General features: G+C 44.0%; 6 protein-coding genes across 7 annotated transcripts in view; 2 read left to right on the forward strand and 4 right to left on the reverse strand.

The window, feature by feature from the left end:
* Window positions 1–2,308: 2,308 nt before the first annotated feature.
* Window positions 2,309–6,938, reverse strand: LOC133930835 (protein SEEDLING PLASTID DEVELOPMENT 1-like). The gene is made up of 9 exons (XM_062377595.1): window positions 6,427–6,938; window positions 6,134–6,348; window positions 5,846–5,996; window positions 5,209–5,400; window positions 4,278–4,440; window positions 3,920–4,155; window positions 3,174–3,350; window positions 2,974–3,096; window positions 2,309–2,863 (listed from the first exon to the last, which is right to left on the reverse strand). Exons 1-9 carry the CDS (start codon window positions 6,853–6,855, stop codon window positions 2,567–2,569), a joined length of 1,983 nt encoding a protein of 660 aa, XP_062233579.1. The 5' UTR covers window positions 6,856–6,938; the 3' UTR covers window positions 2,309–2,566.
* Window positions 6,939–20,415: 13,477 nt separating this feature from the next.
* On the reverse strand, window positions 20,416–23,951 carry LOC133930836 (protein IQ-DOMAIN 9-like). Of its 2 annotated transcripts, none has more exons than XM_062377597.1 (6): window positions 23,764–23,951; window positions 23,017–23,142; window positions 21,935–22,075; window positions 21,608–21,835; window positions 21,360–21,473; window positions 20,416–21,130 (listed from the first exon to the last, which is right to left on the reverse strand). In XM_062377597.1, the coding sequence occupies exons 2-6, from the start codon at window positions 23,089–23,091 to the stop codon at window positions 20,702–20,704; spliced, it is 987 nt and encodes a 328-aa protein (XP_062233581.1). In that variant the 5' UTR covers window positions 23,092–23,142; window positions 23,764–23,951; the 3' UTR covers window positions 20,416–20,701. The 2 variants fall into 2 exon arrangements, with proteins under 2 accessions (XP_062233581.1, XP_062233580.1); XM_062377596.1 differs by lacking the exon at window positions 23,764–23,951 and adding an exon at window positions 23,538–23,757.
* A 12,618-nt stretch (window positions 23,952–36,569) lies between these two features.
* Window positions 36,570–40,821, reverse strand: LOC133930837 (E3 ubiquitin-protein ligase GW2-like). The gene is made up of 8 exons (XM_062377598.1): window positions 40,302–40,821; window positions 40,095–40,146; window positions 39,949–39,994; window positions 39,722–39,803; window positions 39,475–39,631; window positions 39,306–39,399; window positions 37,889–37,955; window positions 36,570–37,427 (listed from the first exon to the last, which is right to left on the reverse strand). Exons 1-8 carry the CDS (start codon window positions 40,497–40,499, stop codon window positions 36,876–36,878), a joined length of 1,248 nt encoding a protein of 415 aa, XP_062233582.1. The 5' UTR covers window positions 40,500–40,821; the 3' UTR covers window positions 36,570–36,875.
* Window positions 40,822–48,224: 7,403 nt separating this feature from the next.
* Window positions 48,225–52,330, forward strand: LOC133930272 (mediator of RNA polymerase II transcription subunit 13-like). The gene is made up of 7 exons (XM_062376915.1): window positions 48,225–48,652; window positions 49,164–49,252; window positions 49,335–49,703; window positions 49,787–50,164; window positions 50,469–50,855; window positions 51,229–51,464; window positions 52,211–52,330. Exons 1-7 carry the CDS (start codon window positions 48,225–48,227, stop codon window positions 52,328–52,330), a joined length of 2,007 nt encoding a protein of 668 aa, XP_062232899.1.
* Window positions 52,331–57,320: 4,990 nt separating this feature from the next.
* Window positions 57,321–62,682, forward strand: LOC133930838 (mitogen-activated protein kinase 1). The gene is made up of 6 exons (XM_062377599.1): window positions 57,321–57,660; window positions 57,748–57,877; window positions 59,324–59,461; window positions 60,404–60,736; window positions 61,548–61,728; window positions 62,142–62,682. The coding sequence occupies exons 1-6, from the start codon at window positions 57,425–57,427 to the stop codon at window positions 62,309–62,311; spliced, it is 1,188 nt and encodes a 395-aa protein (XP_062233583.1). The 5' UTR covers window positions 57,321–57,424; the 3' UTR covers window positions 62,312–62,682.
* Window positions 62,683–63,110: 428 nt separating this feature from the next.
* LOC133930839 (uncharacterized) overlaps window positions 63,111–69,662 on the reverse strand; it is an 8,598-nt gene continuing 2,046 nt past the window's right edge. The window contains exons 2-11 of the mRNA XM_062377600.1: window positions 65,679–65,814; window positions 65,455–65,522; window positions 65,155–65,225; window positions 64,765–65,034; window positions 64,191–64,354; window positions 64,059–64,114; window positions 63,886–63,938; window positions 63,631–63,799; window positions 63,433–63,530; window positions 63,111–63,343 (exon numbers count right to left, since the gene is read on the reverse strand). Coding sequence (XP_062233584.1) covers window positions 63,239–63,343; window positions 63,433–63,530; window positions 63,631–63,799; window positions 63,886–63,938; window positions 64,059–64,114; window positions 64,191–64,354; window positions 64,765–65,034; window positions 65,155–65,225; window positions 65,455–65,522; window positions 65,679–65,814 — 1,190 coding nt within the window. The 3' untranslated portion in view covers window positions 63,111–63,238. The remainder of the gene's footprint in view (window positions 63,344–63,432; window positions 63,531–63,630; window positions 63,800–63,885; window positions 63,939–64,058; window positions 64,115–64,190; window positions 64,355–64,764; window positions 65,035–65,154; window positions 65,226–65,454; window positions 65,523–65,678; window positions 65,815–69,662) is intronic.

Below are 69,662 nucleotides of genomic sequence, written 5' to 3' on the forward strand. Positions count from 1 at the left end.
TGCTACTCGACCGACATCAGGCGCAACTCAGGCGACAACAGGCAGAGAAAGGAATGGGCCAAAAGTCATGAGGAGGGGGGGGGGCGTGTCCAAAGACCCACTAATTGATACCTAGTGTCCGAATGGGCCCAGTGAGGAAAGGACGTCGAGTATTTGAGAGCGCTAAAGTGCTGTGAGAGGAGGCGAGAAGAAATTAGACGAAACTCTCCCTAAACCTGAAAGTGATGTCTTCTTCATTTATCCCTCTGGTTCTTCTCTCTATCCCTTCCGAATCTCTATGTTCTAGACTATATACTCTGTGATTTCGAGTGAAATGAGAAGGAAGATGGTAACAGTGCCATTCCAAGGGTGGAAAACCGTTAGTCGCTACCTACGGACGACATCATTTGTCAATGATCGTCACATCAGATCTGATCGTCAAAAGCTAGGGTCTTGAGTTGAGCCAGGTCACCTCACACAAATTACCCGGGGCCGTAATCTTGATACGGATCTTGCTTCTTGTTGCCACACATGAACTTTTGCCTATTCTATACTCATTTGTCAGTGTCGACGTACACGGATATATTAGACGAGTTCTCCACGTACAAGCCCACTATGAATAATATACCAAGTTGGGATTTCTCTTTTGAAGTCCCTTTGCAAAAAGAGGTACTTTCTACAGGCCTACACCAAAGGCAACACAGCAGATTTGTAACCAACTAGGCACTATAGCTAGAGATCGAGCTAGACATGTATATATATACGGCTGGCCTCCTCTTCCTTTCGAGCTTTTCCTACCTCATTCGTCCATGCATGCATGCATGATCGCTTAGGGCGCGCTCCGTGTCAGTTGCCACTGGTAGATTCTATACGTCGGACGGAGCAATGGACGCGAGGCTGAGGGACCTCTTCGTGCGCGGCCATGGCCCCTTGTTGCCGTCGTCCTTGCTCAACTACCAGCTACATGCTCCAATGGTGGCCACGGGCCACCGCAAGCCACTGCGGCCACCAACGTCGTCGGCCATTGGAAGCTTTTGCCGTAGGCCACGCCTTGCGTATCGTACGGGCTTCGCCTCCCCAGGGAGGCGAGCGGTGGGACGCGGCAGGCAGGGAGATCGAAGTTGTTGAGGTACACCGTTGATCTGGTGATGAGATATGGGCATCGTACACCTTGTTTTTCTTGGACTCTTGGAGCTCACTAGACACTGGTGGTGTCTGGATGTAACCAGGAGTCAAGTGCATCTATTTTATATTCCAAACTATGATCGCAGGGCCAACGAAGTCTCTATTTCTATATGTGTCAGTGTAAAGAATAGTAGGGTACCCTCGCAGATAGATTCGCACCGGTACGATATCAGCATGTGTTATATGCCACGTTTGTCTGAAACTGTGACCACCTCACGTGACCAGTCAGCGACCACGCAACCAGGCTCTCCGATCAAGCTCTGCGACCAGTCACCAGATCCCAGGTATGTGTCTGAACAGTCTAATCACAATAAATGCTTTTTAACTCGACTATTTCCCTTCCCTAGGTCCTCTTTCTAGTCGACCAAGGTATGGTCGGCGCAGAACTATCGTGTCACATCCTGTAGCATTAAATGCTACGGGACGACCTGACAGGCATGTCAGGAGGTTTTTTCATGTGCGCAGGCGGCGCGTGGGGACAGGACAGGGCAGTCTAGGCGATTAGGATGACGCAGGCGATGGAGCGATGAGACAGGCTCTGTAGCGCCGTAGAGCAAGTGGGATACATCCGCTTTTAGTAATGATGGACCTAGGTGGGAAGCTCTAGCTAGGTCTGGGTCTATACCTTAACTCACATGTAAATCCTCTCTCCTTCTGATATATAAAAGGAGGAGTACCAGGCTTGTAAAAGGACTCTAAGCAAGAAGAAGGCCAAGAAGGAGACCGAGAAGAAGGCTGGACAAGAATATCATCTGTAACCAACTTAAATCACAAGAAAAGAATACACCTGATATAGAGCTATTACGTTAAAGAGGGTCTGAACCTGGATAATCCTCTGTGTTCTTGAGTTGCACATACACGAACAATCTCAATAGGCACTTCCCGAACGAAGTTCACGCACCCGTCGTTCGATACACTCTAGAATTATTGTCAGGAATTTTTACCCTGACAATATAACTATTGGAACTAGAAGAAAATGGGCTGATAGCCTAATATAGATGGAGCTTGGATCACTAATGACACAAAAATGTGTTGGCCAGATTCAGTCCAGCTTGTTCAGTAAAATGTGGGAACTTCTGGCAAAATATGTACAATATACAGGTGAAACAAAAAAGAGATGTTTTGACCGCTTGTGATCCCAAGGTGTAGTAGGAAATAATACGCATGGCTATGAGCCTATGATACCACCAACACCAGCTCAGAATGCTGTAAAATGGTCTGAACGTTGGCAGGTTCTGAGTTGTTACAGATCTGTATGCGACTGTGCGTAGAGCAGCACTATCGCCGTATGTAAACAAAGTAGCTTTCTGATGAAAGTTACCAGGGTATCAATGATAGAGAAGTGCTGCAAAGAGGAATATACAGCTAGGTACAACGACGCAGCCAAAGAACTAAAAAGATGCTACTCGGGGAGGAAAGGTAGCCTGGTGACAACATTCTTGGTATTATCCGTCTCATCAGAGGTGTCTGAATCTGTAAGCTCGGTTGCGGGTTCTTGCTCAACAGCGGTAACTTCTTTCACCGTTAAGTGTGGAAGAATCCTCGCGTGTGCGTTAGGCTCCTGGCCTACAACTTCCCACTTGAGACTGAAACTTTCGATGAGATCCACTTGGGAGGAAATAATACTTGATGGCCTGGGCAGCAGCTGCACACTCTCCCCTTTTGGGATCACTACTTGCTCAATTGCCAATCTTGCTTCCTGACATCAGGAAACAATTGTTGAAGAGTTATTTAGGAAAATTACAATGTTACAGTGAAGACAGATGAAAACACAAAAAGGTGGTAAATGTGCAGGGATAATAATGATACCTCCAGAGCATCAGTTTCCTCTGACGATCGTACTTCTTCCTTATCTTCAAAATCTATCAACTCATCCATGTGATCATCAACAAGGGCACGAAGTGCCCTAGTGATTTGCACCAAGGAGTTTATCTGTGATTAAAAGTGAGCAAACATAAAACAGTTCACAAATTAAAAGTGCCTTGAAAATGATAAGTGTGCAGACAAACCTTAATGAAGAAAACTGGTATATCTTGAGATTCAATTGCAGCCTGAATCTGAGAGTTCTTCTTGAGTTTTGATTGTAATGCAATCACTGCATCAGCTTCACTGATATTATAAGTTAAAGTAACAATGTCCTCCAACTCCAGTTGTTTAATGGCTTGCAAGGCAGTCGACTCGGAGATCTAGAACAGCCTATCCAATAAGTTACAAACTAAATAACAAAAACTTAAGGAGAAAATGTAAACAAGGAATTGACAACTAACAAAATTCAGTGGCCACAAATTACAATTTATAACCACTATTGTTGCAGTGACAGGTGGTATCCAAACAAAAAGGGCAGGTAAGTTACTGAATTAGCATTGTGCAATGTGTACCAAACAGGAAAAAAACGACTTGGGAAGGCAAGCATGCTAAATAAGTCACAAAAAAACTGGGCTCCCCACACCCTCCCACAATAGTAGCCTTCAGATAGACTTTTCAAACAAGGAGCGGCAGGGATGATTAATATCATAGAGGCTTGGGAACAAATAACAAGCTCGGCATACTTTTCAATGGTACATACGTGTCATACCTAATAATTCGATCATATATAATCAGCAGCAATCAATGTCCATACCAAATAATGCAACTATGTGAAAAGCTGCACACTGGAACCCCCTGCAGACGAAACCCTCAAGAGAAACTACCAACTAATGTACACTGCTTATAAAATTAGAACATAAAAAGAAATGAACTATTGAAGAAACCATACCCCATAAGCGTATATATTCAAGCTAGCGTCAGCTTCATTTGACCTCTCTATATGTCCTTCTGCAGAATCAAGCTTAAATGCAGAGTCCAAGCTTGTTCTGGCCTTCCTTAGAGAATAACCATCAAATTGAACTGTCTTTTCATAAAGAGCAGGATGCAACTGTTCCTTTTGCACATAAACTTCCTGCACCAATCCCTTTGAACCCAACTTACGAATTTCAACATTAGGCAGCTTTCCTGCACCAACAAAAAAGGAAAAGTAATCACATTGGACTGGAGTTGCATGTTTAATACTAGAAACCATAGCACCAAAGATAATCACGATAACGCAGCTAAATAATAGAACAATCAGTGAGAACCTGCAAGTAGCGCATCTACTGTGGCTTCCAAGCTACGATGGACACATAATTCAGTTTTGGAGACAATCTCTGCGGCACACGTAAATGTTGACGGGCCCTTGCGCTCTAGGACAGTTTTCTGAACCCCTCTCCGGTTAGCTTCTTCATCACCAAGTGTGACACTCTTCCAGACAAAATATGGAACAAATTGTAAGAGAAGTTCTTGACAAAAGTAGCCACAGAAAGACGAAAACACAACAATGCATGTGTGATTCTATGCTTTCCAAAAGAAAGCTGGCCACATGCTATAGCAATCAGTTGCTAGATTGCACTTGACCACCAATAACGTTGGCAATTTTCAAATCTGTGAAGTCTTCCTTTGGAAAGCATAGAAGCACCCTTCAGTAATCAATTGTAAGAACTGAAAATTTACATGCAGTCAGACAGTGTGGAGAAATTAGTGATTGTCCTCAGAATACATTCAAATTATTGATTAATAATGAAAGGAACAGGGTTGCAACATGATTCATGAATACTGTCACTTCTCTTTTAGATTTTGTTACATTTCCCGTTTTTAGAGGTTCATAACTGTTTTTTATTGTCAACATGCAAGCAGTGATATATTGATCAATAACAATCCTGCCATGTATTCGTCGCTTATAATGGACCATGAAAATGGTTACAAAGATGAGTTTGAGTCTGTAACCTACTGTGTTGCATTTCAAGTAAGAAGAACCGAACATGAAAACAAAAAAAGAGGGATAGCAGAACACTTCATTTCTGAATCAATTCAGTTTTTGCAAAGATTCTCAAGACAAATAATCAAGCCTGTTCATAGGTAATGAACCTGCTTACGAAGCATGTTCATAAGACTGTTAATTCTTGCTGGCTTGCTGCAGTATGAAAAGACAATATTTTGGCTAAAGAAAATGGAATGAAGAGCAGAATGTACCTGTATTCCTCCTACAAGCATCTCTAGTGATGGATTCATGATCAGGTTCTCTATTGTTACGCCATGGGCAGTCGCAACAAGCTGTATGCCCCTCTGTGCAATGGTGCTAGCAGCCATAGCATCTAGTTTAGTTCCAATTTCATCAATAACGATTGCCTGGGGCATATGGTTTTCCACAGCTTCTATCAATACCTGATTGACATCAAATAAACGAAATTAGCATACATTGTGAGTGGTGCATTAAAAAATTTCAATATTCAATATACATATAAATTGGCCTGATGAACTTCTTATAGTGTACATGAGATTTCAATATGCATGCAAAGGGGAATTGTCTGTTGTTCCTCCCAAAAATAAGAAAGCTGATTATGATCAGCAATCCATATAGGAATTTGGATAAAATTTATAAATATAACCTACCACTATATGATTCCCAATGCAAGAGGGGTAAGAGAACTATGAGTTACACTATAGCATATACAATTATGAACACCAGATTGGATGCAGGAAGACAACAATGAGACCCAATGTACAGTTAAGAAGAAAACTAATTTATAATTCTAAATGCATGAAAGGTAATAGGTCTAAAGTTTTATTCGTTCTTCAGAAGGAAAATGGCCTATTTAAGATAACAGACCTTATGCTGCATGTCTTGGTTTGGCACTTGCAACCTACGAGCATTGCCTATTCCTGGGTGAGGAATATCACCATCCCCTCCAATCTCATTAGATGTGTCAACAATCATCACTCGTTTCTTATAATCATCAGCTAGAATGCGGGCAATTTCTCTGCAAGACAAGATAACAACATGATGCTAAAATTGGTACATACTAGCACTGTCACATTAAACATTTGTGATTCTAGTTGCTACAAATATTTCCAGTCACATGACTACTCAGAATCAAGTTCATTGGTCCAACCACACCTTATGACAGTAGTCTTCCCTACCCCCGGTGGGCCGATGAGCAGCAATGACCCACCATCCTCAACCAAATCCTGAAGCAAATTAGCACTTCCAGGCACTGCCCGCCCAACACGGCAAGTGAGGCCTATGATGACACCTTTCCTGTTCCGAATCGCGCTGATCCGGTGCAGTGTCCGGCTGATTCCGGCACGGTTGTCCGCTCCGAAGTCCCCAACCTACCAAAAGGCACCAATCTAAGCAAATAAGCTAACTTGGCATGTGTAAGAAACTAAGTGCAGTGGTTTGCGCTGGACCTGGGAGGTGGCGTGGCGGAGGTCGTCGAAGGATATGGGGCGGTGGGAGAGGAGGAAGTCGCCGGAGGGGAAGCGCGCGAGCGGGGGCCGGCCGAGGTCCATGACCACCTCCACTAGCGCCGGGAGCTCCGGGTGGGTTTCCACACGCCGGCGAAGCTCAACCGGGAGCAGCTCCAGCAGACGCCGCAGCTCCTCCTTGGACCCATCCGCCCCCTTCCCCGCGGCCTCGGCCTCGCCATGCGCGGCGCAAAGGGGGAGGAGGCCACTGCGGCGGAGGGGGAGCGAGAGGGGGCGAGCGGCGTAGGGGCGGGACGTAGTGGCGGAGGGGAAGCGGGAGGGGCAGTTGTGGGAGGAGATATGGTGGGGTGGGTGGAGGGAGAGGCGGAGGTGGAGGTGGAACGCCGGCGCCTGCGGCGGCGGCGGAGGCATGGAGCGCGGCCGGTGGCACGACCGCACGAGTGGAGGGAAAGAGTTGCGGGTGGGTGAGCGGTTGATCGGTTTGCGAAATCCTCGCTCGTCGGTCACGAGCCGTTCGATCGGTTCGGCTCCGATCACCCAGCGACAAACATTTGGATGACAGTTTCTTCAGCTAAGTCCATTTCTAATAAATACTTAAAAATCTATCTCTTATAAAATTATTATAGTACCCATAATATTATTATAATATCTTTTTTTTTCTTAGACCTACAATCATTATAACTACTCTATTTTCTACTTTTTATTATTTATTTTCTTTCTTTAAACCTACAATTATTATCTATAAACAGTATTAAAAGGAAAGAAAGATTTCATCAAAATTGAGATACTTGTCCATCCGTAACACTGTAGCCATAGTGTTATGGATTCAGCTGGAGATGGAGACCAGGAAGCAAAGATGGACATGGCCTAAGCGTCTTGCTGGCACCGTATCGTATATATTGCATTACGATAACGTAGGAATTATACCATTTCTTGTCAAAATTTCACGATAACGTAGGAATTATACCATTTCTTGTCAAATCTTCACGGGATTCTTGTGAAAACCCTCAGGTAAGGAATAGTTTAGTGGATTTTCAGATTCCTATTTTACTTGATTTAAGTTGGAAACGTGTATTTTCTTCAATGAAAATAGACTAATTTTCCTGCAAAATAAGTTATCTGGTACCGCTTATACGAAGCAATCAACAAGAGGTCCACTAGGGGTGAAAATGGTGACGGAAATTCAATTCCCGACCAACCGATGTTCATCCCCGTAGGAAACCAGAAACGGAAAGTTGGACATAACGGTAGAGCATCTTCAAAACAATAGCGGAAATTAGAGAGCAGATTTTCAACCGTATTATTCGTATACCACATTTTCTCGGAGAGTTTCTGTTTCCTGGTGAAATTTTGAATTGCCGTATATGGCTATGTGCTGGGTAGCCGGCCCACTAAGCCTCCGAGGAACTTTGAGTTTTTTCTATATTTTTTCTTTTTTTAATTTGCAGGACTAGATGGCTATTTCAAAAATTTACAGGACTAGCCTCCTATCGCCCAATAGCAGAATCAATTGCCTAAATCAATGGCGAAATATTTACATCGCATGTTGGTTAGGCGAAATTTAATTTTGCCCACTACCGGGCGATAGGTTATGATGTGATGTGCCACCATGGCGGTGCTTGGACCAGCGGGATGCAAGCGAGGCCTGTCGCCCAACCACTTGGTGAGATTTTGAAAAAATTCCAGTTCGTTGGGTAACAGTGGTGTATCACGTGCATGTGGACCCTGTTGCCCGAACGGAGGACGAGATTTATAAAAAATTCCCACTCACTAGGTGATAACTTACTGTCATGCTGTTGTGGGCCCTGTCGTCCTAACATCGGGTGATTTTTATAAAAATCTCCCGCAAGTAGAGCGACAAGGGTGGCGGGGTAGCCTATTGCCAAACAATCGGGGCGACTAGGCCTTTCTTTATAAGGCACAAAATTGGCCGAAAGCTCATTGTAATCCAAAAAGAAAGAAAGGGAGGAGAGGAAAGAAGACGAGGAGGGGACTGACACACGGTGTTTACTGTACATTTTTTAACTTACGTTAGTTAAACCTAGTAGGTTAGCCATGTGACCTAAGATTAGATGTGTAGCATAGCGATTAGTTTAGATGTAGGTTAAAATAAGTTATAGATTAGAGTAGTTCGGCAGTCATAGTAGTTAGATGTGAATTGATACCTTGGAAGGTGAGCCACGTGACCTAGGATTTGATGAGTAGCATAGTATTTAGTAAAGTTTTAAAATAGAATCAGTGGTAGGTTAGAGTAGATTTGTAGTCGCAGTTTTGATCAATAATTAGATGTAGATTCATAAATTCATAGTTTAGCCATTATTATCTTTTTAGTATAGAAATAATGGTAGATGCGATGTCATTTTTTGGTAGGTATGTCCGACAAGTTAGTTTTCTAAATTTTTTATGGCTATAAGGGGAGATTGTTGAGGGTTCTAGAGGAGTATATCTGTTTAGGTTTTAGTCGATCTTCAGAGGGATAACTAGAGAAGATGAAAAGATATACAGGGGTGTACAACTGGATATACAGGGGGTGTACAACTGGTTGATAACATTACAACTTGATGCCCAACATCTTGAGTTGAAGCTAAGGGGTATTGTTAGTCATGCAAGGAAAGGTTTTTTTCTAGGAGCTGATACCGCTTAATGCAACATCGATTTGGAGGTGGTATATGGATTTAACTACTCAATGAGGGTGGCCCCTTATGTTGCTTGCTCAGGCATATAATAGGGAGGTGGTTGATGAGGATATTGGGGAAGATGAAGTTGCCCCTAGGAGAGCCGATGTAACTGAAGAAAGGGTAATACCTGGGGGAGATGAAGAGGTGGATGGGTGGAACACGGTATAGATGGAACCGATGGGTGTGACAGACGAAGGGGAGTAGTTTGAAGGCATAGTAGAACTGATGGAGAGAGAGGAGCGTGAGCACTATGAAGTTTATGACAATGACTCCTCTGATGAAGAGAATGATGTTTTTGTCCCTACGGAGTGGAACAATACAATTTTCTCTATTTTGGTTGTCAATGAAGATTATAGTGTGACGTGGGAGTACCACCAAAATGAGGTCACACGAAGAGCCTTGTACCCAAAAAAGGATGCACTGGAGATGAGATTCGAGACATTTTAGGCATCGTATAAAAATCCCCCATGCTTGCTCTGAACCATTGCCACGAGAAATATTGGAACTTATCATGACATAAAGGAATACCTGAATGTGAAGAAGTCAAGGATGTTTATACTTCAGCGTGCATTCTTTTCACTGGGACCCTACATAAATACTGGAATGCATCACTGTCCTATCCTTTGCATGGACGGCATGCTCCTTGTAAGGAAATATAGAGGTCGGATACTAATTGCAAGTGGAGTAGATGGAAACAATCAAGTCTTACCGGTGGCATTTGCCTTTGTTGAGGGTGAGAACACTAGCAGCTGGTACTGGTTCCTAAGCATGTTAAGCTTGTTGTAGTGCAAGGGGGATCCAATGTTTCTGTGATACATGATCACCATGCAAGGTTGTCACAAGCAATCTTGGATATTAAGTATGGTTCTGTTCAGTGTTAGGTTGCAGCGCAATGGGCCAGTGGCCTGACATTTAGAGCAGGTGGTGCATGAGGCACTTGGATGCTAACTTTTATAGTCAATTTAAGAACAAGCACATTATGAATCTTTTCAAGAAACTTTACAGTCAAAACCAGCAGAGAGAGTTCAACGCTATGTGGGACAGACTAGATAAACTAATAAAGAAAGAAGCTAATGAGCTATCTAGGAGGGTAGTAACTTCCCTTGAGAATCTTCCTTTGAGTCTCGGTGATATCCCAATAACTCTAGGAGTTATGAGGAGGCTAGGGACATCTATAAAGTATTTCTTTGAGTGGATTGAGCATGAGCGAAAGAAGAAGTGGGCATTGTTGTATGATACAGATGGAGCTAGATATGGTATCACGATGACGAATTTAGCATAGGCCTATAACTATGTCATGCGTGTTGTTAGGGGACTTCCACCTTTTGCAATTGTTGAAGGTATTTTGCATGGCACGTGCAACTACTTCATGAGCCGCTACAAAATGACATCTGTGGCTATGGCTACAACTATGTCACCGGTCTTTGCTTCATGGCAAACGATAACGACAGTGACCATGAGCTTGATCCTTCTGAAGTATCACCTTCCTATGATCAGCTTTCTGTTCAGGCTAATACCTTAAATGATGCTCTTATTAGCCATGATAGATTACTTAAGAAAGTGGTTTGAGAGGTTAAGGAACTCAAGTATAGGCTAGAATGTTCATTGTCTGAGCTTGAGTTGCTTAGGTCTAGGGTTAAGGATAAGGATTATGAAAGTTGTGTGGTTGTCATGACTGAGCTTGCTGAGCTTCAGACTTTGTATGTTCAAGTGGCCAGTCGACTTGAGACTGCTAAGAATAAGGCGCTTGCAAAAATTGTCATTTGCTCACAAGGGATGTTGAAATGAAAGACAAATGCGTTAAGGAGTTAGAATCTAGATTGGAGAGTATTGTGTGTTCTAAGAATATGCAGCCAAACTGTTCCACCTGCATTGTCTTTAAGGATAAACTCAGTTGGATTAGAGGACAAATTCAGAAGCTCATGGTTGAGAATGAGTACATCATTTCTCTTATGGAATAGTGCTCAGAAGGTAAGGGCAAAATGGATTTGATCATAGCTAAGACCAAGATATATGCGGATAAGGTAGGATGAGCTCTATGGTTAGGTTTTGAGAGAGTGGTCTACAATGGGCCAAGTAAGATTGTGTTCACACCACATCCACTACCCTATAGTCTGAAAAATTCAAAATCAATTCCACACAGCCTATGCAAGAAAAGATCAATCACACACAACAAATCAAGAAGAGAGAGCTTCCAAAGACACAACCTAAGAGAGCTCCTCAGCCTAAGATGAAAGCTCCTATGATAGAACCTAGAGTGACCAACATGCCAGTTCTTGAGAGACACTATGTGTGCACCTACTGCTAGAAAGAGGGTCACCTAGTTGAGTTTTGTTTTCAATATAGGAGAGATGAGCGATGTGAGTGGGAGTAGAGCACTCAGGACATGTACTACCCCTCTTTTGGTGTACATAAGCATTTTCCTCGCTCTCGCTCATGAGTTTCCGACATTCTTTAGTTTTCTTCTAAAGATTGTGCTCGACGTAGATTATACCATAGTTCATATGGTTTTGGTCCGTATGGCAAAGTCTTTTAGTCACAACGCTTTGGCGGATCACGTTTTCCTCATTATGGTACTCACCCCCAGCGTGCTAGGGCTATTTTACATACACCTATTTTTACTCCTTCTCCTCGAGTGTCTTGGTGCTAGATTCATAAGAAATTTCTTACTTACCCCAGCACTGATGACTCAAGCTCTTCCTATTTTGTGTAGGTAGCAGTTGGAGACATAGAGAACAAGTGCCTCATTGACTCTAGTTGTTCGCGCCATATGACTGGAGATGCATCATGGTTCTCCAGCCTCACTATAACGAAGCAACATGAGTACATCACATTCGGGGATGATAGAAAATGTAGAGTAAAGGCCAAAGGTACTATAAAGGTGAGTGAGAGTTTTACTTTCGAAGATATGGCTTTAGTGGAGCATCTAGGGTATAATTTGATTTCTGTATCTCAGTTGTTAGATGAGGACTTGGAAGTGTGTTTCAAATGTGATGCTTCTTGAGTTATTGATTCCTTGGGCGTTTTGGTGTGTCAGATTTCTCGAGTTAGGAGAGTTTTTGGAGTTGACTTTTCTGAGTTTCTTGGTTCTTCTTGATGCTTGATTGTACAACCTTCTACTAAGCTTTGGATATAGCATAGAAGGTTAGGGCACATGAATTTAAATTTGCTGTCGTGTTTGAGTGCCCTTGGCTTGATTCGAGGATTGTCCAAGCTCAAGTTTGAGAAGAACCATGTTTGCACTTCTTGTCGACATGGCAAGATGGTTGTCACCTCTCACCCACCAGTTAATCTGGTGATGATTGAATGATCGGGAGAACTTCTCCATATGGACATTGTTGATCCTTTTCGAGTTTGTTCGGTGGGTGAAAAGTGGTATGTACTTGTCATTGTTGATGACTACTCTTGCTATTCTTGGGTGTACTTTCTTGTGAGCAAGGATGAGGTGTTTTCACACTTCCGGAGCTTAGCTTTGAGATTGTTCAAGGAACACCCGACTCTTAGGAAGTTTTAGCACAGCTTATTATATCTCAAATCGAATTTTCTTGTGCTCGATTTTGAATTTGACTTCTTATGAGTTGCGCTTTGGGTGGAAGCCGGATATTTCACATCTGAGAGTCTTTGCCTGTCGTTGCTTCATCCTAAAGTGTGACAATCTTGATAAGTTCGAATCGCGTTCTTCCGATGAGATTTTCTTAGAGTATTCCCTTCATGGTCATGCTTATAAGGTTTATAATCTTGACACTAACACCATCATGGAGTCTTATGATGTAACATTTGATGAATCAACCCCTTGTGATAGCCTTATTCTTGAGTGTGCAGGTGATGAAAAGATGAGTGAAAATATCTTTGTAGATAGTGACCTTTCAGCTCTCGGTGATGATGAGGATGATCCACTATTTCCTGCTATCACACTTGCACCTGAGCTGGCTCCTGCTTCTTTGACACCGGCAGAGGGTCCTGCAGCCTCTACTTCCATTTCAGCAACTTTCGAGTCTGCACCAGCAATGTTTGAAGGGGAGCTATACTCACAGCGTGGGGCCCCTCAACACATTCAACAGAGACACCCTCCATAGATGATGATCGATGATCTCAATGAAAGGGTAACGAGATAGCTCAACATGCTTATTTCACTTATTCTGCATTTGTTACTTTTTTTTGAGCCCACGATGTTGGACACGATCTTTCTGATTCAAATTGGGTTAATGACATGCATGAATAACTTGAGAACTCTGAGAGAAACCAAATTTGGGTTCTTGTAGATCCATCTCCAAATATTCATACCATAGGTACAAAATGTGTTTTCAAAAAACAAGCATAGGGAGGATGGGTCTATATTAAGAAACAAAGCACGTCTTGTGGCTCAAGATTTCACTTAGATAGAGGGGATATATTTTAGAGAGACTTTTGTGCCAGTAGCTAGATTATAAGCTATTAGGATTCTCGTTGCATTTTCGGCATCCAAGAGTTTCAAGTTGTATCAAATAGATGTCAAAAGTACCTTCCTAAATGGGTTTATACACGAAGAGGTCTGTGTCAAATAACCCTTGATTTTGAGCACCATAAATACCCACATAAAGTATACAAGCTTCAGAAGGCTTTTGTATGGGCATAAGCAGGTGTCTACGGCTTGATATGATAGGCTTAAGTCTTTCTTGCTAGAGCAACGGTATGTGATGGTGTCCACGGATAGAACTTTGTTCACCTGCAAGCATGTCAACGATTTCCTATGTCACGTCTCAAATTCTTAATCACGCATTTAAGTAAAATCATGCTTCTTAAGCATTATGCTTAATTTTCTGAAATGGTAATTCGGAGCGCTAATGCACTTTGTTAAAAATCATTTGGGTAAGAGAAACAAAATTAGGGGAGAAAAGAATGGAAATTGCTTTGGAATTTTCCATTTTCTCTAACATGTGGGCCCCATAAGTGGTCCCACCATCTCACCCACTCTCTCTCTCAAGTGGGTAGCACCCCACCTGCCCTCTCTCTGCTCTCCTCACTCCCCACATCCACAAAGCTGCAGCACCAGCAGCTCCTCCCCTCTCACTCTCCCACTCAAGCTCTCTCTCCCTTTCTTCCCAAAATCTAAGCTCAAGTGGAGGATTCAAGGTATGCATGTGGTACCATTGCATTATCTAGCTCATGAACTAATCATCTATCCAACCTATTTTCGTTTTCGTGGAGGAATCGAGTAGTTCTTAAAGTTCTTGACGTTCTTGAGTTTTTTTAGAGCAAAAATGGAGTTTTGGTCGAAAATGAGCTCTAGAGTTGTGTGGCTAGTTGATGAGTAAGTTTCAGGACCCTTAGACTATCCCTAACATGTTTCCTTTAGGTTTGAAAAAGATCACAACTCGAATCAACCAAAAATCCACTCGAGAACAACTTTTCTAGGCTGACTCGGAAACTCACCCGGATACTCCGGGTTCAGCAGAATTTGTTCGTTGAATTGTGTTCAAAATTGGTTAGGGTTTAGGGTGTGAGATTGGTTTAAAACCTTTTAGATAGGGCATATGCATATTTAGGTAGCACAGATTTGTAAAGTGAGTCAAATCACCCGAGTGGAAAAATCATGAAGAACCCCAAGTCTGTATCACTCGGATTATTTGGTCAAACCCGGAGACTCCGGGTAGTCATGTGATCGTGTAGCCGAGAGTTTCGTTCAGAACCTCACTTGGAATGTCCGGTATATCCCGGATAGTCCGGACCAACCCGGAGGTTCCGGGTTAAGTTAGAATAGTGATAACCGAGAGCCTTCACCGGAGGTTGGTTCGAATACTCTGGAACTCGGATATTCCGGATTCACCCAGATACTCCGGACCAGTCAAATAAAAAGCAGTAACTGAGCACCTTTTCCGGAGGGTCACCCGAAGGGTCCGAACCTGGATACTCCGAACCATTTCAGATACTCCGGATGGCTGTTATTTCCGATTTTCGTTTAGATCGTTTAGTATTACGTTGATTCGCATATATTATACTTCTAGCATATTGTTAAGCATTGTGGCATGCCTTTTTGCACTTCAGTCATATTCATTACATTGCACGCGTTGATCCTTTTTAGAGATCGCCGATCCGTCGATCCCGGAGGCCAAGGACAATCCCGAGGCGTCCCACCTGTTTGAGCCAGTGCATCCAGGCAAGAAACTAAGCATATTGATCCCTCTTGTGTAATTAGATAAGTTTAAAATTGATGAAATATGCTTAAGTATGTATGCATGTTTAGTGAGTCAGTGTCAGGTACCAATAGGTAGAACCTATACCGATTGCATTCTTCTACTTTGAATACTTGTGTATTTACATTCCTTGTAGCCTCGAGATGTTATCAATGTCTAGGTATGAGTTCGACTTATATGCTTAGCCATGCTTAGATCTTTTGGTAGAAGTCGAACGACGGCACATCCTGTTGTTCGCGAGCATACAACTTTCTTATGATTTCATACAATTGTTGGGGTTGTGACGGTTGTATGAGTGGTGAGTATGAGACGAGGTGCGGGCGGTGCTAGGATGGTGTTTTATCTTGCCCGGATGTGGAGTTCCCCTGGGTAGGTCGGTAGAGAAAAATTGGACACCGTAGACCCCTTTACGCCGGTTAAGCACCAATTGTCGATGTTGTTGGCTTTAGCACTTACCTTACTCACCGCATGTCGATCTAATGGTAAGGCGAGTCGAATAACTTCGCAACTGTGGCTTTTTGGGTTTGGACATCGACAGTGTGAGCGGGCGAGCTTGTAGCGGTACTAGTTTGCTCCAGGAGTAGTTCTAGTATCGTCACGCTGAGCGATGCATGATCCAACGGTTGGGAAAGGTTGTCATGAGTACCCCTTGTGTGCACTTTGGCCGGTGGCAAAAGCCATATGGTCCTCATGTCGTGTGGGTCCAGGAGTATCCCCTGCAAGGTGTATAAACAATTCAAACTGCCGCGCTCTCGGTCATGAGCATGCTTCTGTTCATCTGCATCGGTCGTAGATTTTTTAGTATGGTTTGTGGTTCAGTATGTGGGAGATGGTGATGTTGGTTCTTGTTACTTATTGATACACATATTGGTTACAATTACACTGGTTCAGTTGTTAGTTGAGGGGTAGTTTCCATATGTTTTGGTAAAGTTTTAGTCGCTCACACATATGTCTAGGATGTTTAGTGCATATGTTTTTCCTAACCTGTCGTTCATCCTTGCTAATGATCAATGCATAATCCTTGGAGTCGAGCTATGTATATGTGCTCTATATGGTTTAAGTCTTGAGAGTACTTTCGTACTCATGCCTACATTTTCAGGAGCTCCTGTTGCTGGGGAAGAGGCTGTTTTTGGTTACTTCATGCCTGCCGATCTGGGTGGCGGGTAAGAGTAGTGCATCCTACTCTGAAGGTGGCGTGTTGAGACGGTGCCTAAGGGCATGCGGCACTGTTCTCTTTTGTTGTTTCTTAAGTTTAATTTTATGCTGTGTAGTTCTTTTGTGGTTAGGAGTTGAGGGGTTTTGTCTCCTCCTAGCTCGTTTTTGTTGTAAATTGTTGAAATCAATTGCATGCTTAATACTTGTAATATAAATGTTTATTACTCGCTCTTTATTAAGCTATGTTGTGATATACATGTTGGAAGGCACGTGTTCCGATCCTTGAATACAAAACACGTGTCGGGACTACCGGGATGATATTCTGGCTAATCATCGAGGTTGTGATTATGAATAATGATCCTCCTGTTGATTAATTAGAATATTATTTGGACAGTTCCCCACATACTATTTGTTCAGATTTACATGAATGATATTATTTTTTTGGCTCATCTCATGCTCTTATGGTCAAACAGAAATAATGAGCATGGAATTTGAGATGTCGATGATAGGTGAGCTCAACTTCTTCCTTGTACTCCAAATCAAGCAATGCAAACAAGGTACTTTTGTCCACCAGAGGAAGTACACAAAGGAGCTGAAGAAGTTTAACATGAGCGATGCGAAGTATTTAGCGATATCGATGGCTACCTCGACTTACCTTGAACCGGATGAAGACGGTGAGATGGTTGACCAGCGAGAGTACAGGAGCATGATTGGCTTGCTCTTGTACCCAATGGTAATAAGACTCAACATCCACTTCGTTATCTGCATGTGTGCTCATTTTCAAGCATTACCAAGGACAACTCATTGCCAAGTGGTGAAGCGCATCTTCAGATATCTCAAGTACACCCTTGAATATGGTCTTTGGTTTTCTGTAACTTTTTTCTTTCTCTTCGAGGTTTTTCGAATGCAAACTTTGTTGGTTGTAGAATTGATAGGAAGAGTCCCTCATGTACTTATTATTTCTTGGGTACCTCTCTTTTTTGTTGATCTCCTCGTAAATAGTCTAGTGTTATCCAGTCAACTGTCGAAACTGAATATGTTACTGCCGCTAACTGTTGTTCTCAGATCTTGTAGATGGTTGTCACTTTAAGAGATTTTGTGTTAGATTTCAAGAGTGTGCCACTTTTGTGTGATAACATTAGTGTCATAAGCTTAGCCAATAACATAATTCAGCACTCCATAACTAAACACATAGATGTGAGATTTCATTCCTTACGAGACCACAATGAAAAGAGAGATATTGATTTACGATACATAGATACCTAACACCAGCTTACAGATATCTTTACCAAACCACTAGATGCAAATCTTGATTTGCTTTTCTAAGAGGAGAGCTTGGAGTGTGTCATCCCTATGGCATTTTATGAGGGCCCCTAAAGCCAGCTCTCTCTAGACCTATCATCTGCTAGATTGACCTTGCCAACTAAAAGATTGCTTTCTAATAAAATAAATTTATAAAAATATAATGAGCATTGTACTTTATACATGTATATCATTTTCAAGCCATATTTATGCTACAAGATTGTTTCACTTTCATATTTATACATATAGTTGTGTAATTTGAGTCATAACTCCTTAATTGGAATGAAAACTTGAATTAAATCTTGTCATCGTCAAACTTAGTTGATTGCTTTGATCTTTTCTAAAATGAGCTGAAAGTGATTTATCAAAGTCATGTGCTAAATGCTGAAAAATAGTTGATAGGCAAAAGATGAATGAAATATGTATTGTCGCACTTCTTCTTTACAATACTACTTATCATTGCACTTTGATATGAAATTGAAGAACCATTGACTTGAAGCTTCAGATTGTTGTGTGACGTAGGCTTTGCATGGTTGAAAAGTAAGGCTGATGGTGCATATGATTTCTTGCAAATGAACTATTTCTTGAATGCTTTCAAGCAACAAATCAATTTCTTCAAAGCACAATGAAATGTTAAAGTCTTCATATTTTCTAAGATTGAAGTAGTTGAGTTTGGAAGACCATGCCTTATAAATAAACTATTAAATACACTTGATGAGTCATGCTCACACTACATTCCTACATTTGTAGATGGGATGGTGCAATTACTTTTGATAGCATAGCTTGGTCGAGTTGTTGCTTCATATGTTGATGATTTATGGTGCTCGTTATCAAAAAATGAAAATATATATAAAAAATGTGTCTTTTGAATGGTTGATGACTCCATTGCCACCAAGGGGGAGAGAAGAGTGATCCTTTTCTTTATTTGGCTTTGGTTAGTTTGGCTTTGGCTTTAGACTTTTGCAAATCTTTCTCATGCTAAGTGATCTTGTTCTTGCTTGTCTTTGGTTTTTGATCACTTAGATATATCAATTGGTCTTTGTGCTTCAACTCTTTATTCGGTTTTCATGTATGCTGCCAATGAACTCATCAAGGGGAGATTGAGAAACCAAGTGGAAATGTGCCTTCTTTGTGCTTCAACTCTTTATTTGGTTTTCATGTATGTTGTCAATGGACTTATCAAGAGGGGATTGAGAAACCAATTGAAAATGTCCCTTGGTTTACTTTTGATGAGTAATTAATAATGTTTATGTTGAGTTGAGTTTAGTTTTCATGAGCATGTCTATGTATTATAATGCATAATTATGATTATGACTAATGAGATGGAATTGGAGAAACGTGTGTACTTATCTTGTCATGTGTAGGTGATGGATGCAACTTGATGGTCAACGACAGGATGATCGGGGCTAAACGGGGTGCTTAGTGCCGGACGATCAAAGAGGCCGAGCGAAGTCAAGGGTGATCCTAGTTGTACACGTGGAGGGCAAGCAAGACATGAGATGGTGGATGAAGACGGCGTGTTGACAAAATCAAGGGAAAGGGATGTTGACGCAAGTGACAAGGCGACCCGAGAGATTGAAAGCGTGAGAGACTTGCTGACGATCGATATCGCAAGATGGAGTACACGCGTAGACATCAGGTGGCTTGCTTAAGGTGTAAGCAAGTGGCGGTGAGTCACGCTTTGAGAAGCATGCGAGATGGTTTCGCAGTTTGGTCTCAAAACCGTGGGAAAGTGTGAAGTGCACGTGACATCATTACGAAGCTTGCATCAAGACAAAGTTAAATCATGAAGGCGCCACAACCGTTCGATGGACGAGAAAAAAAAAAGATGAACGAAAATGTTCTCGATGATAGGTAGAAGTGTATTAGAAGATAGTGACATTTTGAGAATAAATTAGAAAACTTAGAGGTTAAAATACCTAGGCTATAAATAGAGGGGGTTGGTTAAGCTCTATTGAGCCACCATTTGAGATTGTGTGTTTGGGTTTTAGAGGAGAGGAAAAAGAGAGCTTAAACTTTGTGTTTGGTGAGAGTTTTTTTAAGCAAAAATATTTTGTAATTCATCAAAAATAGGACGTTCCTTTGTAAGAAATAAAGCTTATGTTTTCTCTTGTGATTATATCCATCTCTTTCTAGTTTCTCTTTATTAGCTTTCCTTACAAGTTTGCAAATCTTTCGATTTTCGATTTTGATTTTCGTTTTTGTTTGAAGAGTTGAATTTTTCCATCATGTTAGAGTTGTTCTTCTTTCTGTTAGAGGAATAAGAATCATCTATGAGTTAGTTTTAAATTATCCCTTACCTCTAAATTATCAAGTTGGAGACTCTCTTCACTCGATGTCTATTTCTTCGAATCTAAGTGAATCAAGTTGTAATTTTTTTATGATAACTCTTGAAATTGATTTCTATGAAACCTAGAGTTCGTATTTATTCATGAGTCATGCTTTTTCCAGATATTTTTGTTGTATTTTATTTCTCTCGATTTTGTTGCTTCCGCATTTTGATTTGAGATGCGCTAGATAAAAATATTGAAATACGTCATCTAAGAATTTAGTGAGATTCCTATTCACACCTCTCTCATCGTCTTTATTATTCATACACAAATATACCTATTTGATTGTCAAATTTTATCCTGCAGTTACGGGAAACAGAAGGAACATGCAGATTATGTTCCAACAAGACATTCCTTTCAAGCACATAGCCAGGCAAGTCTTATTACAACACCACAACAGCACGCAGTGAATAGCAGAGATCCTAGTCCTAACCAAAACCATTCTCATCAGATATTTGATATGTGCGCAATCACTCAAACCAAACATATTCTACATTGGCCACTTCTTTGTTCTGTATCATCGTGAAACAAAATGGAAAAAAACAAACAACAAACACAAAGAAGAACTTCACAAGATGTATCGCACAGTAAGCAGCAACCATCTTCCCGGCGGCAAGCTTCATGCACTGAGCGAAGGTACCACCTGCTGCCGCTGCTGCTCCTGCGGCTTCTTCTCTTGGCTCCCCTTCGTGTCCTTGGCCTTTGCTTTCGGAGGCGTTCCGGCTGCCTTTGCTCTCTGCTCCTTCGGTACCGGTTTCTTCTGATCAGTAGGAGAGGGTGATGGCGATGGCGATGGCTTCTTCTTAGGGACTTTCCGGTCATTGATATTGTTGCTTAGGCTGATGGAGCCTTGCAGCTTCAGAGCTGATTGGTTTGTGCTGCTGTTCTCCTTCTTTGCCTGCGCTTTTTTCGGGTTCTCGGGGTGGACCAGGACCCGGGGCTCCCATGGCCGTGCAGCGATCCAGCGGTCCATCCAGCTCCAGCCCCAGCCACCCTTCCCGACTTCGTAGCTGAAGCTCCCTAGACCTGCGCCAGGCCTTGCCCTCCACTGCAAAATGGTATAGACCATATAGTTGTCTTTGAGTCTTGACACTGTTGAGGTACACTTAAAAATCCTATTCTGAACAAATTGTGACTGGCATGGTTCAGAGTTAAGGCATATGTATACATTTCAGAATGAAGTTTGAGTCAATCGTAAAGTTGATCCGATCATCGATGGGAATTGTTGTAATATGAAAGAGTTGGAACATCGGTATTATTGGTCGATTAGTACAAACCTGGTGGTTGAATGCGTAGGCCATGGCTCGCTCACGCTTCACTGCTGCTTCTTCCCTTTGTTGTATCCTAGCAAGTATTTCATCCATAGTATCGGAGCCACCGTTCCATTCAACCTAATAAAAGATGGTAGCGAACAAAATAAAATGGTATGCCGATGATTCTTTTTTCCTTCTCTAGTATAGTTAGTTGATGAGTGGGAGAGTAAAAAGAATTTCAAGGAACGTGGCTGTTGGAGGTTGAAACTCACCTGCAAATTATGGAGCTTTGCCTCAAGTTTCATTTGATTCTCTTGCTTCTTCTTCCTATTGCGCCCTTCAGTGACCATGAAAGCACGGCGGGTTCTTATCTCTGATTGCAACTTGTTCCACGACTGTATGTAACTCAGTGTGGCAGCAGTCTGCTTCTTAACCGGATTGGCCTGACCGATGATACGCAATCTTTTGACTCCCTTGAGACAACGGAGGGTTTTTCTTGCCTGCATTTAACAAAAGGTATGAATTTCATCATAGTAAAATGATTCAATTCAGTGGTCAAAAACTCAAAATAAAGGAGTGCAATCTATGATTCATGTTACCTTGTATCTCCGAAACACGTTCTGAATCCGAGTAGCTGCCCATTCCTCTAGTGCTGCATTGTCTTCAGGGTCACTACTGGAACAAGGGCCATTGGACTTTTGATTTGTCTGGTTCCCACCATTTGGTACTTGACCTGCAAGCTTCATTGGCAAACATAATATGTGAGAACGGCTTGAAGTTGATCATTTGTACAAGATTTGTCGATTAACTCCTCTAAGGATGCATACAATTTGGAGGTACTTTACAAAGCCCAGCAACAAAATTACACCGTCAATTTCAACTAGGATTAGTAGAGCAAAGTTTTGTTAGGCCACCTGATCTCTGAATATTGACGTAGGAGGAAAAAAAAAAGTCATGAAGGATCGATTCAATAGGCAAATTATCTTGACTGGCCAGTTTAAATTCAAAAGCGAGAGTTGAACATAACACAGCACAGTGAATTTTAGTAACTGAATGTCTGAATCAAACAAAAACTGTTGAGAAATGCCTACTCAATGATAAATGCAGGTCCTTGGAGGGCTCCATGCAGATCACATCCTAAAGCAATACAGAAGAAAACAAGCAACCGTGGCACTGCCTAGTAAACAACTCAACTACCCAAAGAAAAACAAAATATTTTGATGCTTAGCATATTCAATTAGTCATTATCCAAGTAGACGATTTCAGATTTCCTGCTGTCAGTAGATGGCCCCAGTTAGCAGTAGCCACGGATATTCCAGATATGCAGAAGGTTCCTATCCTGAAGGTAGCAAGCAGTACCTAACTCACACACTGTTCTACAAGTCAGCATCGGTTAGCTCCCATTATTGCCATCAACAAAACAAGCTTTCCTTACAGCCAACTTTCTAATTATGATGACCACAACAACAGTACATCGAGTTGCTCAGATGATAGGATGTCCACTTGTCCTGGCCATTCTTAATGATGGAATGGAATGAATGGCATCTCTTTTCAGGTTGCTTAGAAGGCATGCAAGGCAAAGTAGTGTACAGGACATTCAAGAAGGACTTGGAAGTTGGGAAGAAAGATTATCATTTTTTTTCTTCTGGAGGATGGGAAGGAAAGGATAAGGATGGAGTACCTTTGCGTGCTTTGACTTGCCCCGTTTCGACTTCTTCTTGCTGATGATCGTCTTGAACCAGTCCCCGGACCCCATGGCTTCAATCGGGGTGCACCTCAGAGATCAATATGTGTTCAGGTCCGCTTGCTTAGATCACAAGGAAAATGGAAGGGGGATAAATTAGCTAGGATTTGTTGTTTAGAAAACTGCAAAAGAATAATCACGCCACGTGATAGTGCAACATGCGTTGATCACGGAATGGAAAAATACTAGTGCTACTGATGAACCAAATTTAAAGCCTCATTCTGAATCTGTCTGATACTATCTCTTGAGTAAAAGCAAAAAAATCGTGCAGTAAATAAGCAATCATAGTATTTATGAATTGCTGAAGAAATTTGCACTCAGAAGCATGAGAAATGAACTTTTCTTTCGTTGACAAAATCTCTAGAAACTGTATTCATACACTTTCTCAAATTGACTAGGAATGGTAACTCAACAAAAATCGAACAAGATGAGTAATGAAACAGAAGCCAAGAACTCACTGAACTCTTTCAAAACTGGCAAGTTCCCCGCAAGAAATATTGGGACTTTCTCCTCCTAACCTGACCAAGAAGACAAAACCCCCAGGAAACAAAGCCATGGCTCATCCCTTCATCTGCTCATCCATCAGAAGATAGAGGAAACAGGCACTCCTCCTAAACCCAGAGACAGAGCAGAACCAAACCAAGAAGGGCAAAAGCCCAGGAACAGAGAGCAGAGACTAAGTACCTGGGTTTCTTCAGAGGAGGAGGTGGTCTGAATCCTATCAGGAGTTGCTGTCAGGTGGGGGGAGATGGCAGGCATAGGTCAGGAAAGGGAGGCATCCACTGGAAGCAAGCAATGGATCTCCTTCCTCTTCAGCTTTCGGAGAGGGAGGGAGGTGGGAGGGAAGGTGGAAAGGTGCAGGGTTGGAGTTAGATATAGGTCCAGATCAACTCCCTTGTCTATTTGCTCCCCCGTTGTTTTCTTTAATCACCTCGACCACTGATCACCGACTGCTGACTTACTGGCTTTTATTACAGCGTGGTGGTAGTATTAGTGGGACTTTTTGACAATAAAAATGGGGACTGGGAGTAGCTTCACCTTGACTTTTCCTTGATGATCATCCACTTGAGCAGGGCATCGGCACTTTGCAGACCGCAATTATTTACTATCCATTCATGTGAAAAACCTCAGAAACTGTCCAGTTAAAAAGAACAACCGGCGATAATATTATTCCCTCCTGTTATAAATACATATGTTTTGAAAAAATTTAATCAAACTTTTAAAATTTTGACTAACAATAAATTTTAAAATATTTAGTTTAGAAAACTTAAAATCATATACGTAGATTTGTCTTGAAAAATGTTTTCACAATATTATAAATTAATGTGCTTTATAAATATATTCTAATAACAAATAATGGTCAAATTCATGTATTGAAAACCGTGTGTTATTCAAAATGATATGTATTTATAACGGAAAGGAGTACTACTAATTGGCAGATAAAGACAAGAATTTACCAATTCGTCGAATACCAATCAGTATTCGTGAATTCTGGTCAATTCGTTGTGGTTCGATAACCAAAACCGGTGGGAAATTCGGTAGAATTTGTCAAATTCAAATTTTTGATAAAATTTGTCCGAATTTTACCGGTTTTTGAGCGGTATTCGTGAAAACCGTAGAAACCGCTGGGGACTGGTTTTTTCGGTTTTTGAAACCTTGTTAGTGACTGGTGACCAGTGAGCAATCTTGAAAGTCCTCCGAGATTTAGAATGGCCATTTTGGTCCAGTGAAGACTGTGTAGTCTTTGTTGGACCATCTTTCAGAGGTAACAACAATACAACACAAATGTTTTTCCCTTTCCTCCTGGAGTAGAGATAGAGCATCTTTTTTTGTTTTGTTTCTGTTCTGAATCTTCAGTGGTCTAGTCTACACAACAAAACAGCACTGCTCTTCTCCCTAAAGACCATTGCTGTCTGCAGTGACTTGACTAAACCGCGTTAAACCCCGGCGAGATCACCTTAGCCCACGCTGCACGGTGACCGAGCCCGGAAGAAGAAGCTGATGAAAGAAAGAGATGAGACGGGCACGTTGGGTTGCTACCTCCAACAGTTGGTGCGCTGGTATTGTTCCCTTCCCCTGCTCACAGCCTACGCCAACAGCGACGGGGGAGCTGATCACCAATCAGACAGGATTCCCCTGCCTGATGCGCCGGTGATTGGCAGCACGTCTGTTAACCCACTGCTGCCGTCTAAACATGTTGGGTGGAGCTCTTAGACTAGCTACTAGAGTAAAATTAGTGGGAGTTTTATCAAATAATAGTTTATATTTTTCAGCTCTCGAAATGATTTTGTGAAAATAATTGTTTGAAATGAATTAGATTATGGGAACTGAAAAAACTAGATTTCTCTGGTTCACTTACCCATATATTCACTTCTTTCGTAGAATTTATTCTAAAGAATTAATCACTTTCAACTATAAAATTATTTTTATCAGAGAATCATTTTCCTTAGATAATTTAGATGAGAACGAGCTATATCAAATAGGCACTAAACCATGCCATTTTTGCTCCAGACAACTGGTGCTAACAGGTTTTGCTAAACTGAAGCCATGCAATCCAGAGCTAAGAGCGAAGCAAATATCTGGGTTGCTTCATGGTCTGCTGCCTATCTAGCTAGGGCCGCCTGATTTGGTGCTGTTAGTGTGTACTGTCGTGGAGAGACAGGACGTCGAGATCGGCGTGTCTTTGTACAAAATTATGGATGGTGGTGATCGATGGCGATGAGTGCAATGCAAGGCAATGTAACTGTCTGGCTGATGTGTGTGTGTCTACTCTGATGTGGCCGTGCTCGCTTCAGAAAAATGATCCCTCCGCAGCAGGAAAGGGGCAAGCACACTGGGATGCAGCTCATGCAGAGCATTTCTCCCAATAAAGAGAAAAAGAAATAGTTAATCCAGAGACGTACTAGTCCCTTTTAAGTTTAAATAGAGAAAAATAGTTCAGGCCATCGGATAGATGCATAAAATTGGAAAATACCGACAATTATGGCAATGGCACGCGGGACTATGATCCCCTTGTAAATGGATATTGGATGGTATTTTCTAACTCGGTTATCTTCGTAATCAGTGGTGGGCTCATTATTTTAATAATAAGTATATATAGCTAAAATATGTATAAATAATGGTCGAGCCACCGCGCTTGCGCTGCGCGCTCCGCTGTTTAGGTCAAGTTGTTGCGTCACGTCAGCGACATGGACATGCTCGTGCCACCGTGCCCCGCCATGGGAGTGCCACCACCATGCTCGGTATCGTCACACTCCATCTCGTGCATGCGTTTAGACGTTAGGTCACTGGAACCTAGTTGCGCATTTGGGCAATTGGGTGATAGGCTACAGGGAGCATTGGATGTTGCCGCATTGGGCTTGGACCACTGAAAGGGCAGAAGTTGTGCTTGGGGTGATAAAAAAAATGCAAAAGGCTCAGCAGACTAGGAGACTAAGAAGAATATGGTCAATATAGTTAATTTTTTGCAACAAAATCTTTGGCCTATAACATAGGCCCGCCACTATTCACAATGGTACGGGAAAAGATTGCTCTTCAAAATATGAATGCTTCCATGAGTGGAAAATGCGTGCCATTATAAGTAGTGAATAAAAATAGCTTTATAAATACTTGAAGATAAACTACATGGCTAGCCATAAAACTTGTAGTGCAGGGCCACCAGATCACAGCACTTAAGAAATGTATTTTTAACCTGCCAATGTAGGTTTATTGAGCACAGCATGTCAGCTCAAGTGGCAGCCACGTTGGAAGGGGTAGATGTCAAATTGGCCAATAGACAAGTGGTACTTCCAATTGGCCCGTGGACTTTTCAGATTGACCCCTAGACAGGTGTAAATTTACGAACGGCTACCGTACCTATGAAGTACAAACTTTTCAAATCATCCCCTGACTGTATAAAGTGTTGCCAGACTATGAATTGGAGCTAATGCTCAGGAATTTAATGCGCAAACTGGAGTGTATTTGCCAAGCGAGGAAAAGAAGAGCATATATAAATCTGCATTTTCCCAACCATGCAATAACAGAGCAGAACAATAGCACTAGATGAACATCCACCATGTACCTTTTCTGACAAATACAGTACCTTGTTCTCTCTATTTTTCTGTGATTTAAGGTTTATTTGTTTCAAACTGTTTCTGTCTTTTGCTTCTATCAAAAGTCTATCAGAAACTTAAATAAACGGGTTTACTGAAAAATGGTTTCTGTAGAAACCAGAAATCTGCTTCTGAGAAGATAAACTAGAAGTTGAGAAGCTAGCTGAGAGTAGCTTTTCTAAAAAGTAGTATACTGATAAACCAAAAAACTATTATAAAATCTAACAGTTAAAATCCAAAAATAACTTTTAAAAAAACAAAAACGTAATTTTTTAAGAAACCAAAAGTAAAAATCCAAATAAGCAAACCCTCAGACCTTCGAAGCTTCGGAGCCATGGCGGCCGATCGCCTCCCCACGCGACAGCGATCAATCTACCTAGCGGCCGTGCGGCACTGATTTCCCAGCACCGGCCGCAACCCGGCGTTCTGATCCCAGCGGCAGCACGCTCGCCCGGCTCTCGCCTCACCGGCCGACTCGCCGCGGCGCGTGGTTCTCCACGCACCGCCATCCTCCATCGAGTTTGGAAATTAATCTGGACGAGGAAGGGCACTACACTAATGACAGGTGAATAACATGGCGGTGGGGGGGGGGGGTCTGCAAGCTGCACGTCCACGTGGCTGCCACGCGAGCTGAGGTGGCCTGCATTCACCAACGCTGACTCATCATGTAACTTACACGTACGTATCTCCGATGCAAATGGTGAGAAGCTTAGCGCAGACCGACACGAGCTGCTTGAAAATATTGCTCCTGCATGACACGCATGCACGTCGGTATCAGCTATTGCCAATGAGGATCCAGTGCCACCAAGCAGAAGGATCTCCATCTTTCTCTTTCACCTCCTCATCTTGTTCATTTCTTTTTATTTTCTCCATACTCTTTCATGTCCAAAAATTAAAAGGAGCTTAGCAGACTCCCAAGTACGCTGGAGGTACGAGGGCTTGAGCCCCTTCGCCCCCATGTGGATCCACCCCTGGCTATTGCTTACACCAAAACAAGCCTCGGACAGAGGCCGCCTCGATTGAGAATGATTCGATTGGTATAACCGACGGCCGTTTGCGTAGCTGGTACACGGCTAAATCTTTTTTAGTGTGCATTAGATATCTAGATCAGCTGGAAATTAGGGAGTATATACGCAGCTGTTGCCTCCAATCATGGCGACAACGATACAATAGCTAGCTCTGAAAGGAACGCATCGATACAGTTTTCACATGAGGAGATTAGAAATCGAAGATACTTGCACGCACGGGAATAATATATGATCATTGAAAACGATCGATACAGATGACAGGCCAGCATCAAGCCGCCATGAACTCGCTAGTACTCTAGTACTGATTAGTTTGTACGAATATACATTGCAGTACGAATCATATGCTAATCTCGTCACTTATGTTTATTAGTGACGGGTCCTTTGAGAATGCGTCATTAATATGATCTCGGGTTATGATTTATTTTAGACCCGTCACTAATGATAGCTTATTAGTAACGGGTGATAAAATCATCTATCACTAATAATAGCAGTGACGAGTCACTTCACAACCCGTCATTAATATCAAAATCATTAGTGATGAGCTCTGAAAACACCCGTCACTAATGTGAATATGGGTCCGAAACTCTCCAACCCCCCCCCCCTCTCTTACGAGCACTACGCACATCCCATCCTTCCCGAGCACCGCCCACCCCCGATCCCTCCTCCCGAGCTCACGGCCGCCGCCCTCACCGCCCTCCTCACAGCCACTACCCTCACCGCCTTCTCTCTCTTTGTGACGGCGGCATGTGGAGATTGAGGAGCGCGACGCGATGTGGAACCCGAGGAGCTCACAAACAGCAAGCTGCGGCTGCGGGATCTAGGCAGTGGTGATCGGATCTAGGCGGTGGTGGTCAGATCGAGGCTGTGGCTGGACCTTGCGACTAAGGTGACATCCTCCACAGCGACCACAACCAAATCCATGGCGATGGTGGACGGATCCATGGCAGGTGAGGGTGGATCCATGGCGGGGTTGGTTGGTTCTACGGTGGGGGTAGTTGGTTCTACGGCAGGTGAGGTGCGCGCGTGTGTGAGTCCCCCCGCCTCCACAATTTCTCGCTTTGTTTTATTTGGTGATAGTTTCGTTTGCTATGGTGATGGTGACGCTAGCTGTTGGAGGCGCTGATCGGCAGGATCAACTTCTCGGAGGAGGATGAGGAGGCCACGTTGCGGCTGCTGCTGAAGGAGTAGAACGAGGAGCGCATCATGTGTAATTCGTGCACCTCATTCATTAACTCATGTCTATTATTTTTGAATTGATTTATTCTCTGCATTTATAGATCATGGATATTAAATATCTTTTATATGGACATTGGGTTTTACCACTTGCCATTTAGTTAAATGATTTTATATTAGCCCTGGATTGCATAATGGATGAATGGTGAAGGCTGGGTGGAGCAAGCAAAGCAACGGATCTTGTAATTGCAATAATTAGTTTGGATGCTATAGTGATTTTGCAGAACACATTTCACAAATTAATCCTAGAATGGATGTATAAATCATTTAATGAGCATAGCCAAGTATTGCTGAGCAATAGCCTGTTTTCTATATGTTTATGAGAATTTAGCACCGACTCTAGTGCTTCTGTTGGTTAATTGTCATCATGTGTGGTGGCTTGGGTATATTTGTGTGGTTGAATAGTATCTGAAGAATTAGGCTGCAGTGAAAGGATACTTGGTACTTTGATTTGTAAGAATTGACATTGTTCTGCTTGTCAGAATATTAAAATTTGTAGTACTTAAAAGTTTTTGCTGGTTAATTATATGTTATATTTTCATTCCATGTTCTTTTATTGCAAAATGAGTTTTGCAGCATGCATGTATTTGGAGTGAGTTTGGTAGCAAGTATGTCTGTATCATACTTCACAGAAATAGATCAACAGTTATTTCCCTTTTTTTAAAACATCATATTAGTGACGGGTTTAGATCTGACCCGTCATTAATATACAGACATCAGTGGCAGGTTGGATTTAAACCTATTATTGATATACAATCATCAGTGACAGATCAGATCCAGACTCGTCACAAATATGAACTCATCAATGATAAATTCACATTAGTGACACGTCCAGAGTAACAAGTGTAACACTCATCACTAATAATTGTTATCATCCATCATTAATAAGTTTTTTAATAGTGTGTGTAACAGTTGAGTATAACATTCTCGCAGAAGAAGAAAAATAGTAACACTTGTTGTCGTCGGCTGTGTTTGACTGCCTCCTAATCACCACACTTATCCCAAATCCTGTAGGTGTTTAACATAAAACCTGTATTTTTTTCATAAAAAATTGGGGATTTTTTTTTTTTCATAACCAGGGGTCCGGCTGCAGCCTGCGGCTCATTGGATTGTGCTGGGCTGTAGTGCACGAATCTCGGTGCAGATCCAATGGACAGTTGGACAAGAGCACGTGCCCATATAGCGAAAGATGGCTATTAGGCAGAGCTGTTTTCGCCATTTCTTCATTCGGCTGGGCCGACGATCTGGCGCTCGATTTTACGGGCTGGGCCGATAAAAAGAAATTACGATGGTCGCACGCACATGCTTCGAACAAAATGGACATGCTTCTGGAGATCACCGAAATCCATCGAGAATTCCGTACTACAGGTGTGTGTAGGGGATTGCGTACGTGCGTGTGTGTGGAGTGAGTTCGCGCGTTCATGTTCAGATACTATAGCTGTATTCAGTGGTGAAGAATAAAAAAAAATGGACATGCTTGTATGGCATGCGAGGACCAGGAATATTTTTATTTTTTTATTTTTAAATAAAATTTTTTATAAATTTGCAATGGGTGACAGAGTGTAGATCCGAAATTTTTCCAAACAAACGAATATATTTACAATTTTTTTATTTTAAAAATAAATAATTTCATTTTACTCCATCGAACTATCACGTTTGTCCGGATAATCTGAACTTTTAAACCGTACATTTTACTCCCCCGAACTATCAATACCGTCTATTTTACCTCCAAATTAGTTTTTCTCGGTAGTTTTGATGACGTGATGGTGATTTCAGCACGTGGTAATCCTAATCAACATGTCCTGTCAGCATGCTGACATCAGCGTTGCGCAGTAATTCGATTTTTTAAATAATTCACTAAAATAGATTATTTCGAAAAATAGGTTTTAAGCCAGACTGCGGCTTCACTCTTAGATCAGGATAAAATCATATATTTGCATCTACTAGACTAGATTGCAACAGTAGAGATAGACAACCAAACAGTTTCTTTTCAGATTATACGTATCTCCTAGATCAGGTAGGAGAGACTGGGAAGAAAACACACCCTAAATTGTTCTGTTCAGCAAGGATTCGATCAGTTGATGCCCATTGTTGGACGGACCCACGCATCAGTGGCATAGCATGCATGTTTGCATCGGTGGGTAGGGTACTAGTTAGTTACACGCGTCAGGACAAATAATCCAGTTGTTCAATGACAGTGTCCTTCGAAATGGACGAATTCAGTTGAATGCGTTTAAAACGTGCGTATTCAAGTTTTAGTCCAGGAACAGGCCGCTTGAGGATGCGATTCTCCTTTTCTGAGAATTAGTATGACGTGACAAGGGAGAGGCGTTCTTTATTTCCCTTCGACGCAGATTTTGTTCAAATGAAATTATTGATTATGTACCAAAAAAGAGCTAGATAAAATTGTGATTTATTATATGATAGGACGGTTCCAAACTGAAAATGTTGAGATTATAGAACATCTTCCATGCAAATGTGAGCGTGGGCTGTGTGCATTGAAAGATGTAGAGGCTGGAACGTTATTTTCATTATGAAAAAAAACGCAAATTGGAGCGTGGTCTATCGTATACGCTTTTGAACTTGAAATAAGCATATATTCAGTTTGATCTTAAGTAGACGGTCCTTTCTCTCTTTAAGATTTTTACTTTCTTTTTTGAGAACTTAGCTTAAGATATTCAAGCTAATTACGCAGACACGGAAATCTGGCTCGGATAAATAAATCAGAACTAAAATACTGGCAAAATCCAGCATAAATATATGTATATATTTTCTGTAGAATGAGTTGCTGCATGTATCCCATTTTTCTGAGTTAATTGCCTACAAGAAGGGCTTTGGATTCTATAGTATGTCATCGTTGCATCACTGCAAAAAGGTAGATCTGTGCCGTTTGAAAAATAGTTTTATTGCCGGTTTTCTATTTTTCAACTGGCACTCTTTACTCTGCACTGATAATCAATGACTATCAGTGTCGGATCTAGAATCGACACTGAAAGTTCTTTTCAGTGCCGATTCGTACCTTCAATCGGCACTGAAAATATTTCCCGTGCCAAAAAAAATAATTGAGCCCGGCTCTTTAGAGCCGGCTCGGCTGCCGCCGCCGCCGCAGCATACACAAATCGACTTATCTCATCATACAAACACAATTACAGTTTTATTATCGATGCTTCTTTCATTTAGGGGAGATTAGTACGTAATTCAACTACACCTTCTCCTTAAACAGTTTCTTCAAGCAATGGGATGGGGGGGAACAAGCTAGGACACTACAGGTGGTTGCTTCTGCAACAGAGAAGCAACTTGCCATAAGTAAATAATGGTAAGCTATAGTGAAAAAACTCAAAAAACAGGGCACAACTGCAAACACAAAGCCTGCATTTGAATCGCTCGCTGCAACTTTACCACAAAGGCCACGCCTAACTTATCTACAAGTGCCTCGTTTCAGACTAACACTGGGATTACAGACTAACAAACACAATAATGACATCAAAGATCTTGTGCTACTACCTGTCGCTGCGTTCCTGCAGACAAGCCGAACAGAAAATCCAACCGCTATCCATCCGCCCTGCCTATGCTCTGACTCCGGCCACCGGCTATCCGCCCCTCGTCGGTCCTGACGTCGACCACCCGCTCAGGCCGTCCTTCTCAAGCTCAACTAGAGCCTGAGCATCCACCGAGAAGAGGATCGAAGCCAATGGGAACGGAGGAGCGGAGTGGATAAGAGACGAGCAGAATGATGAGTGGATGAGAGAGGAGTGGAGTGGATGAGAGACGAGCGGATGAGAGAGGCTAGAAAATATCACCAGCTGATGGACACAAGCCGGACGCGAGCAAAAGTGAATTGAAACAAAAATTCGGATCCGTTCGTATCATTGCTGGTTGCGGCTTGAACCAGCAATGATACCTGACTATCAGTGCCGATTTGTGTTATAAACCGGCACAGATATATCAGTGTCAGTTTGTAACATGAACCGTCACTGATAGTTAGGTATCAGTTTGCGCGCGGGAGTTTAAGAACCGGCACTGATGTATCTTCAGTCGCGATTACTGCTGAACCGGTATTGATGGGGCACTACTTTTGACACTTTTCTGTAGTAGTGTTGCTATGCTTAAAAATTAGCTAGCTAACGTCGTTATCTTCAAGAAATGCCTTGGTAAGTGATTATATGTTGGTGTCCGCATACATGAACCTGGATGAACATTTCATGTATGTGTGTATATATATATATACACACTTCCTAATTACACGTGACCGCCGTCATGGTTAGGGCTCCGGGGTTGGCGGTGACGGCTTCCCGGTGGGGATTTGTCTGATGCCGGGCTTAGAGGGAAAGCTCGAAGCTCGTGAGCTGGCTTTGGCTTGTTATATTTTGTAACGAGCTGAGCCAACATTTTAGCTTATTTTGTTAACGAACAAGTTCACGAGACTGGCGAGCTAGACCCAACTTAGTCGGCCCACCCGAACTCCACTTGAGGACTGAGGCATGTCTGGCTGTCTACTCCACGTGACGCAACCACACAGTGTCACTCATCGCATCGGCAGCACCAGCGCCCTTTGCCCTAGCCGCTGTCGCCTCCAGTACTCGACGTCGCACCGCCTGGAGCCCTCGACATCGCGTTGCTCGACGGCCACAACCTGACACCTTGATGTATATACATGGAAAAGGAACAACTAATGCTAGGATTTCCATGATCTAATTGTGCTGTCTTGCGCCCCTGTGGTCTGGCTCGCGAGCCTAACGAGCTATCTCGCGAACTAAACCGAGTTGAGACAAGCATGTCTTTTAGCTCGGTTCTAAAACGAGCTGAGTCGAGCCAGTTCGTTAGCATAGCGAGCTCAACCGAGCCGAGTTGAGCTCCAGTACTCAAGTGAGACGGCCCAACGGAGGGCGGCGTCGGCAGAGCCAGCGGTGGGAGCACCGTCGGAGATGGGTGGAGGAGGGCGGGAGGCGACACGGTGAGAAGAGGCGTGCAAGAGAGCAGGAGGTTGAAGAGGAGCACAGTGCCGTTGGATGCTGATAGGACGGCTGAGGACATCGCCTGTAAAAAAAACTGGCGCATGAAGTATATCACCGGTCATATTACTATTCCTTCAGTTATCCTTCAAAAAAATACTATTCCTTCATTTATAGATAGCAAATTAAATCATTACAGCAAATCTAACTCTCTATGCATTAAATGTCAAATAGAAGATGCTCTCCCATCATAAGCTACCAACGTTGTTTGAAAATTTTCGACCTTCGACCAGAATACAACGAGTTTTGCTTTAGTCCCCCTATTACCAGTTTACCACTCGCTCTTCATCTCAGCCATCCATGCTTTAATCAGACGATCAACACCTTCAAAACGGAACCTCGATGCCTATATTATTCAAGTCCTATGGGTGCCCATCTCGGGTAAGTATCAAGGTGAAAATGCCAAATCCATGCAAATTCCCACTCGCTCTTCATCTCGGCCATCCATGCTTTAATCAGACGATCAACACCTTCAAAACGGAACCTCGATGCCTATATTATTCAAGTCCTATGGGTGCCCATCTCGGGTAAGTATCAAGGTGAAAATGCCAAATCCATGCAAATTCCATTTTCACATGGCCTAAATGTTTTGAAAGAATTCTGAAAAAGTTACTAGTTAGAGCCGTATATGATCTATATCTCCACCAAATAGTGAACAGTGACAACCTCACTATCCATTAAGTAATTGTCTTTCTCATATCTAGCAAAAGAAGTTGAGTTTGGCAATGAAATTTGATGGAGATAAGGACCAGATCCACCTCTATCTGGATGTAAATTTATCAGAATTTTTGAAAACTTTTAAGCCATGTGAAAATAGAATTTGCATAAATCTGACATTTTCACCTGATATTTACCCAGTGAATGTCATCCGATCACTTTAGGCTCGTTTGGCATGCGAGAGCCCCTGTTTTTGGTTCAGCGCCGAGACGTTGGCGAGCCCGCGCGTCATTTGTGGTCCTGCGCCTGCGTTAGTGCATTTTCACACCGGCCGATTTCTACGCCGAAGGCGAGCCAGAGCTCAATCCAAACACACCCTTTGAGAACTGGAATCGGTTCGGGTGCTCATCTAGTAAATTCAGAGCCCCGGACCATCTTTTGTGGAAGGACTTCAATGGGGCACGGTGGAGCTAGGCTGGCGACGGCAGCGGCGACAGTTACGAGAAGCGCGTGCTCATCCCCCTGTTCCTCGCCTCCGCCTTCCTGTTCTTCGTGACCTACCAGCTCTTCGGCCCCGCCGCGGCCGCGGGGGTCATGGTCCTCTTCGCCGTCCTCGCCTTCGCCGGCCACCGCGCCAGGGTCTCCCGCGACCTACCCTTCCTGCACCTCTCGCTCGGCGCGACCGGCGGGGGTAGGGTGTGCTTGTGTGCGCGTCCGTATGTACTTAAAAAACTCCGTAATTAAGCTAGTAGAGTAGAGGTAGAGAGAGAAACAATAATAAAACCATCTCGGAACATACAAAATTTAATTTTAATGTAAGAAATTGCCGTTGGTAAGCAGTAACCGGCAGCGTCATGCACGGCAGGCTCCTGCTGAGTCCTGGACTCCTGGCCAAGTACTGCAACGACAACGATCTCGTGACCACCGGCCCCGCAGTACCACGACGATCGGCGACCTCCGTTTCGCGAGTATGGCAGCCCTCTCCAAAGCTGCCACGACTAACACCGATCAAGAGCAAACCAACCGAAGAACGCCAGTGACGGGAGCAGACACTAACGTTGCTAGTAATTCGGAGCGATGGCTATAAGGTTTGTCGTCTCAGGTGATCATCAACCCCGAGGGGTTGCCGGCCGCTGCTCGCCGACATCTCGCAGACCGCCGGCAGTTGCGGCTGCCACAGGAAGCAAGGCGATGGCCGTAAGCATTCCGCCATGCTAGACGCTGGAGGACGGTGCCTTGAAGCCGAAACACTTTCAACTATATTTTTTTTTTTTCTGAAACAACTACTTTCAACTGAACATGGAGGAAACTACAGTAAAAGGTAGGGGGATAAAAAAAATAAGCATGGAATGTGAGCATCCTGCTTGCATGCCCTCACCAGAAATGATTTTACTGAAATTGTAGTACAGTTTATGTTCGACTATATGCATGGATGTTCCACATAGCATTCAGAAAAACCACCGGCAACATGAAAAAGAGAGCGAATTTCTGTATTTACACCATGTCTGTAACATCATCAGGCACAATTTTTGTCGGCAGAAGCCTGCCTGAAAGAACCCAGTTTCTTTCTCAAGAAACAGAAAAGAGAGAAATTAGCCAGACACTGACTGCAAATGTGCAGATTCACCTCACTATTCACAAATACCACAGCCCTTTAAGCTTCAACCTGTTCCCCATCTAATACTATGTTTTATGTTGCAAAAGGAACTCTAGGAACAAAACCCACACAACCAATAATAATAAATAAAGGGAGTGAAAGAGATTACAAACAAATGCTACCGCCAAGTTAACCCTGGAGAACTTGCCCTCGCACGGGCATCGACCAACGAAAGAGCCATGGCCAGCATCATCTGTTCCTCGAAGCTATCAGGAACACTGCCAGAACCAATGTTAGACCCAACTGAAGCTGTCAAATTGGCAGCACCAGCCTCCACTGTAACATCAGATCCAGCACAACTGGTACCGGCCTCAGCCACCTCTGACCACCGGTCATTAGAATACTCCACACCATCTATTGTTTGATGTGTTCTGCTGCTCGATGGTTCCTCAGTCCTGGTGTCTGAAGAACTGCTCCCAGCTATGCTCAGATCCTCAGTAAAAGATCTGTCTGACCTGCTGAGAATATCATAACTTGTCTTTTGACAAGTAGCTGCGCTAGACGATTCTCCGTACCTATGCTGTTGTTCAGCTAAAGCTGCAACTGCACAGGCAAATCCACTGGAAGAAGCTGCTTCAGCTGTTGTCGTCACGGAGCCATCATAAGACTCTGAAGGAACTGTTGGTGAAGCAGTGGCAACACTACTTGGATTTCCCAAGGCTTCCTGATCCTGTTGAAAGAAACAAAGGTCATAATAAAATGGACAAATGGACCGATAATTTTGACAAAAGAGGAGCACCCTTGCCTTTTCCCCATTTACACAACAATCCCTGTGAAATTACATCAATCGAAAAATGTTTTCTTTCATGAAAAGTGGTACCAAGTGCAGGTTTAAGTTAAAAAAAGCAAGTTCTAGGTGAATTTGCACAGAACAGGCATCAAAAGAATATTGGATCAAATGATTTTGAATGCAACATGCAGGGGATCAAGGGGCATAACAATAACTAATTGAAATAGAGATATTACGTAGAGATATTACAGGAATAGAGATTGTAGAAGTATGATAACGCAATAGACTTCGTTATTACTGAACGAGCCATGCTTTGCAAAATATCCCCACTAGAAAAAGCTCCTTCATAGACCTTTTATGGGAAAAACAAATTATAGATATGTATTTTTGTTTTAACATACTTGTATAGAGAGCCAAATTGCCTCCATAAGCATAACTTCTTCAAGATCCATGTCAAAATTATTACCCCTGCATTTTAAGGAATTTATCAGTAAACAACCAAATCCCAATGCCATGATGTATTCATAATACAATAAAAAATAACCTAGTTAATAAGGGAGGAAAAGCAGACGATGGCAACTTTGTTTTAACTAATGAATATTTCATCTTATATTATGGTATGCTCTATCTAAGGCAGAAGAACTGTTTGAAATGTCAGAGTGGTTTATTCTACTCCAAATGTCATAGAGCTGCCCAAACCGTGGAAAAGGTCAAAATTTTTTATGCCAAACATAACAAGCAAACCAACTAATACTATATAAGCCTTTGATGTGGACTAAAGCTTCATGAATCGTACATGGTTACCAGTTAAATGTCCTTATCTAGTAAGGTCTATGAAACAGATGAACAGAGCATAATTTTTCTTTTCTGGACATATCCTTAGACTGCTGCATCGATACTGGAAACACTTATGCCAGAAAAATCTGCACACCATTATTTCTTGAAAGAGGAAATATCAGGTGCACAAGAGTATTTTGGTGCACATATGCACAAACTCAATCTCGTGCATCAGATCCAATCTGAGTGGACCAAGTGGGAAGTCCTCCATCCCACACGGGCCAACTTAGGCACAATCGGACTTGGTCAAATGAAAAGATGCATACGTGAGTTGAGGAATTCACAGCTCTCACTTGGGCCACCCAGATTGGATCCGATGCACGAGATTGAGTTTGTGCAAATGTGCACCAAAATACTCTTGTGCACATGATACTTCCTCTTCTTGAAATTGTCTAATAATGAAATTTGTTGTAGGAATGCCACTTTATTGCCTAATAATGGAGTTCATTGTACGTAGTACATAAGGCTGCACCTCTCATATTATCTTAATACAATTAGGTAGAAGTCTTCTAGAAAAGTCAAAGGCTTAAGTGCTTAACTAAGGTGCAAAAAGCTTGTGTGTATCAAATTGATCATTCAACAACCATTTATCTTCAAGTTAGAGCAGCACTATCAAGGTTTCCGGGGCATCTCCAACTTGTTTGGTTAGCTCATCAACAAAAGGCAAACAAAAAACTTAAACTGGTAGTAATATCATCAAATGACACCACCAACACCTAATTTGCAAATTAACATGGCAACATATAACTATTCATGGCAATCATTGCCAGACTGCATGCTTGACAGCAGGATACAATGCACAACCAATTATCAGAAAGTACATATAGTAAGTTATCAAATTTCCCAATAAGTGGTAGTTAACATCAATTGTTTTTCCTACAGAACTCCCGATCCCCGTTCCCAATGCATTGATGCAACATTAATAACATTACTTCAACATAATTGGATCTAGAAAGCACAAATGAACTGATCAGTACAAACCGCATCTGTTTTAAGCCTTCAGAATTCCTCAACAATAACTCCGAATGCTGCACTTGAGATGAGAGTGTATCAGTGCCTTGCGCACTGCTTGCAACTATCAACAGAACAAACTGGGTCAGCAACTGCACAGCAAAACATAACAGAATGAATGATAAATAACATTACACACCTGTGGTGGATGTGCCACCAGTATCACAACACTCAAGTCGTGCGGTTGCTACTGTGTCGGTCGAAGCAGCGGTCTGCTTGTTCTTCATCCGCTCTGCATCATCCTGGAGCTCCTGCTGCCGCATCCTGATCTGTGCCTCGATCACCCTCTGCTCCTCCTGTCCACAATTCCCAGCTCCAACGAATTGGCAAAAAATAAACCAAAACAGTCTAACTCGGAACAAAACCACGGGCTTTCAGACACTCACAATCTGCTCTATGCCTTTCTCCTCCTTCGTCCGGACGCCGCGGTACTCCACCGCGTAATTCACCATCTTGCAGTACGGACACCTTACAAGTTAAGGGTTAACTGAACAGTAACCGGTATAATTTAAGTACAGGAAATGGTGTACGGTATCATAACACCAGAAACAAGAACTACTGTCAACAATAGCACCAGGGTCGATGAGAATTGATCAGAATTGGATCAGGATACTGCGTGGGCCGGCACGAGGTGGGCGACTTCATCTGGAGGAAGCACTCTGCACGCGCGAGCACATGTCACAGGTCAAAACACAAACCAAAGCCATAGCCGGACACGAACACTATGTCACCAAGAACACAACACCCTCGAGTCCTCACCCGTGCAAATCCCCTTGGCGCAGCACTTGGACCGGTTCAGGCTCGGATAGAACTGCAAGCACCACACCAAACAGAGCAACAAACGACATCAAATCGTCTCCGCGCATCCACCGACGACCCACCCGCCGCGTCGGGAGGAGAAACAAACAACGGCGGAAGAAGGGGACATCGGCGGCAAGCGACGGGTCGGGTGGCAGAGGCACTCACCAGGAAGCAGATGGGGCACTCGTCGAGGTCGGCGCGCGGGTCATCGGCGCCCGGGTAGCACGGCGCGAGCTTGGCCTCGAGGATGAGCCGGCGCAGCTTCTTGAGGTCGATGTCCGGGTGCGGGTAGAGCCCCTGCGGCCGCGTGTGCCGCTCCTCCACCGCCGGCTGCCGCCGCCTACCCCCTACCCGGTTCCCCATCCCACCACGCCACTGACCGGACCGCCCCCTCCCTCGCCTTCCCTGTTCCCTCCTCCAAGGCTCCAACCTGCGGCCGCCTCCTCTACTAAACCTCAACCACCGCCGCAACCACCCGCGCCCCCCTTACCCGGTCGCGCGCGGGGCTGGGAGGACGACGCGTCGCAGCGGCGGACGGACGGAGGCAGGCGGGCAACGCGACACGAGAGAAGAAGCCGGTGGAAGATTTCCCCGCAACGAGACGAAATGGAAATGAAAAAGAAATGATCGTTCTCTCTCTTCTATCTCTCTCGCTCGCTTTTGTTTCTGCCAGTAGCTGCGTGTGCGTCGTCGGCAGAAACCGCACGCATATGCACGGCCAAAAGTAGATTCTCGGGATAATTCCACTAAATATTAACGAAATCCCAATTTATCACTGAAAAAATATGATCTTTTTTAATCACCAATTTAATTTGTTCATCCCTAAGTGCCATTATAGTCATAGCGGATATGACAGTAGTAGTACACAGAAAATAAAAAAAATAAGTTTTTTATCTTGTATATGATATTGTCGTCACTTCCATTACGACGACAATAACAACAGAAAAAATAAAAAATTAAATGATGATATGGAAACAACTATAATTTTTATGATAAATAGATAATTTCATTAATATTTAGTGACAACTGTCAGATTCTTCCACGCCCCGGATCCTCCTGCGTTGCTCTGCTAATCTCACGGGTTACACCCTCTCCCTCTGCTTATCGTGTCAGACTTGCTTACCCAACTTATCTTGCCGTCAGTCCATGCTCCACCCGGGCCCGGTACTCACGGGGAGGACGGGCATCCTATGCATTAATGATGCATTAGTACAAAGGATTACTATTTGCATAGTATTGTATTAATTAATTATCAATTACCGTTGCTATAGTGATTATATGAGCCGTATAAAGTATTTTATGCTGTAGTATTTTACTGTAATAATTGATTCGGAACGGGCCGAGATTTGGCGCTGCTGCAGAGGATCCCAGTCCTCACTGGGATCGGTCGATGTTAACGGGAGGGCTGGGTACAGGTGGTTGCGGTTTGCAAGCGACGAGAGGCAGAGGTTGACAAGCAATCAGTTGGACTTGGAGTGGTGATCGATTTATTTGGATTTCCGGCGGTTGATTAGCTCGGGTTTGATTGGTTCGCAGGTGGGTGGTGGCAATGGATTGCGTGCGACCGAACTCCGAAGGTTTGCCCGCATCCATCTTTCCTCTGCAGGAGTTGCAGGGCTGGTTCAGATGCGCAGGTGCACGAGGCTGAGCATCTTGTGTTTGCTCAAGTGGAGCGAGGCTGAGCAGGTACCGCATTCTACTCGGGAAGACAACGATTGGCCCTTTGTTTTTTTGTTTTAGGGGCTTTGTTAGGCCGTGTAGAAACGGTCGTTGATGACGGATCAAGGTGTCTTTGCGTGTGGAATACAACAGTTTGCATCTACATGGACTCTATATAATATGATTTAGACTATGTTTGTTTTTACTCTGAATTATTATAATTTGGATTTGGTAGAGAAGCTCATTCAGTGGACTTTAATAAATTTAACTATTTTTTTCATGAAGTTGTAAAGACCTAGTTACTATTATATCTTCACTTAATTTTTAGACTAGATTCATCCTATCTGTGTTACATATGTGATGTGAGTATACTCGCTTACGCGGGGGCGAAGGGATGCTCCGTGTGGGCTGATTTGGCCTTGCATAGATCAAGTAGCAACAAGTATAATCCACCCATGGTCTCGCATGTGTTAAGCTGCACCTAAGCAAATGCGCTCTAGCAACAAAAAAAAAAACACTCAAAGTCTAGCCCATCAAGCCCAATAGCAGTTTCAACAAGTTCGGCTGTGAGACATTGGTCGAAATGATCGGTCCGCCTTAGAGTTTTTAGTTATTTTACGACGTTAAAAACATTCGATGCCAGTGGAGACTGGCACGCCCTCACGTGTCGCTAGTAGGGAATAGCGCCGGTAAAAAGCAGGGTTTAGGTATCTTTTTCTCTTAAAATTCTAGGATATGTAACCCATTTTAATTAAATTTAATTAAAAGACCGTGTACAATTTAAACTAATTTTTTTAAAAAAATATGTTATTTTTAAACTTCTAATAATTATTGTTAGTGCCTTAATTAAAATTCAAAAATCTAAAAAAATCACTATATTCTTCTTATGTGATTAACTAATTTTTAAAATTATTTTCAGTCATAGGTTATATGATGAAAAAATGAGTATCTTTGTAGTGCTTTATTTATATGCAATGATAAAAAAAATACATGATCATATGTATGATCAGTATGTGTGAGTGGTGAACGATTGGCTAGATGTTGCTCTGAGCTAGGATCTGTGATATAGTATTTGTGGGCGAAATATCATGATAGTCTGGGAACTACTCAGGAAGCTAATGAACTCGTCTTAGTTGATCAAAACCGGACTATAAACTAGTATAGATTGATCGAAACTGGTATAGAAACTAGTCTAACTGGTCCAGAACTTGTTCTAAACTGTTTAGACTGGTTTAGTCTAGACAGTCTAGGATCTGGTCTAAACCAGACTACTATGAGTGATGATTTGTGATATAGTATTTGTGGGCGGTGTCATGGTAGTCTGGGAGCTACTCGAGAAGCTAGCGAGCTGGTCTTGAAACAGTCTTGGCTGATCAAAATTGGTCTAGAAACTGGTCTAGATGGATCGAAACTGATCTAAAAACTAGTCTAGAAGCTGGTCTAATTGGTCTTGAAACTGGTTTAGAATCTGGTCTACACTGATCTAGGATTTGTGATATAATGTTTGTAGACAAAGTGTTAGGTAGTCTGGGAGCTACTCGAAAAGCTAGTAAACTGGTCTTTGAAAATGTTTTGGTTGGTCGAAACTAGTCTAACTAGTTTAGGAGCTGGTCTAACTGATATAGGACCTGATCTAAACTGGTATAGGACCTGATCTAGATTGGCCTAGTCTATTGTGAGTGATGATTTGTGATACAGTGTTTGTAAGCAGAGTGTCAAGGTAGTCTAGGAACTACTCGAAAACCTAGTGAATTGATCTTGGAACATGGCTTGATCGATCGAAACTGTTATAGAAACTAGTCTAACTGGTCTAGGACATAGTCTAAACTGGTCTAGAACCTGGTCTAAATGCAAAAAATTGAAACGACAAACACTATATCACGGCTACGCAGGGAGAATGCAAAAAAATTGTATAATGATGAATGTAGTACAACATTAGATCTTTTAAAATAGAAAGAGACTGAATCACATAAATGTGCAAAAATTGAAGCATTGACATCCTTGAAGACATCAGTGTTGTGACAACAACACTGTCACAACACTGAAGCACACACAATGACAAGAGCAAGATAAAGAGTAACAACATATTTATATTACAATAATTCAAATGGCATGGTCATATTATAGGCATAATCAAGTTCGGAGGTTGTAAATAGCAATAACATATCATGTTCCAGGGTTCTAAAGAGCAATAACAGTTTGTAAAGAAATATATGGAACACCATAATGATTCTATTACTCTTTGACTTAGAAGAAAGACAACCGCAGATAATACATTTGCAATCTACCCAAATGTTTTGAAAAGCTAGCAAAACACAAAACAGAACACACTAACAAATTATGTGAATAGATGCAATAATATAGGCTAATTACATATGTGAAAAATAACATGTGTACTTCGTATTTCGTATGGCGCTTATAACAATGGTTTCAATTGATTCTCTATAGATAGGGAAAACAATATGTGTATTTCGAGGGGGGAGGGGCATTCCACAGTAGCTGAATTAGAGCCTACACATACCATATAGAATCAATATTTCGTCGCACAGAAGTCTCATATTTCAAAACAAAATATCAAACACAAAGATCATTGCTTATGACATTCCACAATAGCTAAACAAGCTACAAACTTTGCCTATAGATGAGTATTTTTCTGCAGTTAAAACCTAAGAATTGGTATTTCTTCTATCGTACTAAGCACATCATTAAGAAAGTGGATGCTTCTTATATGAGGCACAAGGGTGTAGCTTGAAAGCATGGGAAAAGGAGATCATATGCACATAAATATTACGCAGGAGTTAATCTGTGTCTTGTTACGTCTTGCTAAGAACAATGATTGACTTGTAATGCAAAATTATGTTATGCGTCCTCACCTCTAAGCATACATCAACACCGTTGATGCAGTTGAGTCTCTCTACCACCGATCAATCTAGTGCCCTTTGCATCTTCACCCTATAGACGAATCCCAAATTAAGAAGAAGAGTACCTACCTCAGAGTTCATGACCTCGGAAACCAGATCTGGTTGATTAGCCTTTTTTTCCTTCTTCGATTATTGATTTAGAGAAGAAGATGAAAATCAACCGGCTGTAGGTTCCATTGCGTTTTTGGGAGACGACGACACTTTTTTTTATAGCTGATTTGGGGAAGCATATGGAAATCATCCAACTAATTTGAGGTTGGATTGCTTTCTTCCAGTGGCTTATTTGGCCCCATCAAACGCCGTCGCAAGGCTGTCCTCATAACTATCATCGCTGCTCCTGCTTTTGTTTGCTGCTGCCACCTCATCTATGCTGACACCGCTCCCGTTGGTTTCCCTGGTCTGCTGGTGGTATCACACAATGATGCATGTTACATCTACTGGTCCTAACCTTTGAAAAAAAATGCTTAGTTCCTCAGATGTATGGACCAACTCTTTCTAGAGATACAAATTTTGATGCATCCATGAGGTCAGTAACATGGGATAATTCATGGAAACCTGCTGTCAGGACCCCGATCCCGGGTTCCCCTGTGCCTCCTGTATCAGTCCCTGGATCAAGTAGCTGATACGCACAGAATTCAACAGAATGATATCACAGTCAAACTTCGTGCATAATTAATATGGTTTAGAGTACAAAAGGTTACAACCCATACTGTATATTACATATCTGGCCTAGCGGCCATCAAAGCACACAGCGGAACAAAAGCTCAAGCCACAAGCAACGAGGGTGCGAACGCGACTTTAGATACTATTCTTCATTTCTGGCTTCTCCTCCGGCGAAGTCAGCATCGGCTTCTTCATCTGAATGACAGCAAGAGTGAGTACGGAAGGTACTCAACAAGTCCTATATTACTTCAAAGGGGTTGATAAATGCATAATGGATATTTTCAAGGATAAGGCTTTACGGCATAGTTTTAAGCGTAAAGCAGGTTTTATGCAGGTATCAAGTTATATTCTCCACTGTTACCCTTTTGAAATAAACGCAACAAAGCTTTTGAAACAAAGGCAGGCATCTTCTGTTGGTACTGAGTATCACCTCAAGTCCCCAACGTATTAGAAGGTGACCTGGTAACAAGTTGTATCTGGGGGTTTTCAGTCCTGGGAGGGGCTATACCTCACTCCGCAGTCCCTTTTATCACATCTGGTGTACCTCTAGTACCACACAGCTTCTGACGGATCGAGCCAGGAACCACATCACACGGACATCTAGTCCACACACTCACACATCAAGATGCACGCACCCGGAGTCTATTCAAGTGAGGTCAATGCTTTGCATGTCCATGACCGTGGACACGGCTATTCGAATAGGTTTACACTCTGCAGAGGTTGTACAGCTTTACCCATACGATATGCTCAGCCTCCAACCGTTGCAAGCGGAGGAGCGAATCATACCGAGACTCTCCAAACACCTTTCCTGCCGGGCTTTTCCACGAGACACGCCAAGTTCCAGAGCTGCATGTTCCGAAGGCCAGCCTCCATTTTTAAGCCTAAGCCGGTCCCTGAACCTCCAAACAGCGGGACAGATAGACCCCTGGCTGCTCGTTGCTCTCAGCCTCCTGGTATGATGCCCAACTCAGTCTAGTGAAGGAAAATCAAGTCCTGCCCATACAGGACGCATGGTTGCACGGGGTGACTAAGCATGACGGCGCAAGACTCGGTCCTTAAGCGACCGGGCTAGGCATCTTCATGGGCAATGAATACCATCATGTAACTCAAGCCCCCATGAGCATCCTCCCCGGAGGATCACTCTACCTGCCCGCGCCAAAACAGTTTTCACCCATTTTTACACATCACCTTCCATGTCCCACATGACATCAAGGATTTCTCGACCATCACGGAATTCACAACCATCAAGGAATCATGGTATATGAGTTATTGTTGATAATAGCAAATTGGTCTCTAAGAGAAGTGTTTTAAAAGCAATATCTCCGAGGAGACGTATTTTAAAAGCGACATCTCAGAGGAGATGTATTCAATCCTAAGCATGCTAGATATCAAGACGTCGTCCATCGTTAATATATTTAACAACAGGTATTCCTAGGGTGATATGTATTCTGGATGATGACATGTATGGCATGGCAGTGTTGATAGGGTTAACTACTACAAGTAGTTTGAAGAAAATGCAATATATAGCACATGCGATAATAAGTCCGATTTTAGTTGATCATGTATATTATTCGAAAACATAGGTTCAATATGATCAAGGAAATAGGACTTGCCTTCTCCGGAGTTTTCTTCAAAATCTTGGTTGTAATCAGGATCTTCTTCGCTTCTGATGCTTCCCGCGCAGCACTCACAGAATTCTGGCAGATCTGCAATTGCGACTACGACCATTAACGAGCTATACTAGGGAAGAACCAATCACACCAATGGAAAACCAATGAGCCTTAACAAACATCATAATGCAACAGATAACTAGATCTCGATTTTAGATGAATTTTGGCGAAAGAATTGCCGAAATCGGAGCCAGAATGGAGTAGTTACGGCTCCCGGAAGATTTAATATAAAATTAAATCGGAAAATTATGAAATGACACTATTCATAGGTGGGACCCACATGAATAGTACCCAGTGGGCCTAATGGGCTCAGATTGGGCCGAATTTGGGCCTAGATGGGCCTGGGCCGGGCTTGGACTGGCTAGCTAACGGGCTAGAGGAGCTGGGCCGGCCCACGGTGCACGGCCTGCTGGCCAGGCCGGTCAGCCGGCCACTGGGCCGAGCCAGGCCGGCTGGCCAGGCCGAGGCATGGCCCAGTTGGCTTGCGCGAACGCACCAGCGCGCGAACGCGCGCGAGCGGCGGAGCGGAGGGGAAACAAGCCGGCGGCGAGGAATCACGGCGGCGCAGCGCCGGAAAGCTCGCCGGGATCGAGTTTTCGCCGGAGTTTCACGACTATGAGTTAACGCCGGGCTTCTACGCGACATGGCGGACTCGGCAAGGATCATCTTGACGGCGACCGGCGGAGAGAACGACGCCAGATCACCGCCGGAGAGGAGATGGCGGCGCGGCGCAACTGGGCAGCACCTCCCCCACACGGAGAGGGGCCAATCCTGCAAGGAAAAGAGGCCTAATGCCTCTAGAGCATATGGCACGATGGCCGGATCACAGCACCGGGCAGAATCATGCCGGCGGCGAGCGCAACTGCGGCGGCGGAAACCAAAACACGGCGGCGCAAGGTGAAAAGCTAAGGGAGAGCGCGAGGACACCTACACGCTATCTAGGAGGGGGGTGCTAGGGCTTGGGGTGCTCACCGAGCGCAGGAATGATGACGGGCGGGGTGGCGGCCGGCGATTCGTCAGAGAGATGGCGGCAGCGCAGCTCGGCTATCGGCACGGACGAGCTCCAGTCGAGCTTCCGGTGAACAAGCAGCGGCCCAGAGACGGCAGTAGTGTCCTGAAACTCCTTGACGACACGTGGACGGTGAAGGGGTGACGGTGAGGTTGCAGCGGCGGAAATGGCGGTGGTGGTGGTACGGTGGCGCGGCGAAGGGGAGAAAAGGAGGGAGAGAGAAACGCAGGCTGCTCTACTTATAGACGGGAGGGAAGGCACGGGGAGGCGGTTCACGTGCTGGCGTCACAGGGGCGTCGGTGGCGAGGTGGCGGCCGGCGCCCACCATTTTCCCCGGAGCATGGGCACTCTGCGCCGGCCAGCGCGTGGGCCGCGGAAATCACTGCGCAGAGGCATGGGTAGCAGGGAGAGAGAGAGAGAGCAGAGGGTGAGCGGGGACTGCGGAGAGTGGTCGGGCGTGCGCGAGATATTTCCCGGAGAGACGGCGACCGGCGATGTCGTCGTCGCGCTGGAGGGGAGAAGGAAGGAGAGGCGCGCGGACGCGTGCGGGCGGATCAGCGACGCGTGGCTCAGCGGACCGCCGAGGGCGTATGAGTGCGCGCGCGTGAGTGGGCCGATACGACGCAGCGAGCTGGGCCGGACGCAGCGCGTGGGAGAGAGGAGGCCGAGCTAGCCAGCTGGGCCAAGAAGGGAGAGGGAAGGGGAAAGCCGGCCCAGGGAGAAAAAGAAAAATGGAAGGAGGAAAAAGAAGGAGAGAAAGAAAAGGTTTTGGAATAATTCAAATTTGGAGAATTTGAATTTGGTTTTGACTTTGGATTCAACAACTCTATTTTGAATATTTGAACTTGGATCTCGAGATTTTCAAGACGATTTGAACCAAAGGATCCAACTAAATTTTTGGATTTGCGCTGAATAGAATCTAAAAGTATATTTTGAATTTGATCCTAGTGCACTTCGAATACTGCTGCAACTTAGCATAACTCACAACTACGAAAGTATACATATACTTGTATATATACATCCACACTCCTATTTTCTTAACCTTAATCAGCCTAATTTACCCTAAAAAGTTTCAATTTGGAGTGAGATTTGCACTAATTGGCAGGCTTAAACTCAGGATGTTACACCTGCTCGCGCTGGGGGATTGCTGGACCCAAGTAAGTTCCCAGGTTTATGTGCTCAAGATGATAGAAAGTATGCCTTTGAGCCACTTTTCATATTAGCGGAGCCAGGGCTATTGATCATAGTGCTTTAATGGAATCCTAAAAATCTGGAGTTGATGCTAGTGGCAGCGGGGTTTATATCTCAATTTCAGGAGGCGGCTCTGACAGTGGAGTGAACCCTCAACTCGAAGGATCTGAGATTGACAATGCAGCAAGTCTTCATTGCTGTTATGGTTGGACTGAGGACTGGCGATGGTTAGTATGCATCTGGACAGATTCTAGAGGAGAGTTATTGGATAGCTTAATATTTCCTTTTGGTGGTATTAGTAGTCGCCAAGACACCAAAGTTCTTCAAAGCCTTTTCATCCAAATTTTGCAGCAGGGTTGTCACATAATGTCGTCTTCACCTGAGGCGACCAATATGAGACCAAGAGATGTAATAATAACCCGAATTGGAGGTTTCCTTGAACTTGAAATCCAAGGTATTGATTGTTTTGATCATGAACTCAATTACCTTTTGTGTTTAGACTATAATGTGTAATTATCTTATACGTTTTGTATGCAGAATGGCAAAAGGAAATATACTCTTTTGGTGTTAATGTAGTCAAGAAGTGGCATGTGCAGTTACGCCGGTCTATACCTGAGGGTATTCCATCTAATTCTAATGGGCCGACGCACCAGCAGCAATATATGACCTTAATTCAACACAGAAACATGCCTTCCTCACCAAGCCCATTGTACAGCCCTCATTCAAAATCTAGCTTCATGAAAGGTGGACTCGGGCAGTCAGACAACAAAAAGCAGATACTAGTGGAACAAACTGGAATGGACAATTCAAGGGGTTCACTACACTTGGTTCGCAGCATCAGTTTGGTTGCAGTTTCCCAAGATCATCCATTGCATCTCACATGCCAAGGGGATCTGTTGACCAGACCAACCTCTAGTAAGCACCACCTGTATATATACTCTTGTAAAGTAATATACAAGATATCACTTGCCCATTTAATGTGGAAATTTATTCAATGAGGCATTTTCTTCCAACACTAAGTAATTGTTGATTACTTATTGGCCATATCATACATGAACACATCATATGGTTAGTTGCTTTAAATCATTTTAACCTAAAACAATGTATTGCTATATGACTATAAATCAATTAGCAAAATCTTCTTTGTTTGTAAGGAAATCAATAGTAAAACACAGAATCACATTTATTTAAGCTTTTCAAATCTTGGCCTCTATTACAGGTGAAGGGAATCAAGGTAGCAGTGGCGCTTCGAGTTACTTGGAAGGGTTCACTCCAGTGAAATCCATTGGCTCAATGTCAGCATCACACTCATATATCCTAGTCCCTTCACCAAGTATGAGATACCTTTCTCCTGCAACATTACAACTCCCGACATGCCTTACATCAGAATCTCCACCACTTGCCCATCTATTGTACAGCAAAGGGACTGCGATTCCCTTGGCAATGGGCTATGTTGTCTCCAAAGCCGTCCCACATGTAAGAAGGGGCTCTGCACAACTCACCAAAGAGGACAGACCCGTAGTCCTCTCGATTAGCATCATTGATCACTATGGAGGCAGCATTGTTCAAGAAAAGATGAGCAGATGGGTTGACGGCAGTAACACGAGCAAGCAAGCAAGGAACTTGGTTAAGGCCGTCTCCAGCGGAGCCTTTTTTCCAGCGCTACAGTGTCCGATGCGGACTACTGCGCCCGCAAACAGCTCCAGCTGAGTCTTTTTCACGTGCTACAGTGTCCAAATAATGTTGTAGATTTTTTATGCCGTTCGTATATTTGCCGCTTCTCTCATCTGTCTCTATCACTGTTCACAGAAGATGACTGTGGGCCCGAAAGAAGAGGGAGAGTAATGGAAGATAAGAAATAGAGTAACTGCTGGAGATGTAAAAAATAGAGAGTACTGTAATAGTATTAGGGGATGTTATAATAGTATTATAGAGGATGAATTTTTAAAGTATCTGCTGGAGATGGCCTAAGAAAACAGCGACTCGAGACTACCAGATGGAGATGCATAATATGTTGGAAGCTGTTGCCACCGAGCTTCACTCCCTTTCTTGGATGACAGTAAGCCCGATCTACATGGAAGGACGCACTAGACGCACTGCCTTGCCCTTCCACTGTGATGGTCTTAGGTTGAGGCGGCTCCTCCACTTGCTGATCGGCATCTCTCTCAACCAGCAGAGAAGGGAGAGGTGGCTTAGAGGGGCGACTAATTGGCATGTAGTTTTTACACGGGAAAAATAAGGGCTAGATGCTCAAAATTCAGTGCCTCTGTATGTATCTAGGTAGGTAGGTGAGCTCTCTAGCCCGATTTTGCCTTGATAGTGAGTGATAATTCTAATTGGTTGGGTTGAGGATGTAATTAAGTGCACATCAATTGCGAATACCTCTCCCTCGATTAGTTGTAATATTGCAGTAGCATGACTATAGCGTTTGAAAGATTGTGTGCTAGTTTTTCAAAATAGAAAAGAAAAAAGATTGTGTGCTAGTTGGATGCACGATGAGGGTTTTAAGCTACTTGATCTGCACCCTATTACCCCACTGCCACGTTTCTTCCTCAGCCCCGTCTATCCGCGCTGCCTTCTTCCTCGTCGCTGGCAGTCCCTAGTTAAGCCTTAACCCGGACGTTCTTTGTTTGCGGGAGAAGAAAATGAAGAAAAGTGAACAGAAGAAAGCCTTCTCGTGAACGAGAGGTCTGCATCCAACGGACCACATCGATTGAATTTTTTCTAAAACTCCCTAGCTCTGCTGGAGCAAAACCTCTCACAGCCTTTGCCGATGCGATTGAGAGGCAACGCTTAGTATTCTAGTTTAAATTAGCTGAATCAACGTCACATGTCATTGCACTGTGAGCTAGCTAGCTACACAGGTTTGGGATAATTTTTAAACTGACTTTAAAGCAAATGGCCAGCCAATCTTCCAGCATATTCAGTCCGTCTTCGTTGAAAAAGTTGAATAATGTGCAGTTGATGAGGTACGCCTTTTTCAAATATGACTACTGCTTGTTTTCCTGCATGCGGGCGCTTCTAAGATTTAGCTTGCAGTCAATTCCAGAGTTCTCCAAGTTAGATGCTTTTCCTAGCTAGACCTGAAGAACTACTCCACAGAATGAAGTTAACTCCTCTATGCTACTTTGGAGCTCAACCGCCAGAGGAAGTGCAAGGGATATAGGGACTAGTGAATTGTTTTAAAACCTAAAAAAAGAGTCAAATTCATTCCAAATAAAAATCGCTCTTATAATTTCTGTAGGAAACACTATATTTTACCCCCTTCAAATGCCGCTCTTGCAGCTTCCGCTGAAGTTGATGCTCTAGAAATCCCTGATTAAACAAGGGTAAAAGTTTCTCCTTTAAAACAGAGCAAAATACATATTTCAACTACTTAATTTTGCATGTATGTGTATATAGATATCCCGAGCAGGCACTTTACAAAATACATCTAGTTGAATAAAGAGTTTGCCATTTATAGAGAATCTTGGAGTAATATTCAGGCTCAATATGCTCCTTAGGATTTGGTCCTTAAACTATCACATTTTTAGGTATACGAATTCCACAAGAATTAAACAATTGCTTCTCGCACAACAGCCAAAAGAAGTGAACCATAAATTCTTTTCCCCTTCAATTTATAACTTCCTAACATGTATGTTAATTGTAAGTGATTTTGCACTATCCAAGAAGCTAGGTTACCCTCTTTGCAGTGGTGGATGCAGCATTATAAGAATAGACGTACATTATTGTGTCCTAAATATGTCTCATTCTAGCTTCAAATTTTTATTTTCCTAAAAATCACGACATAATTTTTTTAACAAGTTGTTCCAGTTAGACTAACATTTAAAAACAAATAGGACTCTCATTATGCCATATCCCAAACTTATAACCTAGGTTTATCATTGCATCATTGTCATGTATCATGATTTCAATCTCTTCTCTGCTTAGATATCTTTATTTAGAAACATCACCTAAAAATATGAACATTTAGATAACTTTACATAATTGCAGTTTTTTAAAAAAAATATGAACAAGATTACTACTGTATTTTTAATGTATTATTGTGTGAAGTAGCAAGGTGGCCTGCTCAATTGCACGGCTAGTATCATCCAAATGTGCATGTACCATTGCAATATCCTAGTTTTATCACATATTTGTGTTTTACCTTACCATCACTCATTGTTCTGCCACTATCATCATCCTTTTGCTCTACATACACTTATTCCCATTTTTCTTTGATATGCCAATTGAATATTTTTTTGTTTGGCTTGGGATGTCAAGCACCATAATCTGTGCGGTCTGTGCAACATAGATTTTTCCTAATGCTGCCACCTTGATCTACATGGTTCAAGCCAGTACAACATAGCCAATACCTTCATGTACCGATTCACTTTAGTGTTCCGCTCTGTAAATCATTGGCTTTGTTGGGGTTCCTTGTTGCTACCAGAGGTTGTGGTTCCACCATCAACAATCTGCGAGCTACACCTTACTCTACTGCCATGTTGACATCACTACCTTGAGCTACAGAGTCCAATCCCGATGCACCCGTGCATGTATCCTCCCTTACCGATGATGTCGGTGGCCGTACGGGTAGATGAGTTTCTATTTTTCATTGCATCCACCACGGTCATTCACCATTGGATACATGACCCGACCTTGTCTCCCGCTTCAACACCATTGATAGATGTGTTTATATTTTTCTTTGCATCCTAAAGTATATGACATCGTGAACAAAATAATTAACAAGTCATTCGTGGGAGACCAACATCTCAAAATAACAAGAGCTCTCATATGACCATCTCTAAAACTTATTGGCGAAGTTAAGTCGTTGCATCATTTCCACATAGCAAGATATCAATCTCCTTTTCACATGAATATATTTTTTTCTAGAAATATTTTCTAAAAATATCAAACTTTAAATAACTTTGGCCTATTACATGTTGTTGATGTGGCATTTATCCTACCTTAACTGTAAGCATGACGATGTCAAGTTGCTTGCTAGGCTTATGTTGTTCTTGACTCTTGTGATCACATTGATTGCTCTTTGACATTTGCTCAAATGGATATAGATTTTAGTGTCTGGAAGCACAATTACCATTTTTTTTTCTTTTTAAGGATGAGACTATATGACATATTTTGGCTATACAATGCATGAGATGGTGGTTTATTCACCATTGTCAATTGAGTGTATGAGAGAAGTGATGGCTGTAGAGAGTGGCCTGAAATAATTGGAGGTACACGCACGAATTATTTTGTTGAATTACTTGTGAAATAGTGAGTATATTACTCACTTTCATGGATGACAGCAAGCTTGATCAATATGGAAATACGCACTTTTCTGTTCATCCACTGTGACATGGTTCACTAACTGAGGCGGTTTTTCCACTATGCTGATCGACATCTCTCTCAACCAACAGAGAAGGGGAGAAGGGAGGTGGTTTAGAAGGGCAATTAATTGACATGGTAGCTTTTACGCAAGAAAAATAAAGGCAGATGGTTCTCAAAGCTTAGAGTCTGTGTATGTATCTAGGTAGGAAGGTGTGTCACATTGATGAGCTCTCTAGCCTAATTTTGAGCGACAACTCTAATTTGTTGGACTGAGGATGTAATTAAGTGCACAGCAATACACTGTTATCTCTCCCTCGATTAATTGTAATATTGTAGTAACATATGTTTTAAGTCATTGGTAGGTTGAGCTATAGGTTTTGGGAACCTTCGCCTCCTATTGAGGGGTCACTGTTTATTTTTCAGAAATGTTGTTTGCAAGTCAGAAATTGTACAAAAATTTGTGCAGACTTGTTTGCATTCTTTCAGTTCAGGGTTGACAATTTAGTCTTATGAGCCATAGAAAGGGACACCTGCGGGGATGGACATCTTGCATGTCAGGTTGGTGATTGTCTCAACATAATAAAATAAGAGATGAACATTATAGCAACATTTTCAGCATTCAAAGTGCTTCAGATACGTTGAGAAAGCAAAAAGAGACATTCAGTTTGGTGCCCACGGGGGTATGATTTATGACATAAAGAAGCTTCTTCGTCTAAATTTTATTGAGTTTTTATCCTAGGGAGTGTAATAAAGTAGCGCATGCAATGGCAGCATTTGGTTGTAATGGTCCTTCGGGTATTGTCCTGGCGAATGGTACTTCTCCTGGTGTAGGGCATTTATTGATATGCCAAATGGCTAATAGAATTGTATTCCACTCAAAAAAAGAAAGAAAGCAAAAGAAAAGGACTCTTTCAAAAATACAAAAACAAAAACTATGAGACCATCTAAGAGCATCTCTAACAAACCATTCATCCCACCTTTCATCCCATCCGATAGCCAACTGTAGTAAATTTGGTGCTCCAACAGTCTTGCCATCGCCTACGCTATTTTACCGAGCACACTATCTTGCTCCTCTTGCACGCCAGATTTGGTGTCTCCCTCCCGCATGTCATCCTCCAACCGCCCGCTCGTCCCCATACACTCTCACCATGGTTCGACCTCCGGGGCTCCACCTCGAGACATCGATGCCTCCGGACAAAGACGTGCCGCTACCCATGGTGGAGATCAATTTTGCAGGTCTGCCAACGCCCGTGTGTGGCCAGATGTTTGGCTACCGGTACAGAAGAGGAGAGTTGTGGCGCCATTGCTGCTCCCTGCCCCCATAGCTGCCCGCCGGTGCGTAGAGGGGAGAGAGAGGATGAAGCCCTATTGTTGTTGCTACTGCCATGGAGATCAATATGCTACCTGGAGAGCTGAAGCCATGCCGCTTTATGTGCCAAGTTTGCCGACTCCACTGCCCGAATTGCCCACCGCTGATTCGTCGTCGCAGATCGCCATGGCTGCCGTGTCGGGCTTCATCCGAGGTAAAGTATAGACCCGGTGGTGTTTTTGCAGAGCTTTTCTCCTTTTCCCCTCCTCGTCTTCTATTTCTCCAGTGTGATCTATCTTGGGTGAGGAGCTTCACAGTGGGTGCAGGGCCTTTGACCACGCCAGTGTTGAGATCGTTTTTATAGGTGTGAGCTTTAGTCGTGATGTCGTCATAGCATCGTCTTTCATAGGCTATGTGCCGTTGCCGTTGAGCTGGCATAATGCCATCAGTGTGTGGTGTTTTCCGCCATGGGTACATGATCTTTGGTCGCACCATCGTTGAGCTTTTGTTTGTTCCAACCGTGCCATAGATTTGGCCGCTGGCGTACGTCTCCATCGTGGGTACATGGTTTCTAGCCGCGTCAGCGTTGAGTTTTTTGTTTGATTCTGGCCGCGCGCGCTTTCGAATCGCGCAAGTATGTCGAGCTTCAGTTTCCTCCAGCCATCGTGCTGTTGAGTGTGCTCCAGCTTAGTGACATTGAGTCGTCCTCTCTGTGGCGGTGTGCGTGTGCCACCGTCATGTTGGCGCGCGTGCGGCGCCGTCATGCCGACATGCGACGCCGTCGACATGTTTGCCAGTGTGGCATGGTATGTCTTTCTTCTCTACTATAGTGATGTTTTGCTTCTCTCTTACGTTGAGTTTGCGCTTGCGCTCCGGTCGGCCTTGTGTTATTGCCGTCATGCTCGTGTATGTGTGGTTGTAAGTGCAATATGAAGAATGAAATATAAATAGTCTGTTAGGTGGACAAAGATATGAAAGGAAATTTGTTTTTAAGATAATCCTATATATAGAGATATAAATAGTGTAATTTGATTAGTATGCTCTAAATCCGCCCTGCCCCTCGTCACCCTGACACGTCAATCATTACGACTGCAGAACGCTCACATGTTTCGCTACACGTCCCCCGAATCCACCCAACCCACACCCGCAGCAGGGAAAGAGAAGAGACACCCCACCGGCAGGCCGGGTACCCGTAGCCGCGCGCGTCACCCAACCCAACCATTTCTATACCCATTTCCCCACGCAGGCCTCAGGCCGGCCACTCAGCATCCCCACCAGCCCAATAGGGTGAAGGGGAAAAAAAACGAGCGAGGAAAAAAAAAAGCGAGAGACGAGAGGAGCTCGCGAGCAGTACTACAGAGGCATTGAAAGTCGCTGACATGTGGGCCCGATCCCCACCTAACCCACGTGTCAGTGACTTTCAATGTCTCTGGCGAGCTGCTACTAAAAAAAGAGGTCAGACGAAAGCGACCAAATCTCGCAGCAACGAATTCCCATTTTCCCCCACCTCGCTCTCCACTTTCCCTTCCCTTCCTCGGCGCGATCCAAATCCGGCGATGGACGGCGGGGGGCAGCCGCCGGACACGGAGATGGCGGACGCCGGCGCGGGCGGAGGGCAGCCGCCGCAGCAGCCGGGAGGAGGAGGAGGAGGGATGATGGAGAACATCCAGGCCACGCTGAGCCACGGCGGGCGGTTCATCCAGTACAACATCTTCGGCAACGTGTTCGAGATCACCGCCAAGTACAAACCCCCCATCCTCCCCATCGGCAAGGGCGCCTACGGCATCGTCTGGTTCGTGTGGTTTGCCTCGCCTCCCCCGATTCGTGTGCCGTGCGACGAGTGGGAGTGTCTGATTTGTGTGCATGGTTTGATGGGCAGCTCGGCGCTCAACTCGGAGACGGGGGAGCAGGTGGCGATCAAGAAGATCGCCAACGCCTTCGACAACAAGATCGACGCCAAGCGCACGCTCCGCGAGATCAAGCTGCTCCGCCACATGGACCACGAGAATGTCAGTCATCCGGATCCGTCCTGCTCTCTTTCCAAATGATCCCAGTTTTATTTTATTTTATGCAAGGAGCATATTGGAGATTCTCGTTAAATGCTTGTCTTGTGGTTGCATTAAATTTGGGGGAGGTTGGGGTTAGTTGCTTAAATGATTGGGTTCAAGATAGCTTGCCTAACATAGGGGAACTTTTCCTTCCTACTCTTGGTTGGGAGGAGTTCAGGAATGGCAATTGTAGCCATGCCTTTAAGGGAGCCAACCATCTTTTGAGATGCTATTCATTGTGTTCTTGAAGAAGCTGAGGGGAAGAAGTGGTATCAACCCTACCTGGAGCAGCAGCAGCTACTGCTGATGTCAAAAGTGAGTCACTTGAGGACCAACCTAGTGGTGACCTTTCTGCTAGATCAAACGAATCCAGTGGGAATGTAGTGGAAGTGAATGCCCAGCTGGTAGGGGACTAGGGCTTGCGTTACTATCGGAAAGACTCAGGATGACTTTCTGTACTGGACTTGGACCTTTAATGTGATAGACTGAGTAAGAGTAGTTCACATTAGAATTTTATGGGTTTTGACCTGCATAGCCTTGAAAAGTCACTCTAGTTTTTCGGAAGGGACATCTTTTTGTGTTCAATGTTAGAAAGACAACTAGGTGAGAAGTATAGTAGGGAATGGCCACATAAAATGTTCTAGAAAAAATCGAAGGTACAGAGGGTCCAGCTGTGGATGAGCCGGCCGATCTTGAGGCGCTTCCAATTTCTGGCTCCATTGTTGCCTTCAAGGCTTGAAAGTTTTAGCAATTAGCATATTCTAAGTGAGCTGAAATAAATTGGATTTTAATGAGTAATTTTGTAACTGTCGCACACACGAATGCTGTGCCTTCCTTTTCTTTTTGTTATTGGACAATCATGTGTGTACTTGCAGACCTTTGGATTAGGTGACCTTAGGTTAGTACTTAATTAATATACTTGCTTTAGATTGTTGGTCAGCTACTTATATATGTCTAGACTTTCCTTAACTGTAACACAAGTTGTATTCATTGTACTATTCTGCATAACGATGCCCCCAAAAGCATTATGCCGCACGTGGGAAAATATGCTGCCCAGTATGCAGATTTGCTACAAAAGGTCAAAAAGGCATGCAAAAACTATAGAAAAAAAAGGAAGTTGCAGATTTTTCTCTACTTCATATATTGTAACGTAAAACGTTACAAGTTACAAAATAAGCATGAAGCACTGATCTATGCGTTATACATTGTTTTACAATGTTGCAACTTAATTTAGCTGTAAGCCTGTAACTTCATTTATTTTAACGTATTGACCTTTTTTGCACTAAAATAAAAAACTTGAACTCATTGCAGCCTTGTTACCGTAATTAAAGTTATTGGAATAATTTGAAGTATGAATTCCAGCTAGAAATATCATGTTTTCTGATGCAAAATATTTTTTCTATGCAGATTGTTGCAATAAGGGATATCATACCTCCTCCACAGAGAGAGTCATTTAATGATGTCTACATTGCATATGAATTGATGGATACTGATCTGCATCAAATTATTCGCTCAAATCAAGCTCTGTCGGAGGAGCACTGCCAGGTATTTCTTTTTCTTTATCTGAGAAGTGCATTATACTGTCAATTGTTTCTCTTCATGCTTATATCACAACCGCGTGATATTTTAGCTCAAAGCCACTCATGTTCATCTGTTTCTGGTCGGCCTATGTTTGAGGTTGGGTTTTCAGTGAATCTCATTGATCTAGGGCTGCGTTCAATTTTAATTTACCCTGATATTTGAGGATATTAAATAATTGACCTAGAACGTGAAAACATTGATGAGACTATGACTGTTGAAGTGTCGATGCATGTTTGGTTCTTGAAATACTATTGAAAATTTGATGAATACAAATCGAATCTGATATGTTCAATGATGTCCCCTATAGCTGCTCTTCTGAGATTACCACAAGTAGGCAGCATTGTTTGAACCCTCATATGCTAATCATCAAGGGACCTTCTATATATGACATCAAGAAAACCTTTATAGTACATAGGCCAAATCGTATAATTCTTCGAATGCGCTATTGAACTTGGATTGGGGGGATTGTATTACATAGGTCCAAGATGCAATTTTTATGAAAACAGAAGTGATACTTTTGAGTTTTGGCTCTCGAGAGTCTCTTTGTAGGATACTTGTCCTAAGTGTCACCTGTTAGCCCTGAGTAGAAGCATATTTCTGATATCGTAATGGTCTTATCTGTTATCACAATTTTGTATCTTGCTTATAGTGACTCATGTTTCAACTGTATCGTTCCTGACTTTTATTATCTTTGTTAACTGATATGATTATGTCTATTCACTTGTTCAGCTGATTTCTAGCATGCTAACCCATTTCTCTACGCCCCCCCCCCCCCCCCAACATAAAAAACCCCAATCACCAGATTACATCCTACACCCCTCCTAGCTATGAACTTCTATCTTGTTCTGAGAAATTATACATGTTGTATGACAATTTTTGTGGGCTTGTTTATTTCTTTTTGTGCAGTATTTTCTTTATCAAATTCTTCGTGGATTGAAGTATATACATTCAGCAAATGTCCTTCATCGAGACTTGAAGCCTAGCAATCTTCTTTTGAATGCAAACTGTGACCTTAAGATATGTGATTTTGGGCTTGCTCGCACAACCTCGGAAACTGATTTTATGACTGAATATGTTGTCACAAGATGGTACAGAGCACCAGAACTTTTGTTAAATTCCTCTGAATATACTGCAGCAATTGATGTGTGGTCTGTGGGCTGTATATTTATGGAACTAATGGATCGTAAACCCTTGTTTCCTGGAAGAGATCATGTCCATCAGCTACGTCTGCTAATGGAGGTTAGACCTTGTCTTTGAACTTTCACATTGAATTGATGAAATTGTGTTACCTGGTCTGTTATTCAGCATAGTTGTAGTTATATGGTAGTATTTACCATGTACAATGTAGTGAACTAGTAATAAGCATAGATAGTTGTGTATACATCCAATCCACTCAGTTTAAGCCACCCGACCCACCCGCTTATCAGTTTGTTCCTATGGAGGCCAGCCTATTTCTTTATTAGCTACATGCAATGCCACAGTGGCGGGGTCATTGAAAATTTGGTAGTAATCAGAGAAAAAGTGACTTGTAGAAATTTTGTACAATTAAGGAGGATCTGAGTGGAAGTTACATTATTGCACTATAACTATACACTTATATTAGTCATAAATGATTTTTAAGTGTTGTATTTTGAAGATGAAACTATTTTGAGCACAGTTTAGCATGGGCGACAATAACACCCATTTGTAACTTATCTAATCATTGCATAACCGGTTCCAAATTACGCTGGAAACATGTATTGTGGTGGTTTTGCGTTATTTTTAAAGTTGCATATCATGTTGGTTATCCTGTGATTGACTATATGCAAAAACATAGGAAAATGATAAGAAAAGAGTAAACAAAATGAAATTCACTAGAAACTGGCTGGTTTTTGTGTACCAGCTGAGATCCAGGAATTCTGAATAAATATTCTTAAAAATCAAGACCCTGGTGCCGAATCATGTAAATATGTGAAGTTCATATTAATTCACTCAGTATAGGATTTAGTATGGTTTTGCTAGTGCACATTATTGCATGTTTGATTTTTCCAGTCTTGTTTCTTTGGTGCAGCTCATCGGGACACCGAATGAGGCTGATCTGGATTTTGTAAATGAAAATGCAAGAAGATATATCCGCCAACTTCCCCGTCATGCCAGGCAGTCTTTTCCTGAAAAATTTCCACATGTTCAACCTTTAGCAATTGACCTGGTGGAAAAGATGCTGACTTTTGATCCTAGACAGAGAATAACAGGTAAGTTTTGACACTATTTTGGAGACTTAAATGTTTCCGTCTTGTCCATATTTGTTTGTATAGATTGTTTTTAACTTCTTTATTTCGAAATGTTGTTTTTGCCATCAATAATGATGATTCCACCTTGGAAATAGCAATTGAACTTGTAGCACCATGGATGATCATAGTTTAATTTAGGAATGATAGTACTTATAGGCAGCACGCTCAAGTGGGTGTGAATGCGTGCCCACCCACTTGTAGTCATGAATTCTGCAGAGAATTGGTCTGAACTCTGAAGTGGGAATCAGAGTTGTTGTCAGATGGTATTTCGAATGTTGAAAATGCATTGTTCTTATTGACAATATTCTGCCTGATTTTATCAAGTATCATGTTGCTAAATGTTCTCTTTCCTTTTCTCCTTTCCTTTTTGCCAGTTGAAGGTGCCCTTGCACATCCTTACTTGGCATCACTACATGACATAAGTGATGAGCCAGGCTGCTCAATGCCCTTCAGATTTGACTTTGAGCAGCATGCATTGTCAGAAGAACAAATGAAGGATCTTATCTACCAAGAGGCCCATGCATTCAACCCAGAGTACCAGTAGCTGGAGTTCTATTTTGGCCATCGATTGGCTTCATTCACATGGAAATTTTTTCACCCTCCTGCTGTCGCCACAAAAGGTCACCACCACCAGTTGCTAGTTGTAAATAATTGCCTCACCTGAAGATCCTCCTTGCTTAAAGCTGGAGGTGGTGTCTTACAAGGGTAGAAAAGAGCTCGTGGTGGTCAAATTTCTGCGTAGTTATGGATTCTTGTGCTTACATATGTTGTTTCATGCAGACTTTCCCCTTTTCTTTCTCTTAAACGTTTCGGTGCTATCTGTAAGAAGAGGTAGTTCATGAACGATGGCTGCCTGAATTCAATGGCTGTCGTCAAAGTTTACATTTCCGGTCGATTTAAGATTTCTTGTACCAACGTAATTGTTTCTCAAGACTTTTAACTCCGATGTTGCCCACGAGATGGGGCCAATGAACGATGCCTGACTGTGATCCGGTAGTGGTGGCTACTGAAGCTGATAATCTGGAACTGGACTTTTTTGGGGTAATTTCAACCCCAACTCATGGGCTACACTACCATATGCTCATTGAATTTTTCACGTTGTCAAGACGACGGCCATGGTGCCGGACGGGGGCGAGTAGCCACATGCTGCCGGACGATGCTCCCAAGCTACTTAACCTCTGCCGACGCATCATCACTTGGGATTGCAACATTAGCAACCTCGAAGGCATCACTATTTCGTGAAGATCTGCAGCACAAGTGACCGTGTGCAACAACGATGTTTCGGTCGGTGGGAGGAAAACACATGACGTCCAACAATCAACTACTAGTACCTATGATAGAGCTTTCTGAAGCGTCCAGTTTATGGCTCATTATATCTTTCCAGTGCCAACATCTTTGGATGCTGAAAATCGGAAGTTTTGGCATGAGTTTACTAGCCACAGAAAAAGGTCAGCAAATGGGGACGCTAATGTTACAGATTGGCAGTAAAACATGGCCGTGACTCCTGCTGCTTTACGCTGTCGGCGACGTGTGTGATAACACCGGCACCAGCATTGTGAAGCCACTCATTCTTAACCTGCATTGACACCATGAACTTCGATGAACTGAAGACAAAATATGTCACTCCAAAAGAAAGCATTCAGAAGATAACTGTGCTGCGCATACATGTATGTTGTTGTGAGCAGAGTAAGGCCACAGTGATGAATGGAAGTTGACGTCCACCTTCTTCCAACCCACCTTCTGCAGGCCATGGATCATCTCCTCTGTTTCCACAACGTAAGAATCAGTGTCAAGTGTCCATAATGCAGTCAAGAAATGACCAAATCCAGCGCACATACGTCAGAATGCAAAAATCCTACTCACCTTCCATCATTTGGTGATATTCCTCGGTATTTTCTGTGTTCTGTGTTCTTTGTGCTACTGCTTTAGCTCTGGCAGCTTTGGAAGGAAAATGGGGACCTTCTGATGATATGGGCGAACAGTATTCAACATTCACAATGTGCTTATAGCCATCCAGTGAACGATGCAAGGGCTGCATATAGAGCATAAATAAGATCTATACAGATGGCCCTCCTTTAGTGCTGCAAGTAATTTCCAGTCAAATCATTATGGAAGTACCTTTATAAGATCCTTTTCTCTCCTGATTGAAGATGTTCGCCACCCAACCATATCTGGGACAAGCTCAAGAAAACAAGAACAGGAATAGAACAAAAATAGTGCGGAGGAGATCAACATTATTAGCTTGCATGTTGCAGATCAAGCTCATAAAATGATTCAGAGAGGAAGGATACGGTCATATGAAACATTAGCATACAAAATGCGGTTTTTAAAAGCTGCTAGTGCTAATCTGTTAAAGAAATGAAGAAAGCATTATTTCCAAGAAGAATAACTTGTCCCATAAATGATTTGTTTTCTTCCCTTACATGAACCTTTTGTCCTCACAACCAGATGCCATCTGTAAAAGAAGAGATGGCTTGCTAGGCTCACCATCGGTGAGAAAGAGTTGAGCACCAGTGCGCCCAACAAGCAAAGGAGCCAAAGGTGCAGCAAGTTTCTCTAGAATTGATAGACCTTGGAGAAATGGAAGCTGGCAATTTCAAAAAAGCATATAAGCATGTAGTAAAATACACGCTTGGAAGGGAGAGATGTCCCCTCCAACAGGAGTCAAACCCGGGTTGGCTAGCCCACCACTTGTGGTGCTAGCCAACCGACGCCGGGAGGCTCCTCATATATGTAGTAAACGAACTCATCGACATCAACAGGTTACAACAAATTCACTACTCTCTCCGAAATTTAGACTAGTTGGCTTTGACCCCTCCAGCAGTGATACAACATGACGTATTCAGCCCAGCTCATAAAACGCATACTAGGCAACTTCAAAATATACATAAGGTTTTATTCAACTAACTAGAGAGTTTGCTTCCACGAAAACCAAGCTTCAGTGGAAAATGAATAATGTATTTTGCAAATATAATTGAACACATTTTGGTGACTCACCTGATTTCTCCCTCTAACCCCAAGATGTGGGGTTGCTAAGGTAATAAAATTTATTGGCTCCAATCCAGCAATTGCACCTAATCCTGAAGTGAATCGTGAATTTTCTGATCCTCTGGTTGTAGGCACAATTCGGGCACTACTTTGACCTGTATTCTTTGTTTCTGGTGAATAGAGTATCGAAATAGCATATCTAGCAAACAAGCCGCCTAAAGAATGTGCTAGGAAGGAAATCTTTCTCAAGCTGGACATCTTCCTAACCACATCCAAAACCTGCTTCCATAAGGCATAATTATCAGAGCTTCTAAGCAGTTCATCAGGAACAGGAGATAGCAGTCTCCAGAAAGGTGAATGCTTGAAACCTTTTTCTAGGACAAACTTTCAAGAACGTACTTCGTCTGCTAACCTTCTTCCAGCTATATCAATCCCGTCGAAGGTTTTTGCGTATATGTTCGATGAACTAGCTGCAGAGAAAGACGTTTGCTCATTTACGGATGATCACAATTAACAAATTATTCTCAACTGTAAACCTGTGTAGATAAATTAATCCTGTGGGTGCCATATACACCATTTAGCTACACTTTTTCGTGAATCTAGTTCATAAATCGGCATGTCTGAAATCTAGAACGAATGGGTAAGTGATCACTATCTTGAAGTTAATGAATGCAGAATCCAAATGCTCACATGCCTTACCATAGATGAAAAAGTTATGACCCAACCGCCTCTTCAGCACTGCTTCTCCATATGTCCAGTCGCTGGGGCTGCAACCAATGTAGAATGAAGTAAATTTATCAGTAAAAATCAAGAACGAATGCAAAAAAGTACAGATTGAGTCAAAATAGTATACCTGCACCTTAAGCCTTTTGCAAATCTATGTTACAATTTACTTCAGTAGAACTATGATCTACGGCATTTACCTTGCCATGATGCCATGAACAAGAATAAGGAGATGGTCTGGTCCTTGCTTGCTTTTGGATGTATCCATTGATGAACTCGAAACAGGATTTTTCCTTGACATTGGATGACAATAAAGGTTTACAGCAGATTTCAGACCTGCACAAATCATGTAGTATTGTAGTTATGGTTTTTTTTTTTAATTAATTGTAGTGATGACTTTTCAGTATACTTTGTTGAGAATAATCCTTGTGTGCCTAGAATTAGCATTTGCTTTCCTTAGTTGCTAGCTTATTTTAGGTATATGATCGTTGTGTGGTTGGTGTGCATGCTGGCCTGATTGAGGCCTTGATTTCTTTCCTTGTAATCGGCTATTTAAGCAACGCAATAGTCCCTGGAAAAGCAGCCAAGCCAAGCAGCAACAAAAACAAGATCATGTCCTCTGTGCTTCGCGTGAGTTGTGTGTTCTTGGCCGTGATCTCTCCGGCGACGTGAGTGTCGTCTCTCCGGCGAGATTCTAACAATTGGTATCAAGAGCGACTAGTACGGGCCTGGGATCGAAGATGACGGGAAAGAAGCCCGACGACGGCACCTCGAAGGACGGCGTCGTGATCCAGCGGGTGATTCGTGAGGTGGGAGGCGGGAGTAGCTACCCCGTCCTCACCAAGACCAATTACTCCGATTGGGCGCTCCTGATGAAGGTGAAGTTGAAGGCCAGGGCGCTCTGGAGTGTCATCGAGGATGGTGGCGCTGATCCGCAAGAGGAGATGATGGCGCTCGATGCTCTGTGTGGCGCGGTGCCACCGGAGATGGTGTCCACGATCGCCGACAAGGATACGGCGAAGGAGGCGTGGGAGGCCATCAAGACCATGCGGGTCGGGGATGACCGCGTGAAGAAGACGGCGGCGCAGAACCTTCGACGCCAATTCTTTCTGGCGATGTTCAACGACGGCGAGTCCATCGAGGACTTTGTGCTGCGCCTCAACGGCATGGCCGCGACTCTGGCTACCCTGGGCGAAAAGCTGGAGGAGGTCACGATCGTGAACAAGATCATCCGCAGTGTGCCGAAGCGCCTCAAGCAGATCGTGGTTGCGATCACGACTTTGCTCGACGTGTCGACACTCACCGTCGAAGGGCTCACCGGGCGACTGAGGGCGGCGGAGGATGCCGACGAGGAGCCGCCGGCGGTGATGCAACACGAGGGCAAGCTGTACCTCACGGAGGAAGAGTGGGACGCGCGGCGGAAGAAGCGCGAGGCGGAGAACCACTCTGGCGGCGGCACGAGTGGCGGCGGCGCACGCCGAGGGGGCGGCAGGCGCGGGCGTGGCCGTGGGCGCGGAGGCTCGTCGTCGAGCGGGCCGTCGAATTCAAACAAGCCCAACGGTGACGAATGTAGGCGATGCGGGAAATTGGGCCATTGGGCCCGTGAGTGCCGATCGAAGCCCAAACGGGAACAGGCCCACGTGGTCCAGGATGAAGAGGAGGCCTTGCTCCATCTCGTGACAGCCTCGCCCATTCTATCCACTCCGCCGCCGCCGCAATCCACAAGCGTATCGCCGGCAGGGTCGCCGGCGCCTCCCCCATTGACGGTCGTCCCACTCCAGCAAGCTGATCTGGTGCCGCGGGGAGCGGGACAGCAGCATGGCGTCGGCGGATCTGAGGCGGCGACGGCGAAATCGAGCGCCCAGATCAAGATTCGGGAGGAGAGGGTGTTCGCCCACCTTGGAGAAGAGAAGGAGCGGGAGGCCGAGACCTGGGTCCTGGACACTGGAGCCACCAACCACATGTCCGGGTCCAGGACCGCGTTCTCGAAGCTGGACACGGCGGTGCTCGGCACTGTGCGGTTCGGTGACGACTCGATGGCGCGGATCGAGGGCCGCGGGACCGTCGTGTTCATGTGCAAGACCGGCGAGATCCGGTCGTTCTCCGGGGTCTACTTCATCCTGCGTCTGACGACCAACATCGTGAGCATCGGGCAGCTCGACGAGGTCGGCTACAAGATCGACATCGACGCCGGGGTGATGAAGATCCGGGAGCCCGGCGGTCAACTGCTGGCAAAGGTGACGCGTGCGGCCAACCGGCTGTACATGCTCCACATCAAGTTGGCGCAGCCGTCATGCCTGGCGGTGCACGGGCGCGACGACGAGGTGGCGTGGCGCTGGCACGAGCGCTTCGGCCATGTCAACATGGCGGCGCTACGGAAGCTAGCTCGGGAGGAGCTGGTGCGTGGACTGCCGGAGATTGGGCAAGTGGAGCAGCTATGCGAGGCGTGCCAGGCCGGGAAGCAGCGGCGCACCTCGTTCCCGGCACGGGCGGAATACCGTGCGCGGCAGCTCCTGGAGCTGGTGCACGGCGACCTGTGTGGTCCAATTTCGCCGACGACGCCCAGAGGCAATAGGTACTTCCTGTTGTTGGTTGACGACCTCAGCAGATATATGTGGGTGGCCGCGATTCCTTCAAAGGATCGTGCAGCGGCTGCCATCAAGGAGATCCAGGCACGGGCGGAAGACGAGTCCGGCCTCAAGCTGAAGGCGCTCCGCACCGATCGTGGAGGCGAGTTCACCGCGACTGAGCTCGTGGAGTATTGCGCAGCTAAGGGCGTGCACCGTCAGCACACCGCACCTTACAGCCCGCAGCAAAACGGCGTCGTCGAGCGCCGGAATGGCACGGTGGTAGCGACGGCGAGGAGCATGCTCAAGGCAAAGGGGCTCCCCGGATGGTTCTGGGGCGAGGCGGTGAGCACCGCCGTGTATGTGCTGAACAGGTGCCCGACGAAGAGCGTGGACGGCATGACACCGTTCGAGGCATGGCACGGGAAGAAGCCGGCGGTGCACCACCTGAAGACGTTCGGTTGCATCGTCTACGTCCGGAACACGGCGCCGCACCTGAAGAAGCTGGAGGATCGTGGCCGGAAAATGATCTTCATCGGTTACGAGCGCGGCTTCAAGGCGTATCGCGCCTACGACCCCGTCACAAAGCGTGTCCACGTGACGCGCGACGTGGTGTTCGACGAGCAAGCCCAGTGGGACTGGGGCAGTGGCGGCGATGACGGCAAGCGGGCCGGCAGCAACGACGTCTTCACGGTGGAGTACACCACCACGGGCCAGGCCGCGCCAGAGGCTGATGACGCCGTTGAGGCACCTGGAGGAGGACCGCTGGGAGAGCAGTCGCCGCTTCCCGGCGGGGCTGGTGGCGCAGAGGTGGAACCCGGCTCACTGCACGGTATCGACGACGACAATTTGGACGCCGACCACGACGATGACGCGTCACTCCGGTACCGCGACATCAACGACATCATCGGATCGGCCTCGCCGTGCGGCTTTGCACCACGCGCATTGGTTGCAGAGGAGCTGCACGCGGTGAGCTCCGATGAGCCCACCTCCTTCGCCGAGGCCAAGCGCCATCCAAGCTGGAGGAAGGCGATGATGGAGGAGATGGAATCGATCGAGGAGAATGGCACTTGGTGCCTCGCCGACCTCCCACCTGGTCGCAAAGCAATCGGAGTGAAATGGGTTTTCAAGGTGAAGAGGGACGAGCACGGGGCGGTGGCCAAGCACAAGGCGCGCCTCGTGGTGAAGGGCTACGCGCAGCGGCACGGCATCGACTACGACGAAGTGTTCGCGCCAGTGGCCAGGCTGGACTCGGTGCGCCTGCTCATCGCCCTCGCGGCGCACGAGGGGTGGGAAGTGCACCACATGGACGTCAAATCGGCGTTCCTCAACGGCGACCTGCAGGAGGAGGTCTACGTCGAGCAGCCGGCCAGCTTCGTCATCACTGGCAAGGAGCACAAGGTACTCAAGCTGCGAAAGGCGTTGTACGGGCTGCATCAAGCACCGAGCGCCTGGAACGCGAAACTGGACGCGACGCTGCTGTCGCTCGGTTTCAAACGGAGCCCGTCGGAGTATGCCATCTACGTCAGGCAGAGTAGGGACGCGCAGCTGGTGGTCGGGGTCTACGTCGACGACCTTGTGATCACCGGCTCGAGCTGCGGCGACCTCAAGGCTTTC

Source organism: Phragmites australis, chromosome 10, assembly GCF_958298935.1.
Source record: "Phragmites australis chromosome 10, lpPhrAust1.1, whole genome shotgun sequence".
NCBI lineage: Eukaryota > Viridiplantae > Streptophyta > Magnoliopsida > Poales > Poaceae > Phragmites > Phragmites australis.

What these genes read in the sequence shown, in the direction of transcription:
- LOC133930835 (XM_062377595.1), bottom strand. Translation starts at nt 6,855, where the DNA reads ATGCCTCCGCCGCCGCCGCAGGCGCCGGCGTTCCACCTCCACCTCCGC. An exon ending in TGAATATATACGCTTATGGG is followed by an intron (nt 3,351 to 3,919) that starts GTATGGTTTCTT and finishes AGGCTGTTCTAG; the next exon opens with ATCTCCGAGTCGACTGCCTT. An exon ending in AGGAAACTGATGCTCTGGAG is followed by an intron (nt 2,864 to 2,973) that starts GTATCATTATTA and finishes TCCTGATGTCAG; the next exon opens with GAAGCAAGATTGGCAATTGA.
- LOC133930272 (XM_062376915.1), top strand. Translation starts at nt 48,225, where the DNA reads ATGGCGGTGGTGGTGGTACGGTGGCGCGGCGAAGGGGAGAAAAGGAGG. An exon ending in CCTTGAACTTGAAATCCAAG is followed by an intron (nt 49,704 to 49,786) that starts GTATTGATTGTT and finishes TTTTGTATGCAG; the next exon opens with AATGGCAAAAGGAAATATAC. An exon ending in GGTTGACGGCAGTAACACGA is followed by an intron (nt 50,856 to 51,228) that starts GCAAGCAAGCAA and finishes CTAAGAAAACAG; the next exon opens with CGACTCGAGACTACCAGATG.
- LOC133930837 (XM_062377598.1), bottom strand. Translation starts at nt 40,499, where the DNA reads ATGGGGAACCGGGTAGGGGGTAGGCGGCGGCAGCCGGCGGTGGAGGAG. An exon ending in ACCTCGTGCCGGCCCACGCA is followed by an intron (nt 39,804 to 39,948) that starts GTATCCTGATCC and finishes TTAACTTGTAAG; the next exon opens with GTGTCCGTACTGCAAGATGG. An exon ending in CAATTTGGCTCTCTATACAA is followed by an intron (nt 37,428 to 37,888) that starts GTATGTTAAAAC and finishes TTCTTTCAACAG; the next exon opens with GATCAGGAAGCCTTGGGAAA.
- LOC133930836 (XM_062377597.1), bottom strand. Translation starts at nt 23,091, where the DNA reads ATGGGGTCCGGGGACTGGTTCAAGACGATCATCAGCAAGAAGAAGTCG. An exon ending in ACGTGTTTCGGAGATACAAG is followed by an intron (nt 21,836 to 21,934) that starts GTAACATGAATC and finishes TGTTAAATGCAG; the next exon opens with GCAAGAAAAACCCTCCGTTG. An exon ending in CAAAGCTCCATAATTTGCAG is followed by an intron (nt 21,474 to 21,607) that starts GTGAGTTTCAAC and finishes ATCTTTTATTAG; the next exon opens with GTTGAATGGAACGGTGGCTC.
- LOC133930838 (XM_062377599.1), top strand. Translation starts at nt 57,425, where the DNA reads ATGGACGGCGGGGGGCAGCCGCCGGACACGGAGATGGCGGACGCCGGC. An exon ending in AGCTACGTCTGCTAATGGAG is followed by an intron (nt 60,737 to 61,547) that starts GTTAGACCTTGT and finishes TCTTTGGTGCAG; the next exon opens with CTCATCGGGACACCGAATGA. An exon ending in TCCTAGACAGAGAATAACAG is followed by an intron (nt 61,729 to 62,141) that starts GTAAGTTTTGAC and finishes CCTTTTTGCCAG; the next exon opens with TTGAAGGTGCCCTTGCACAT.